A 67,631-nucleotide genomic window follows, 5' to 3' on the forward strand; every position below is an offset into this window, starting at 1 on the left:
TCACCTCCTCCCATGACCACAGCAAAATTACAACTAAATCATAAGAAATCAACCTGGAGAACCATATGAAAACTAGCTGAACAGAAGTCCTATAACTAAGGCTATAAAGAAGCAGCCTTATGGAGACTGGTAGGAGAGGCAGAGATGCAAAATGGGCTGGCCCCACACCCACATGCGGTGGTTGAGGATCCCAAGAGATACCTCAACTGCAAGGATGCCCTCTGAGGAGTGAGGGGTCTCAGCCCCTCACCAGGCTCCCCAGCCAGAACACCAGTGCCAGGGTGAGTAGTACACAAAATATCTGGCTGTGAAATTCAGTAGGGAGGGAGCCCATCCATTCAGGTGAGATGGAAGCCTGCTGGAAACCCAGACATCCTCTTAAAGGGCCACCACACAGACTCTTGCTTGCAGACACTCACACTGGGCTCCAGCAAAGGGACGGCAGCTCAGGGGACCACAGAGACATAAAGGGAGAAACTAAGTTATGTGGCTTCTGGGCAAATAAAATCAGAAACAAAAGAGAGGTGAAAACTGACACCACAGAACTACAAAAGATTATAAGAAAATGCTACAAACAATTATACGCCAACAAATTTGACAATCCAGAAGAATTGGTTAAATTCTTAGAAACATACAATCTTCCAAGACTGAATCAAGAAGAAACAGAAAATCTGAAGAGACCAATTATAACCAATTAAATTGAAGCAATAATTTAAAAAATACCAACAAACAAATGTCCTGGACCAGATGGCTTCACAGGTGAACTTCACCAAACATTCAAAGAAAAATTAATACCTATCCTACTCAAACTAGTCCAAGGAATTCAATAGGATGAAAGGCTCCCAAACTCATTCTGTAAGGCCCTGATTCCAAAACTGGGCAAAAATATTACCAAAGAAAACGAAAAATACAAGTTAATATCCCTGATGAACATAGATGCAAAATTCCTCAACAAAATATTAGTAAACCTAATTCAGCAATACATTTAGAAGATTATACACCATGATCAAGTGGAATTTATTCCTGGGATGCAAGGTTGGTTCAATATCCACAAAAATCATGTGGTCGTATCAACAGGTGCAGAAAAGCAACAGGATGCAAAATTCAGCATCCATTTATGATAATAACTCTCAACAAAGTGGTAATAGAGGGAACATACCTCAGCATAATAAAGGCCATATATGACATACTCACAGCTAACATCATACTCAACAGGAGAAAGCTAAAAGCATTTTCCTTAAGATCAGGAACAAGACAAGAATGTCCACTCTTACCACTTTCATTCAACATAGTATTGGAAGTCCTAGCCCCAGCAACATGAAAAGAAAAAAATAATAAAAGGCATCCAAGTTGGAAAGGAAGAGATAAGACTGTCATCATTTGAAGACAGAATGGTACTATATAGAGAAACCTGAAAGATTCACCAAAAAACTATAAGCACTCATAAATGAATTAAGTAAAGAATCAGGGTACAAAATTAATATTCAGTAATCAGTTGCATTTTATAAACAAATAATGAACTATCAGAAAAAGAAATTAAGAAAACAATCCCATTTACAATTGCATCCAAAAAAAAACACCTAGGAATAAGTTTAACCAAAGAGGTAAAAGATCTATACTCAAAAAAGTATAGGATGTTGAAGAAAAAAATTGAAGAAAATACAAATAAATGAATGTATATACCGTGATCATGGATATGAAGACGTAACATTGTTAAAATGTCTATACTACCCAAAGCAATCTATAGATTCAACACAGCCCCCATCAAAATACTAATGGCATTCTTCACAAAACTAGAGCAAATACTCTTAAAATTTATATGGAACCACAAAAGACCCTGAATAGCCACAGCAATCTTAAGAACAACAAAGTTGGAGGTATCACAATAGTGTTGGCATAAAAACAGAAACATAGATCAATGGAACAGAATAGAGAACCCAGAATATAGTCAATAATATTGTAATAGCTATGTATGGTGTCAGGTGGGTATTACAATAATCGGGGGAATACTTTGTAAATTATATAAATGTCTAACCACTATGCTATACACCTGAAACTAATATAAAATAATGCTAAAAGTCAAGTGCCATTAAAAACTAACTAAATATCAGTATTATGGAAAAGAAAAAAAGAAACACACTCTCACAGTTGACAGTCCCTGGGGGATGGAAGGGGACACTAATACAAACTGGAGTAGGTGGTATTCCCTCAGGTGGTGATTGGGAAAGGCTGAGAAACAACAACACAGAAGAACAAACATGCAAAAGTATTTTGTGGCAACGGAAGGCAGTCTAAAAAATGAGTATTCTCATCTTAGTTTTTATTTCTTTTACGAAACAATTATTTTAAAACTTTCTTACAAAAAAAATTTTTAAAGACATAAATGACATGCAGGAAATGAGAATAATATTTCTCTAATACAAAGGCAGTAAAGTAAACAATTTTTCAGGTGCGAGACAGCACACATAGCACATTTATTCACTAAACCAGAATCCCCTGAATTAATCACTTCTGTTTTTTCCAGCATCAGCGTTATTGGTTGTGGTAGCATCCTCCCAAGTAATTGCCAGAGGCATCCCGAGGGTTTCTGGAAGTTTGAATGTTAGTATTCCACTCACAAAGGCCAAAATCCCGACAAGCAACTAGAAGGAATTTTTAAAAATAGTAATAAGTAACACATCAAGAAATAAATGTACCCTACAAAGAATAACTCTGAACCTTTTTCAGAGGGATATAGAATTGAATTTGACATACCAGTTGACATTTTTATTCTGCGGTGAAACCTTTGGTTATTTAGGCTGGACTGGGAGTTTTTTAACCCATTGTCTAGGCTTAATCTGATCACTCATTAATTCATTAATTACCCCTGTGGAGCACCTACTTAATAAATCCCAGTTACTGCCTCCATTATTACTCTTACAGGCACTGTCCTAGGAGCTGCTACACAGAGAGAAAAAAAGACGTATGAAAAGATCCTCAGCACTGATCACCAGAGAAATGCAAATCAAAACCACAATGGGATATCACCTCACATCTGTCAGAATGGCTATCATCAATAGCCCCGTCCCATTTTCCCAGACTCCAGAGTCTTGTGGAGAAACCCGGAAACTGAGCCTTGGGTTGGGGCCTCACAGTCAGGGACTGTCTTAATCAACCCTGTCCCTGCCCCAATAATCAGTACACTATCAGCATTCAATATATGATAGGGAATGAATGAATGCATATACACTTGCACGAATGAATGTTTCAATGAACCAAAACCTACAGAATTTAAGGGCAAACAAAACAAGGGCAATGGAAACTAATTGCTACTTTGGAGGGGGGGTCCATCTGACTTCCTATAAAAATTCACTATTTCTTTACTCTCCAGATTTCTACACATAAAAAGCAACCTTTTAGACTAGCACCAGGTGTTTGTCTTTAAAAATGCAAATCACATTAACAATTAAAGTCTACATATTTATTCTCTATTGACCATTATGAAGATGTTGGGTGGATTTTAGAACTAAATCTTTATACAGTCTGTAAAAATGCGTGCTGTCCTTACATAATTTAAATTCTTGTAGCAAAAACACTGCCTGGGAAGAGCCCATAAAAATAACAAGGCATGTTTTTTCTAATAAATCTAAATACTTGGAGCTTTCACAGCCTCTGAGAAAGAGAAAGATGAAACACACAGTGCCACTGTGACATGATATGAGGCAACTTCAGTAACAGACGTGACCTGGGAAGTCAGCTTTTTATTTTGTTTTACAGAAGGCTGATAATCTAAATCTTAGAAATACACGAGAAAATCTAGAAGCAGTAATGGGCTTTAAAGTGACATTCTCAAACCCACCTTTAGTCCAAATGATCTTGCTTTCTGACCTCTGAGCCCCTGCCCATCTCTCCAGACTTAACTCCTGACTCCTACAACCCACCCCGGCTATTAGCAATAACACTTGCATCCAAATCCAAACTGGCCAGGTTGCTTTTCCCTCCGAGCCTCTTGCCTTTCTGTTCCCTCTGCCTAGAATTCCCTTCTCCACCAGGCTGGGTCTTACTGGCCCCTCCAGATACAGATTAAAGGCCTCCTCCTCCAGGAAGCCTTCCCCACTGGCCCTAGCCTGGGTCGGTAGCCCTCTCCTAGAAGCCCATGACCCCGCATTTCCCCGCACAGCCGTCATCTCTGGGTTTGCTCTCCTTCCTTCCCGTTAGACTAGATGTCTCTCAGGACAGCAGCTGTTCCTTTCATCTCTGCTCCTTAGCACCTAGCACACAGGTTAGCTCAAAATCAACATGCACTAAACTCCTGCCAAATGCACTAATACAAAACGATATGAATTAGGTGTGCACTTTCTTTAGATTACTAGAAAATAATGGTTGATAATAAAAGCATCAGAACAAGTGATCTCCATGTGCTTACTTTCAAAAGAGGAAATACAAACTTATCATCTAGATCAGTGTTTCCATTCCTCAGAATGAAAACCCTGGCTTCCAGGCAGCTTATTGAGAAAGTGAATAATCTATTTTTTTTACTCATTAAAAACAAGCAACATCAGTTGTCTCGAGAGGAAGCACATTCACAGAACATTTCTGCAAACATACACAAGGCACTGTTGAGAGAGGCTGTCTTGGGAAGGGGGGGACTGGGGCAGTCAGGGGTCAGGGTGGAGGGGGAGCTTACTTATCTGCAATCCCTTTTGTACCGTTGGTTGGTTTAACTGGGGAAACGGCATGGTATTTGGGTATGAATCCAAGCTCTGCCACCTTAACGGTGTGTGACCCTGGGCTAATAATGACTTTCTGTACATCAGTCTCCCCACCTGTAAAATGGGGATAGCAGTAAGCACTATCTGCATTCTCTGAAGACTAATTTTTGTAAAGCACTTAAAAAAGAGCTTGTCACATCAAAAGCACTATTTAAGTATCTGTTAAGTAAAATTTAAAAATCCCTTTTAACAAGTCCTTAACTGATCCTTGCGGATGTCATTTAAGAAAAGTATTTATTTGGTTTTAGTAAATTTATAGCAGTTTGCTTTGATAGATTTATCTATCTTCTGTGCATTTCAGCTTATTGTTTTAAAAAACACCTTTCCCATTTTTATCTTTTATTTATTGAATGTGCTATCACAAAGAGATGCTTCTAGAAGAGTTGATACCTTAAAATGGGTGTGGAGAAAGGGAAACCCTAGTACACTGCTGGTGGGAATGCAGACTGGTGCAGCCACTATGGAAAACAGTATGGAGGTTCCTCAAAACATTAGAAATGGAGCTGCCTTTTGAACAAGTGATTCCACTCCTAGGAATGTATCCTAAGAATCCTGAAACACTAATCAGAAAGAATATATGTACCCCAATGTTCACAGCAGCACAGTTTACAATAGCTAAGATCTCGAAACAGCCCAAGTGCCCCTCAGTAGATGAGTGGATAAAAAAGCTGTGGGACATTCACACCATGGAATACTATGCAGCTGTGAAGAAGAAGGATCTCGTACCCTTTGGGACAGTATGGATGGACCTGGAGAATATTATGCGAAGTGAAATAAGCCAGGCAGAGAAAGACAAACATCACATGATCTCGCTTATATGTGGAATCTAAAGAACTTAATAAACTGATGAACAGAATAGATTCAATGACATGGAAGCATAGATGAGACTGACGAATGTCAGAGGGATGGAGGAGGGCAGGTGGGTGGAAGGGGAGAGAGTAACCAAAGACTTTATATGCATATATGCACAACCCAGGGACACGGACAATGGTGGAGAGAGGGACTGGGGAGGGCCTCGGGAAGGGACGGGGTGGAACGGGTCATTGGGGAGAAAAAAGGACATCTGTAATATTTTAAACAAAAATAAAATTTAAAAAAAAAAAATGGGTCGTGGACTCTCCAAAAACACCTCCCTGTGTAAGCCAGACAGCCAATGAAAGACACTGGCATTCCAATACCCCAATTAAGCAAACTTGGCTGAATGCCTGCTCTAAAACATGAAAGTTGCTCATGCCAGGCCAGTGATTCCCAAAGAACAGATGGACACCCACCTGTGTGCGCAAGGTGATTTCCAGTAGTATCAAACACTCTGTTTTATTTCTTGTGAGATTCTGTTAGTGTATTTTAGAAAAACATATAACTAGTATAACAACCATGATTTCACTGTTATCATTTTAAAAACAAGTCTATTTGGTTTAAAATATTAAGTAAATTTAAACAAGAGTAGCACAGAAGGTAAGGAAATGCTTTGCTGGACCCAGTGGTGGGGATATAAAACGTCCTACCCTGCAGGAGTTCAGGTTAACTGTTGGGAACACAAAGATGTATGTGCAAATAAGGCCAGCCTGTGACAGGGGCTGAAAGGGCCAAGCATGAAATGCTGTGCAGACGTGGGAAAGGGAGAGTCACTGGATCTGGACGGCCTATTTGGAGAAGTGGAATTTTCTCTGCACGGTAAAGGCCACACAGGGACTGCCTCCTCTAAAGTCCCACAGTGCTGGGCCTCCCACTGGCCATCGGGCAGAGGCAGTGAGGGAGGATGAGCTGGGAACAAGCTCCAGGACAGCCTCGTCCAGAAGTCCCTGGCGAGGCAGCTGCTATCCACGAAGCCTGGGAAGACCCCAGAGAGGGACTGTGTTGGGTCAACGGCCATGGACTCCATGGAAGTACTGGGAAGAAATCACTGCCTTAAGTCATCTCACAGTTCTGGTAGCCCTGCAAGGCGCTGTCTCAGATGGAGGTCACGGTTGTGAGATGTTTGAGTCCTAACAGTTCTTGGATTTACCTCTTAAAAAGGAAAAAAAAAAAAAAAAAGGTCTATGCCTGTCTATCTATATATCTATCATAAAATGTGATTTAGGTGTGAAAGAGTCATCAAACAAATGCAGCTTAAGAAAAAATGATGAAGAAAGCACATCACTCTCTTGATCACCCACAACAAAACAGTGCTCACGCCCCAGACGCCTGCCTCCCCCGTACACACAGTGGTCCCGATTTAGTCACTTAGCCTGTTTTCCTGGTTTTAATATCACTTTCATGGCTACAGGATGTCCATGTAAAACTGTTTCTATTCTCTTAAAAAAAATAAAATTAAAGACACATGGAAGTTTGGCAAGGGGGGATGGGAGAGGAGCACTCTCTACGGAGCAGTTGTGGGGGGAGTGGAGAGGAGGGGGAGGTGTGTCAGGAACCAAAACAAACTAGGTTAGATGGGCAAGGCTTCCATGTTGAAAGGGCTTGGATTGAATCAGGCACAGTTTGGGTTTTATTCTGAAGGTCAGGGGACAGTTGGAGCCGAGCTGTGGTTCAGCACACTATTCTGGGGTGGGGGGTGGAGTGCAGGGAAAAGGCCTGGAGGTGGAAGCTGACGAGGGATTGAACCAGAAGCAGGTCATCTGGGATGGTTTTGAGAGAGAACATGATTTAGTGTCCTGGATTGGAAGGACAGGGGGAAAGAACAGGACAAATAAGTAGCTGATGCTAAGGTGTCATGCTGGAGGCCACTAGCTCCTAATCCAAAGTGGGAGACAGAGGAGGAAATTTAAGTCACCAACCAGCTCATTTTGGGAAACAGTGAATCTGGCGTCAGACACCCAAGGAGAATAATCCTGGTAGAAACATGGGTTTGCAGCTTGCAAGGTAAGTCAGAATTTAGGAGAGGCTGCCCCTGCAGGGGGTGGGAAAGATTGCTGGGATGGCTCCTACAGAATGAGTCTATTTAAGGGGCAATCAGAAAACGAAAGAAGAGCACTGAAGGAGCCCCGAGGGAACAGCCTAGAGAAAGCTGCAGCAATGTTCCAGACGCGGCTTGGAGGAGGGAGGGCCACAGACCCAGGGCTCTCCCCTAAGTCGCTGCGGCACCTTGGGCCACCCCAACCCCCACATCCCCTCCCCCCCAACCCCTACTCCCGCCACCCCCTCAATCTCCCAGCTTCCTCCTCACCAGAATGTCTTACTAAACCCAACTAAACCGGGCTCCACATCATTTCCCAACCTCCCAGCCCCGAGGAAGTCTGCAAACAGAACATAACTGCTTTCACTCTTCACAGCCAGGCAGAAAGCTCACACGACCAGAGCCAGAAGGAAACGGTTTTTGTATGTGAAAACCACAAATACCAAACCTCTCCGTCAAGCTCCACAGAATCCTTCAAGGACCAGGCAGCTTCCAGAACTTTCCCTGAGCAGCAGACAGGCAGTGGGAAGGCAGAGGCGAGGGCGAAACCACAGAGACCAGAGCTCTCCCACCTGGACCCAGATTCCTGGCACGGGCGAGGAGAGATCCTTCTCCAGCAGGCAGAGGTGTCATACTCGGCTCACCGCTGGATGGAAGGCAATCGGCCAACAAGAAAACAGCAGCCACCACCCTACCTACCAACCGGTGAGCTGTTAATAAGGTTCCTACAAACCCCCATCATTGAATTATAAATTTGCTTCCAGTAAACAAAAATATAGAAGGCAACTGGCTGATCTGCCGCTCTGCTCTTTCAGCAGGGCCCCATGAACGGATTAAACACCTGGGGCATGAAGATCCAAACGCTGGAGAGGTAAATGCTGAACGGGGCTATGATGCTTCCCGCACGGGACACCATGCTGCCACTCCCCAGGGCCTGCGTCCTGAAAGCAGAGGAGAATTAGGACCCGCAGCGGCAAGAACGGAAGACAAGTAGAACACAGATGTCACAGAGAGTGATGGAACGACTTCCTGTAACCCCTGTCCACCCTCCAGCAAAGAATATATAATAAAACAAGCTTGGCTTAATATATCTGGAAATAATTTTACTTTAATTTTTCAAGAATCACTCATGATTTAGATCCACATTCTGTGAAACGGGTATATACAAGCATGCAGATGATTCAAGACAATTCAAGACGGAAAAAAGGGTAAACCATTCTTCATCTGGTATGCAGATGAGGCCCTCATAGAGATTCATTCAGTCTGTCACTGAGGACAACATCGGTCCTCTAGAGCAGGAATTCGGGGTAGAGAGTGGGAATTTGGGAGAACAAAACATTTATATCTATGGAACATTTTATTTTATTTTTAAAAAGTCAAACAATATCTCAATGTGTTTTTCTTTAAATGGTATTTAGCCCTGGCCGAGTGGTTCAGTGGATTGGAGCATTGTCCTATACACCAAAATGTTGTGGGTTCGATTCCGGTCAGGGCACACACGGAAGGCGTGGGTTCGATCTGTGGTCGGCGCGAGTATAGAAAGCAACCGATCGATGTTTCTTTCTCACATTGGTGTTTCTCTCTCTCTCTCTGCCTTTCTCTCTCTCTAAAATCAATAGAAACATATCCTCAGGTGAGGATAAAAAAAAAAAAAAAATTACTTTTAAAAAAGCATTTAAAGAGACCTTATAAAATGTCTAGTAGGAAGGAAAGAAAAGTCCTTTTTCATGTGAATAAGTATCTTTTCTTAAGCCAAGGAGAGAGGCCCCAGGAGAAACCAAAACTGCCAAACGCCTTAATCTTGGGACTTCTAGCTTCCAGAACTGTGAGAAAATAAAGTCCTGCTCTTTGAGCCTCCCAGCTTTGGGGTTTTGCTATGGCAGCCCTAGCAACCTAACACAACTGACATCAGAACCCCGGGAGACACATCCTGAGAAAATTAGCCTGCGTCACACGGACAGTCAGGGTAAGCCAATTATACTCAAGATTTAAACTGGTTTTAGGATAACAGAGTGTTATTTCAAAACAATTTCTTTACTATCCTTGCTGATGGAGGTACAAAGCCTCAGATTAAGTATTAGCATCCTGTAACTTGCCCGTATCTCAGAGTTCCAGTCCTGCCTATGAAAATAAAGCATTCATACCCAAATGCCAAATATAATGAAGTGACAGGTAAGTGAAAGATAATAGGGAAACAACAGAAAAGTAACTCACTCTTACCTTACCATGGTTGGATACAGCTCTGCTGTGTAAAGGTAAATGAGGCCAAATGCTGATCCTATGGCAAATTTTCCACCCATAGCTGTCCCCACACTCCAAATATGGTAATTCTGAAAAAATATATTAGCAAAGGAGACCCTCCTAAGTAATATTTTTAAAGAATAATACAAAATCTTGAAAACTATTACTTAAAACTTCTTAATCCTCCAGTATTTTTCAGAACAATGAGGAGTTTTCTTTTTCTGTTTGAATTTATTTTGTAAACTCTACTCATGGTCTGCAAAAGCTTTCCATCTTTATGAAGTTGAGAGAAAAGTTTGATGCGCCCTCTCCCCCACTCTCCCCCCCCCCCCCAACCTCCCGCCTTGGAGACTTCAAATTACCAAATAAGGAAAGAAAGCTCTTGGGAAGACTGCTCTGAAACAAGATCCGGCCAGACATGCTGGTTCCACCAATAACTGACCCACTTCTGGAACTGAGCCCGCAGAATAAATCCAAGAGCCATAAAAACAAATTGTGCCCTTTGTAGCAGTGACTCCATGGCTTATATATTATCTTCAAAAAACAATTTGAAAGTGATAACTGGACTTTTAGTACAGACTGTCACCCCCGCCCCCTTCGGCTGATGCATTCCTCAACAGCAAAATCTCTCAGTGCCTCCAGCTTCGTTTCTGCTTTCCCTAATGTGTCACTCCCAGCAGTGGCTCACAAACACCTCCTGTATTCCATCTCTTCTCCTCCCCCTTATCTGACAGCTGGGTGCTCAGACACAGATGACCTTGGAGTTCATGTGTTAGGATGGCAGTGCCTCTGTCAACCTGAGTCCCTAAATGACTCCATCACTGCTACCAACAAGGTACACACACATCAGACTTCCTATGAGCAAGATATAAACATCTCTTATGTGTTGTCACTGAGATTTGGGGATGCCTCTATTAAAGCAGCTAGTGTCACCTTGTCACCCTAATTACTATTGTAATTATTTGCTGAATAAATTACTATGACTTAAAATAAATATGTATTGTGTTAGCACTACCATTTGGGGAGACATTTTATTAGAGAGGAGAAATTTGTGGTTAGGGGTTAATGCTCTACTTCTGGAAATCCGCATTACTCTGTGGCATCACCACTGCAGATCTTGAAGGTTCTGGGGTTCCCCTAAATCTTCACCAGCTCAAAGGCAGCTGCCATCAACTCAATTAATATCACTGCAAACCACTTAAAAACACAAACAGAAACAGGTGAAGCTCCCTCAAACTGGCGGAGACCTCCTCATCCTGAGTAGATGTACTGCATTCATATCAGCTGTATATCAACCACCTGGAAATTTCAATTACATAAAGCATTTGATTCACCAACCCTGATAATTAAATGAAGTGTCACACCATTTTAAGCAGTGTCATATTAAGCAGTGTCACACCAAAAGGCAGTCTTTGCTTAGCTTAAATTTAATGTCAAACAATATACAAAACTTAACATACCTTGTGCTATATGTTGAGATACTATTGCTTAATAATTATATAATCGCTGGAAAAACTATATAAAGTATTGTAAAATACTGTTAGAGTGACCATATTTTTCAAACAGAGAATGAAAATACAGGCTCTGATAGCATTCTGGGAGGAAGATGGAAGCACTTCTGGAAACAAGAGGTATTCTAGGAGATGATGTTGGCCAAACTTTGGGAATGTGAAAGTCATTTCAGTAGTTTATGGCAGTGCTTCTAAGAAACTGCATTTTTAAAAACAAGCTCCTCGGGGGGCTTATGCCTACTAGAAATTGCCAACTACTAATCTACCACAATGAAAAACAAGACTATTTAAATAGGAACAATCCTAAGGATGGCTCCCTCCCTCTTCCAGGTTTCTGATCAAATGTCACCTCCTCTGAGAGGCACACATCCTTGACCACCCCAGATAAAATAAAATAGTATTCAGGTGTGCTCCCCACCACACACAGTCATTTTCTATTCCTCTTCCTGATTTTTCTTTGTTATACTTACAGAAACTTGATTTACTGTGTGTCTTCAGCACCTAGAACAGCACCTGGCACAAAACAGATGCCGGATAGACCTTTGTTGAATGAATAAATGTTGAAGATGATAATTGCTGGGAGGTACCTACTTTCCTCACTCAAGATTAATGTGTTTACAAAAACAACACTGGCCATCTCTGGGAAGTGGGATGATGGGCATTTTTTTAATGTATTTTTTTTTCCTTAAATGTTCAACAATAAGCATGTACTACTTATATAACAGAGGAGTGTGTGTTTTTAAGAAAACATATTGTTAAATATTATGTATACACTCTGTCCATATAGCTGAATTGATCTTCATACTTACCGTAATAAGCTAAAGAATCTCCCATCACACTATTATAACTAACCATTCCCTAAATAAAACATTAAATAAACTCACCTTGGGGATCACCATAATCACACCACAGAAAACTGCACTTGAGATGAGAGAGATGATCAGAACACTCTTTCTCCCCAAAACGTCCATCGCCACGCACACGAAAATGTAGGCAGGAATTTCCACTGCACCTGTCATTGAGCAAAAGGGCCCTCCATAAGCCATGGTGTCCAACTGTGCAAGGGGACCTCACCTCATAACCCATCCTCCAAAAGGAGTGATCAGCAGTATATCTGCCTCCAGGGGCCTCTAAGAACCATCAGCTGCTTGAGAGGCAATAAACCCCACCACTTTGAACTCCCCAGAGGATGTTTCCTGGGAAAGGCACTAACGCCCAGCACTTATCACCTGTCCTACTAAGTTGTAAGCTCCCCAGGACACAGCATGGTGCCTGGAGGGCAGGCCTGTTGAATGAATAAATAAGTGAAATTAATAAATAACATTGATAATTTCTGATCTTTGGTTTCTTAAAAACTAGGGGGAACTTTTTGTATCAGTAACTTGAAACTTAGACACTAAAGTAGAAAATCCAGTGTCAGCTAAGCACATAAACTATAACTGCTTCGTGGATTTTAAACATAAAAGTAAACATTTTTAATATAATATGAATCACCTACAGAACAGGGGGCTTTATTTTGGACATCTTTTTACTCCCCCACAACAAAAATTGAATCCATAATTGACATAAAAGTCCTTCTCTTGAAGAACCAAAGTTTGAATCCTCGCTCCAGAACAAAAAAGCTTGATTTTCCATCACCCAGAGCCAAACAGGGAGCAAGAAAGATCTCAGCAAAACTGAGTCAACCCAACAATCTCCTTTGGGAAAGGAGCTAGCCCAGATCTTCCTTGTAATTCAAAGTTCTGTCCTTTCCTCCCTCTGCAGCTGTCTAATCTCAGGACACTACCGACCACTGCCTTTTAGGGGTGATGTACATCTGTCCATTCATCTACAGAAGCTTGCTTACAAGCACCTGGAGAGGCACGTCTGGGTCTAAATGTCTCCCACAGGTTCTGGACCACATCACAGGGGTGGATACATATTTTCTGAGTCAGCATTCTTAGTAGTATATCAGAAATTAAACTCAGTTCCAGCTGCTCAGGAAAAAACTGGCTCAGACAAAAGCAAAAAAATAACGTTCTGAGCCCCATATGAGAGCTCTGGAGGAAACATCTCCCTTTCACAGACACTGCTGTGAGGTCCATGCTTCCAGGCTGGGACAGTAGGTACATCTGTTACTCTACCCTTTTTTGTTTGTTTTTAAGAGTTTATCAAGCACTTTTCAAGATCAAATAAGACAGCAATCTTCAAAAGAGCGTCCTAGGAGTAAGCCTGGATTATTAGCCCTACTTGACAACTAAGAGTAAATGATCTGAGCCAGGTGAGTAAGGGACAGCTCATGCACTGGAAGCGAGGTCCTGGGGAGCCAAGGCCCCCGTCCTGCAGCCTTCCTCCCCCTCTTCCTTCGTGCACGTCGGACTCGGAACTGTCCGTGTACAGCACCCTGTGCAAAGCCACCAGACAGCCTCCTGGAGTCTAGCAAAGCTGAAGAGATAGTGAAAGTGGACTACACTGGTCTTCCTTGAGTTGTTGCGTCAGGATATTGACATTACATCTGATTTTTGGCTTGGTTATGTCTGGGATAGAAATGGGGCAAGCAGTGAGGCCCACCCCTTCTAAGACTAGGACATTCCTTTCTTCACTTTAATATGTAATCTCTCTAATCTCTTGGACCCCATTCCACTCTCATCTGCACATAACCCCAAAGGTTATTTACCACCAGCAAGTGGCACAAAACCAGAGCTGAAGTTCCCACCAGCCCCAAACCATCTCAGAAGGTGAAAACTTGTTCAAAAATTTCACAGCATGGAAATACCTGTCAGCAAGAGGACCACTGGAAAGGGTAAGGACATGAGAAATTAAAGACAAGAGAGAATATAAAGCCATGTAGATTTGTCTTGGAAACAATTTTACAGTTATGAGATTGCCCAGTTTCATGATAATTTATATCTCCATCAAAATTAAGAAACCATGTCACAAAGATCTAAAACTCCAGCTTTCCTAAGCATCCCCAGACCACACCCCATCCCCGCTTCATGCTCCCACTATATGCTGCTCTGTTCTAGGAATTCTGCTTCACTTCTCAAACTGACATATAGAATGGGCTCTTTCTACAAACGTGTTGGTTTGCCCAAAAAGAGAGCAAAGGTGTGTGGGGGGGGTTTCCCTTAGAATGACTTCCCTCACAATACCTACTGAGCTGTAATCAAGAAAAATATTTAATGATTTCTATGCATAAAAATTTTAAAGCAAGATTTTCTGAGGATAATATCAAACACAGGCAGCCTACATGGAAATGACCAGAAGTTAAGACTCGATGAACAAATGCAGATAGATGTCTACTAGTTCTCTCATGTTTGGAGTGAATCTAGTTTACCTGGGAGTCACACCTCAAGCTATCACAGCAGTATCTGAAGCCAGTTTTAACCTGCTGCCAAAATGGAAGAACCACAATGACATCGATTATAGCTGTGTGCATTTACGTGATTTTACTGACTGAAATTTCTAGGGAGGACATGCAAAGAAAGAGAGAGACCAGAAGACTTCCAAGACACACTCCACTGTGACAGGAAAACAACTTACCAAGAGCGATATGCAGTGAATGATCTCATTTATATTAAAATAGGAAACGTCCATCTGCACAAATAAGATGGAAATGCAGGGAAAGAGACGTGAAAGTTTCGGGCACAGAGCCAGTGGGTGTAGCAGTTACCCTTGGAGGAGAGGCCTGAGACGGGGCGCGGGGGGAGCGGGAGGAAGGGGAGAGGGCTAAAGTCTTCTGAGTATTTACATTTTTAAAAAGAAAATACAGGGTGGGGCAGAAATAAGTTTAAAGTTGTGAGTACCCAAGTGTATTTCTGTTTTATTAATTATTGTATTCTTTTCCATACAAACAACTGTAAACCTACTCTTGCCTGGCCCTGTACATGCATGTTATGGTCCAATAACACTACACGAGACCATAACCATGGAGTTGGCAGTATTGCTCCTGGGAGGAAAAAAGACAATAAAAACACACTAAAGACACAGCAGAAAGTTCATTTCATTGTTACACCTGAATATTATTTAACTACTTACCCATAAGAAAGAGGTTTAGATATTCATTGCCTCCTAAATTAACAGAATTCAAGGAGAAGACATAGAATCCCAAACACCCCGTGAACCAAATCAGCCAAACAATAAGTGTTCTTGTTCCAATATTCCAGTCATAAAACAGATCTAGTAGGTTTTGCTCGGTAGCTACAGGAGCCTTACTACCAGCAGGACCGTATCGATCCAGTGATAAAAGTTCTGACAGTCGACAGGTGCTCGCCCGATTCCACTTGGCCATCTGATCAACCACTGTTTGTGCTTCTTCATATCTTCCCTCTGAAATAAGCCAGAAAGGTGTCTCCGGGAGCATCCAACAGCAGAAGACAAAGGGGATGGTCACTGAGGAGAGGATGAGCTGATAGAGCCTCCAGGTCCTGACCATGTAGCCTGTCAACGCCACCACCATGGTTCCGATCGCAAAAAAGGAATGCATGTGGATGGAGGCCCACGTCCGAGCCCGCATGCCCACAAGCTCTGTCACGTAGACAAACGCCACCACCAGGTAGCCGCTCGCAACCTGAGGAACAAGAGGGGGAGGGCAATCCAGACTGAAGGCCACATTTATACTACGGCGGGGTCTCATCTCCCCACAAATGACATGTAGGCAAGAAAGAAAATGCCAAAGAATTGTTTTCTGGAACCCGTATCACATTTATAAAAGGGCATTTAATCCGATCTATCCTTCATTTTTCCATGGGGTCCTTCCAGCCTCCTCCACCTTCTCCACTCTCAACCGCAAAACTTGAGAGGCTATTACGGATAAATGTTAGGCACTACCTTTTGCTGCATTTAAATATTCCTTTACACTGTGAATTTATTTCTCATTTCCTTGTAAGTGTACATGTCAATTTATCTATATGAAGGAGGTCCTAATTATTAATCCTAATTTTTAAACAGGTACAAAAAGTTATGGTAACTAGTGGGAAGAAAAAAGATTTGGCTAAAACTTTATTTTGGACAGGCAACAAATAAAAAACAGATAAATTGGGACTTCATGAATGTTTAAAACTTCTGTGCATCAGAGGACGCCATCACTAGAGTGAAACGGCAACCTACGGAATGAGATTATTTGCAAACCACATATCTGATAAGAGAAAATTATCCAGAATATATAGAGAACTTCTAAAACCTCAACAAACAATTAAACAATCCAATTCAAAAATGAGCAAGCAAAGAGCAGGGATCTCTCCAAATATGGTATGTGAATGGCCAATAGACATCACTATTTATTAGGGAAATGCAAATTAAAATCACAGTGTGATACCATCTCATGGCCATCAATATGGCCACTATCAAAAAAACAGAAAATGTGTTAGCAAGGCTGCAGAGAAACTGGAATCCTTGTGCACTGTTGGTGAGGAATGTAAATGCAAGATTACAAGCTCTTCCTGCAGTTAAAAGCTTCACTCCATTATCCTTGATCAGTGACCTTCAAACAGAATCACTGCTGCTGTTGTTTGGAAATTTGGAACCCGTCTGAAAGCCTCACCAAGTGTGGGAACCACATCCTCACTAGCTGGCTGCTCCCAGTGGCAGTCCCCATTGCATGGAGTGCCTGCCCCTTGCCGGGTTGCTGTACCGCAGGTGTTTACTTTAATCCCACTGAATCCTGATAACAACCCTGTGAAGCAGGTATGATTTTCTAGAGCTTCGTTTAGAGACTGAGGTTCAAAGAGGGTAACAGTTTCCCACGGTCACACAGCTAGGGAGCCAATTATAACAAAGCTGTATTTAAACTCCTGCCTTTTCCACGAGACTCCCCCGTTCTTCATAACATAAAGGCCTAATGCCTTCCTGTTTTCATTCTTACTGGCTTTCTTAACAATATACCTTAACCTTGTCTGTTCGGCTCATACATGCAGGGCCTGACTCAACCAATATAATTAATTGCTCAGAAATAAAATAATGCTGTAGTAATTGTGGAATGTGGATCAAGTGCCAGGCATAGAATAAAATAAAGAGTTTCTGCCTAGTAAGCAACAATTTTTCATTTTAATGAGTTCCATTCTAAACAGAGGGCATTAATAGCCCACAGAAAAAAACTTCTGCAAGGGAGTGAACAAAGGTTAATCCTTGCTCTCTCTCCCTAGATTCCAAATAAGCACACCTCAGAGAGTTAAGGTTTAATGTGAAAACACTACCGTAGAATTAAAGAGGTTGAAAAACACAACTCACAACAGCAAGAAGAAAGCGTGCAAGTATGAAGCTGTAAAAATCCAATGTGAACGCCGCCGCTATGCCAAACAAGTACATGCTGATGCTTGTGGACCACAAGACAAGTCGTCTTCCTACCCTGGAAAAGAGGAATCAGCAGTGGAAGAAGCAAGGTATGGCTATGACAGTTTAAACACCCACCCCAATTCATGAAAGGTGCGTGTTGACCACATTTTTAATTGCTTATGTATTCGATTGTATTCATTCACTTTGGGCAAATCATGAGTAAATACTTGATTTCTTCAAGAACCCAATCTACCTAAGCTGCTAGTGGAGAGGCCTCTACCTAAGCTGCTAATATACACATATGACCACTCTGGATGGCCCCCAGAAGACCTCTGAATCTGGGATTGGGGGAAGTGGGGGAGAATGTGCCCTTTTGCTCCCAGGACTTCCACTCTCTGATCTGCTCGGTCATCTTCCCTGCTGCCCGCCAAGGCTGAAGCAGCTCTTGCTAAGCCCCTTGAAAGACAGAGCTCTTGCTACACTCTGTAGAATAAGAAGCTTACTTGCCCTATGTTTTTTAATTGGGAGGGTATTTCTTTGTCTAAAAAACAAACATGTAAGTACAGATTATCTTCCTGACAGATTTTAAAAATTGAGATATAATGCACATGCCATAAAAATCAGCGTTTTAAAGGATACAATTCAGTGGTTTTCAGTGTGTACACAGAGTTGTGAAACTCCCATCACTTTCTAATTCCAGGACATTTTCATCACTCCAAAAAGAAATTCAGCACCCAGGAGCAATCACTCCTCACTCTCTGCTCCCTCCAGTCCTTGACAACCACTAACCTACTTTCTGTCTCTGTAGAGTTGCTTCTTCTGGACATTTTATATACATGCAGTCACACAATATATGACCTTTTGTGTCTGGCTTCATTTACTTAGCATTACGACTTCAAGGCCCATCCATGTTGTAGTATGTATCAGCACCTCAGTCTTGTTTCCGACTGACATTCCGTTGTATGGATATACTGCATTTTGATTATCTGTTCATCAGTTGGACATCTGGATTTTTTCACTTTTTGATTATTATGAATAATGATGTCAGGAACATTCCTGAACAAGATTTTATGTGAATTTATGTTTTCAATTCTCTCGGGTATACACCAAAGACTAAAATTGCTGGGTTATATGATAACTCTATGTTTTAACTTTTTGAGGAACTGCCAAACTGTTTCAAAGTGGCTGCCCTTTGGATTGTTTTACAGTCCTGCTGGCAACATATGAGGGTACCAATTTCTGCATATGCTCCACAACTTTTGTTATTGTCTTTTTTATTACTGCCATCCTAGTGAGTATGCGGTGGTATCGCATTGTGATTTTGATTTACATTTCCCCAGTGATTAATGATGGTGAGCATTTTTATATGTGCTTATTAGACATTTGTATATATTCTTTAGGGAAACAGCTATCCAAATCCCTTGCCCATTTTTAAATGGGATTGTCTCCTTATTGTTGAGTTTAAGAGTTATTTACATATTCTGGATACTGGCCTTTATTAGATATGAGACTTATAAATATTTTCTCCCTGTGAGTTGTCTCTGGCAAATACTTTTAAGGCAAAAGAATATAGTCCTGAGATTCCAACCAACAGGTGAATTATTAGAATTAATGAGCATTTAATGAGGTGGCTGGACATATTATCAATATATATATAAATTAATTATATTTCTATAGACCAGTAACAAATATAAAAAATTTTTAAATGCCATTGCAATAACTTAAAGCTGTGAACTGAATATGAATAAATCTAACAAAAAGCTTGTAAACGCTCTATGGAGAAAAAGACAAACTTCAAGAATCAAATCATTAAGGGAAATAGATATATCATTAAACAAAGAGATCGATGGTCCCTTAGAGGACCCCGGAAACAGACTAGTATATTCATAGCCATACGTATGGAACAAATAAGGCATTGCACATCAGCAGGAAAAGAACCAGTAAGTGGTGCTGGGGCAACTGTCTAACCATATAGAAGAAAATACAACTGGAGTCCCTTTCTCGTAACTTACATTACAAACTCAGTTCCAGGGGATTAAAGGCACATATGTGAAATGCAAAACTATACAACTTTAGGAAAATAATATAGAATATTTTTTCATAACCTAATGGAAGGAAGGGAAGACTTTTTTTTAAGCTACAGGAAGCACTAACCATGAAAGAAGGGATAAATACAATTGATTCATGTCCATCAAAAGATACCATTAAGAGCCCGGTCGGTATGGCTTAGTGGTTGAGCATCGACCTATGATCCAGGAGATCACGGCTTGATTCCGGGTCGGGGCACATGCCTGGGTTGCAGGCTTGATTCCCAGCAGAGGGTGTGCAGGAGGCAGCCAATCAATGATTCTCTCTCACCATTGATGTTTCTATCTCTCTCTCCTTCTTCCTTCCTCTCTCTAAAGTCAATAAGAACACATTTTTTTAAAAAGAGTGTTCCTACAATATTGTTCCTAACAGCTGGGCACTGCAAACAACCCAAACATCCTTTAACCACATCAGAGACACATGTATTGCAGTGTGTTTCTGCAGAGGGATATGCAGCATTGTAATGGTTATAAATAATGATTTCTTCTTCTTCTTCTTCTTCTTCTTCTTCTTCTTCTTCTTCTTCTTCTTCTTCCTTCTTCTTCTTCTTCTTCTTCTTCTTCTTCTTCTTCCTTCTTCCTTCTTCCTTCTTCCTTCTTCCTTCTTCTTCTTCTTCTTCTTCTTCTTCTTCTTCTTCTTCTTCTTCTTCTTCCTTCTTCTTCTTCCTTCTTCTTCCTTCTTCTTCTTCCTTCTCCTTCTTCCTTCTCCTTCTTCCTTCTCCTTCTTCTTCTCCTTCTTCTTCTCCTTCTTCTTCTCCTTCTTCTTCCTTCTTCTTCTCCTTCTCCTTCTCCTTCTCCTTCTCCTTCTCCTTCTCCTTCTCCTTCTCCTTCTTCTTCTTTCTTTCCCCTTTATCTTTCTCCTACCCTCTCCTCCCTCTCTCTTTTTCTTTCTCTCTTTTGCTTTGTAGTACTAGCTAGAATCTCCAGTACAATACTAAGTGGCAGTGGGGTTTCATACATCTTGTCTGTTCCTTATCTCAGAGGAAAAGCTTTTAACATTTCACAATTAAGATGTGCATGATAGAGCCCTGACCAGTGATGCTAAGTGGTTGGAGCATCAGCCCAAGCACCAAAGGGTTGTGGGTTTGATTCCCTGTCAAGGGCACGTACCTGGGTAGCAGGTTCGATCCCCAGCCCCGGTTGGGGTGCATTCAGGAGGCAACCAATCTATGTTTCTCTCTCACACTGATGTTTCTCTCTTGCTCTCCCTCCCTTTCTCCCTCCCTCCCACTCTCTTTAAACTCCACCCCACCACTCTCTCTAAAAATTAATGGAAAAAATATCCTCAGGTAAGAATTAACAAAACAAAAAGATGTGCATGGTAGATCTTTTTGTAGACACCTGTTATCAGGTTAAGGACATTCTTCTGTTTTCAGTTTTTATCATAAATGTATTTTGAAATTTATTAAATGCTTTTCCTGTTTACTAAGTTGGTGATAAGAAGTTTTTCCTCTAATCTGTTAATGTGGTAACTTCCACTGATTAGTTTCTAATACTAAATATGTTCCATACCTTATTCCTCTGCCTCTATGAATTTTAATCTCTCATATTTTCCAACTCTTTGTCTCTCTGAGTTTTATAATTGATAATTTTTTCTTAGCTACCATCCATTTTACTAATTCTTCCACTAGCTGTATATAACAGATTAAAAGTACCCAGGAAGTTTGTTGGTCACTTTTCTTTAAATTTCTTGATGTTCTAGGTAGTTATTCTTCAATTCTATGTCATTTAAAAATAAAATTTCCAGACTTCTATCAATGTTTTAAAACCTGTCTTCTATTTCTTAAAGAACAGTAAATACAGTTGCTTTATGATCTATGCCTGATAATTCCAGTATTTGAAGTCTTTGTGCAGAACCAGGCTACACCTCTTAAAGAACAAGTCTATTTGTCAACAACAACAAAAATATTCAAAGTAATAACAGTATCTGTTGAGTGGTTATATGTTCAAAGTACTTTTTCTGTATTCATTTTACAATAATAACCCTTTGAGGTGAGTGCTATTATTTTCATCTTCGGCTTACAAACAAGATTCTAAAAGACAGGTTATGCAATTTGCTCAGGGGCCACAGCTAATTAGAACCAGGATTTGGACACAGGCAGACTGGCTTCAGAACCCATCCTCTTACTATGTTATTTTGTGAATGTTATTTAACAGATCAGCAAAGAGGTAAATATTTAGATAGGAAGCATAAAAATAACTAAAGCTTTGAACATAATTCCCTGTCCCCTAAGAAAATCAGATGGGAAAATAAACCCTACACCAAACAACAATGCTAAGTATTTCATTTTACCTGTCAGAAAAGTAGCCAAAAATCAGCGCTCCCAGCAGGACTCCAAGCATAAATGTGGGCTGGATCATCCTTGCAAACCATTTTCGGTTACAGACCAGATCCCACTGAGTCACCACGGTGCTGTCCCATTTGCTACTATGATAGAGGTAGCCATCTAAGCAACTAAAGCCACTTTTATGGCCATAATAATCATAGTTCAAACTCGACTTGTTATCTCTCCGGAATCTGACACAGCTTTCGAGCTCCCAGATCTCACCGTCCTGTAGCTGCACTACAATATGATCTTCATCACCCGGTGCAAACCGGTTCCAGATGTCATCCAACCTCCAATGAGAGACATTTTGGAAAAGAACCCGACTCACGTTGCCAGGGGGGCTGCAGGTATGGCTGGGGAGCACTGTCATAAACACAGAAGCCAAGTAGTGGATACCACAAGAGATGTTCTGGAAGGCACATGTGAAATAGAGAAATATCTGGTATCTGAAAAGAGAAGAAAAGCAAGTTATTATATCTGGCTTATGGACTAAAAAAGAATATAAGCAAATATGAATGGTCTCTATCATGTTTAGTTTAATATATATACAGATGGATAAATACAGACTAATCAGAGATGTGTCCTTATATACAAGTTATTATATATATACATATATATATATACATAGCTCTGTTGAGAGGGCCTGGAAGCAATGACACCCCAATAGCAACAAGCATGCCCAGTGCCCAGATCTTGATTTCTAAATACCATTCTCCAACAAAAGAAACCAGGAAAAATGGCTGATTCTAAGACCAGGAGAGGGACAATACAAAATAAACCTGGATCACCTTATAATATCAGAAAATAAGGTAGTGCTCAAAATACAAAAGGTGGGGCATTTCAAAGGGACATGGGGACGAATCTGAAAGAACTCAAGAAGGACAAAGCTGAAACAATTTGAGCAACAAAAGAAATAGCATAGTATACCAAAGTATAAAATAAATATGTGAATTTATACTGTGACAATTTTATGTGTCAACTTGACTGGGCCAAGGGATACTTAGCTGGTAACACACTCTTTCTGGATGTATCTGTGAGGGTGTCTCTGGAGGAGGTTAGCGTTTGAACCAGTAGACTGAGTAAGGAATCTGTTAAGAGTCTGAATAGAACGAAAACACGGAGGAAGGACAAACACACCCTCTCTGCTTGGGTTGGGACATCCATCTTCTCCTGCACTCATCCATTGGTGCTCCTGGCTCATCGATTTTCAGACTCAGACCAGAACTTACACCATCAGCCCTTTGATTCTCAGGCTTTTGGACTTGGACTAAATTACACCACTGGCCTTTCTAAGTCCCCTGCTTGCAGATGGCACATTGTGGGACTGCTTGCCTACATAATCTCATGAACCAAGTGCTATAATAAATCTCCTCTTACCAATACCTATATACATATATACATCTATACACATACGTCCTATTGCTTCTGTTTCTCTGGGAATCCTGACAAATAGACCATACTGATACAAATAAATGGTTGAATAAATAAAAATGAGAAAAGAGACAAATCTTTCTTAGAATTCCAACTAATATCTGCAGATATTCCTCCTACACAGGAGGTAGAGCTTGATTCCTACTCTACTCTTTGAGGGTGAGCTGGACTTCCTAACCTGGAAACAAAGGTAACTGGCTAGCAGGGTGGAGCCTCCGCGAGCTCACAAAATCTCAGCAGGCTAAAATCCCCAGACGAAGGAGCTTGCTCACTCTTGCTCCTCTGGCTTCTCTCCTGCTTCCTTGCACTCACCCGTGTTCCCTCCACAGCCATGTGGCCCTCGAAGCAGAATGGCCCATGGCCATGTGGACCCCGCACACCATGGACTGCAGCTGGGAGCACAAACTAAGCTCGCCTGACGCTGGGCTGGACTGCGCAAACATGGAGCAGAAACTCTGGGCAACGGCTTTAATCCTAGTTCTGCTGAACACACAGCTGGACTTCTTCCACGGCAGGATGGAGGGACAAGCGGACCTTGGAAACTCAGGGATCTAATTCCACACAAACAAACACCACACTCATTCCCCAGTGTGAGCCTCAAAAAATTCCTTTTCTCATGACATCGCAAGAAGCCCACTCCCACTGGCAACTGTTGGGAACACTGAGAGCTTCCCACCAATAACACTGCAGTTGTGATGTTGGCAACCTCCCCAAGTCCTAGGGATGGCTGCCCAACTGGTAAGTGGCCACCATTCCTCACTTCTCATACAACCTCATGTAGATAAGTAACAAGTGAAATGGAATCAACTTAAAGTGTTGTGGCTATCAGGACACCACAGACGGGGGTGCTGGCCACAGCGTCAAAGTTGAACCCTATATCTGGTGCTGGCCTGGGATAGCAAAAAAAACACACAAAGCAAAAAGCAGACAGGGATTGTCTTTCTTCTAGCAATGAAGCTGAGGGGGAAGACACAGATTACTATTCTTATGATCTCTTTGGGATGAGCAGCCAAGAGAAGAACATGGAGCCCAAGGCTTGAGTCCTCAGGACTAATAGAAGCCAGCTCTATTTTTCAGAAAAGGTACCCCTGGGAAAATGACCATGCAATCCACCTATTAAAACTGTCCCGACCTCCCTGCTCATACTCCCCCTAACTTAGTCCATACCCATATTATCTCCCACCTGGGCTCTTACCTAAGTCTTCTCTGGTCTCCTTGCCCCAACTCCTGCCCCTCCAATGCACCTTCTATTCTGATCTTACTAATATCCAAACTCCTTGGCATGACATACAAAAATGTTCTTAGGGATGACTGTAAGCTTACTTCACACCTTCATACTTTATATTACAGAAATTATGAACACTTAGAAATCCCCAAAAGCCATGCTAGTTCACATAAATATGTGTTCTATTTTCTAGAAGATCCTGAGCATTCTTTCAATTTAAACTTCCCTTTCTCTTTTGCAAGAATAACTTCTTGAAAAAAGAAAACCCTACTTCCTTGGGTGTCTAGTATTCTAACATATCATTCTCCCTTACAAAGACTGTTGTCCATCAGGTGTCATCCATGTGTCCAACCTAATAAACCTATAGATACAACACAGGACTGTGCCCACAGCTGAGAGACACAAGTATGAAAAAAAGACACAATAAGCTGAAAACCCAGATGCAAGGAAACGCAAAGGTGACCAGAGCTCCCTGGAAATCTGGGTGATGGGTTAAAAAACTTTCAGTCCTAGATTGATCTCATTCTGTATAAAGAAGCATAACAGATGACACCTCACTGTGGTTAAGAGCATGGACTCCTGAGCCAGACGGCCAAGGTTTGAATCTTGACTCTGTTACCATCTAGGGCTTTGGGCAAGATCCTTAACTTTGCTGTGCCTCAGTTTCCTCATCTGAAAAAAAGGGTTGTTGTGGGAATGGAAAGACTTAATACATGTAAAGCAATGTGGCACACTGTAGGTGCATGTGTTAGCTATTATGATGTTCATAAAGGAAAGCCAAAAAAGAAGAGCCAAAAAAAGGTTCATATTTTAAAGAAAAACCCAGATGCAAGTCAGCCGCAGGCTCCACAGTCCAAGTCTGACATTTTAAACCATATCTCCCCTTACCCCAGGACAACTCAGGGATCCAGGTTCTTAGATCCTCCCAACACAGAAGCCTGAACCTCAGTTTCCTCAATTCCCTCTCACACGGGGCTTAAGCTGTGAAGTTTATGGAACTTCAATATAATTTCAGGACAAGTCCAGGAATTGCTTTTTAATTATTCTGAGGTGTCCTGCTTTCCTCCCTTAAAGGTGGTTAGGATAGTGCTTCCTCACCCGAGAAAGGACTAATGAGAAATGAAAGATGATTAGGGATCTCTACCTACTACTTTCACTAGGTTTCCTTAAGAGAAGGCTAATGATACACAATAACCTCCCTTTCTATTTATAAACATAAGGAGACTGATTACAGCAAATACCAGAGAAAATAGGGGTACCGTGTTACCGTGACACTGTTTTCGAACCTTCTGCTGTAAACGCTGGCGTGTTACCCTTTTCCTTCTTACCAGCCGCTTTCACTATCAACCTTTCCCACCAGGATGGAGGCTCAGGTAACAATAATAGCTGTGATACTGAGAACTTACTGAATAAAAAAGAGTTTTGCATACACTATTGTGGCCGGCTAAGAACCGTCTCCCAAAATCCATTCTCCCCTTCTCCCACTGTGGTGAGCTACATTCGACCATGTGGGTGAGGTCAAGGACAGCAGCAGAAAGGGAGCCCCAAGCAGTGGATGGTGGAATAGCCTCGCCCACTTGGGTCCCCAGATAACCCATAGGGAAGGAATGGGATTATCACCTCTTACCTCATAGGGCTACTGTGAGAGGTTGCATGTGGAGTCCTTATAACAAGCATTTGTTATTACCTCCTTTATACAGATGAGGAAGTAATAAATATAATGCTCAAACCATATAGTTAACACATGGGAGAGCCAGGACTGGACCTCAGGCTTCCTGCTTCCAGAAGGCTAAAATGAGATAAGATATAAAGAGCCCGGCCGGGCGTGGCTCAGCGGTTGAGCATCAACCTGGGATCCAGGCGTTCGGGGTTCAATTCCTGGTCAGGGCACATGCCCGGGTTGCGGGCTAGGCAGCCGATCAATGACTCTCTTATCATTGATGTTTCTATCTCTCTCTCTCACCCTCCTTTCTTCTCTCTGAAATCAATAAAGATATACTAAAAAAAAAAAAAAAGGAAAGAAAGAAAGATATAAAGGGCCTGGCCTAGTACCAGGGTTGGTACTAGGAGAGCATCATGGTTGAGAGTGTGGGCTGTGGAGGCCGATGGACATCCAAGTCTGCTCTATTCCTAGATCTGTGATTCAGGCACATGCCCAAGTTCTCTCATGGGTAAAATGAGAGTGACACCAATCTCATAGGGCTGTAGTGAAGATTAAATAAGGTAAGATGTGCTGATGACAGAGTTCCGCACAGTTGAGCATCGATAATGGGGGAAGCAGGGGAGAGCTGGGTAGCTTCCCTTTTGCGGACACTGGGAATCATAACCAAAACATGTGAAGCTCTCCACCTCAAAGAGCAGCACCGCGTCATTTATTTCTTCACTAAAAACCTGGGAAAGGCGGGTTCGGGATTCTGATTCCCATTTTGTGGATAGAAAACTGAGACACAATATCCCCAGAATCACCCTAGAGGTAAGTGGTAGGCCAGGTTCAGACTTAGCTCCAAATCTCTGACCAGCCTGCTGTGTGGCCCCTCGCCCAGCTTCCCCTCCTCCCAAAACAGGCTGGGTCGAATGAATGAATGAATTTTTAAATTTTTAAAAATTAGTCTAACAAATGAAAAGAGGGTGCCAAGTGTACAAAGGCTAAACCTAGGTCCCACCAGGGGGCAGCTGTGGATCTTTGGCCCTATCAGCCTGCTTCCCAATCATGGAAATATTTGAACACCTCCTTTGCAAGATCGCAGCGGCCATCAAACGAAGCACTGTGTGTTACCCAGCACAGCGTACCGGTATATACTAGGTTTCTATACCCAGCACAGTGTACCTGGCACTTACGAGGTTTCTATAAATGGCAAACTCGACTAATGGTTGTTTCTGGGGCGGTACCTGCCAGGCACAGAGAGAGACCCCAGGGCGCCACGGGGCGGGGCAGCAGTCGTCTGGGGAACTGAAAGAGGAGACGGTTTGGCGGATTGGAGGCCGGCGGCCAGACACAGGCGCTCCTTTGGTGTAACCCGGCCCTGGGGCGGGGCCTCCCGACCTCAGCTCCCGCAGAGCGCGCCCCAGGTCCCACCTGCCCCGAAACCACCATTCCCGACGGGAACCCCAAAGCCAGTCTCCTCGCTGTGGGGAGGTCCCTCGGCAGCGAGAGTCTGGACCCGGGCCTCCCGACTCCCCTGGGACACTTGCGGTGGCGGTGTTTTCAGATCGCGAGCGCAGCGCAAGAACCCCGCTGCAACGGAAAGAAACAGACCCCACCGACACCTCCACTCCCGTGGTTGCCGCCCCCCTAGGCTGTCCTCGCTCCCCAGCCCCACCCCACCCCACTCCCTACCTGCCGAAGTGCCCCACGCGGTCAAAAATCAGCTCCAAGTCGCGGGACGCCATGGTGCGGCGGACGCGCGGAGCTCACGCAGCGGCCGGGACTGGGGAGCCCCGCCCCGCCGGGCGCCGAGGCCCCCGCGACCCCCGAGGCCGCCGCCCCCGCGCGCCCCCTCCAGCCACGCGCGGGGGCCCGCCGCCTTCCGCGCCCCTGCGTGTCCAAGCGCTCGGAACGCGCGCGGGGCCGACTCCCCCTCCCCGTCGGCCACGTGCTCGCGCACCCCGGCCCCTCGGGGCAGCCTCGACTTCGCCCGCCACCGGGCCTGTTCCCCAGCGCGGTGCCCCGGACCCCGCCGCCCCGCCCTTACTCCCGCGTCCTCGCGGTACCCCTGGGGAAGAAGCCCGGGGTCCGGGGAGAGGCTCGCCCGGCCGCGGGAACCGAGCGCCTCGGAACCGCGCGCCCTGGGCCGCGGCTTTGGGACCTGCGCGCGGCAGCCTCCTGCGGCGCCGGTTTCGTGGGCACCTTTCTGGACTCCGCTCTGGGTCGCGAATGTCGCTTCCTCGGGGCAGGCAGCGCTTTGACCGCCAGGACGGAGGTCCACAGGACAGGGCCTGACTCTGCCCCCCAAGCGCCAAACTTTTCGTCCCACCCGTCGTCTCTTCCCTGGATTAGGCAGCATCCTCATAAATGGTCTCTTTGCTTCCTCCTGTGCCCCACACAGTGGACAAGTGCTCCTTAAAAGTACAATTCAGGGGGTGGGGGGGGGGAATAAGATAAATACCAGCCCGGCCGGAGTAGCTCAGCTGGTTGAGCGGCATCCTGTGCACCCCCAGATCTCCAGTTGGATTCCTGGTCAGGGCACATACCTGGGTTTTGGGTTCAATCCCCTGTCGGGGCTCATGGGGAAGGCAACCGATGGATGTTTCTCTCTCACAACCATGTTCCCCCCCTTCTCTCTCTCCCCCACACACGCACACACACAGCATGTCCTCAGTTAAGATCTCTCTCTCTCTCTCCCTCTCTCTCTATATGTATATATAAATTCAGACCAAGACACTCCCTAGCTCGGCAGCTCCCTATGCTCATAGAATAAAATTCGAAGCCCTTCCATGGCTACTTCTCTGACTCATCCAAGTCTTGTTCAACCGCTGCTCCACTCCAGCCACAGTGGTCTCTTGGCTCATGTTCTAACACAGCAAACACACCCCAGTCCCCGCACCTTCCAGGTGCCATCTGCCCTACCTGAAACTTCTTTTTCTTCCACTTTGACTGTTTCCTTTTCAACTTAAGACTATGTCCTCCCATATCCTGTATGCCAACTATAGTTTAATTTTTAAAAAGATATCCCCCCCAATAAGACAGCCACAACAATAAAACAAATAAATTACCCCTACCCCCCCACACACACACAGTCTGGACCTTCTGCTTTATTGCGGTATCATTGGCATATAACATCACATAAATTTAAGGTGTACAACGTGATGGTTTGATATATGTATTATTGCAAAATTATTACCACAATAAGGTTAGTTAACAGTAGTGCTCAGAGAGGTGAGGGCAAAGGCAGGGGAGGTCTTGGAGACTGGTTCCAGGCAGGCCTTTTCATGGAGGGCTTTATTGGGGTTGGAACAGGATCCTGATACGAGTTCAGGGCTGAAGAATACAGAAAGGTGAGGATTTTGAGGCAAGGGGTTCAAAGAGTCCTGGGGAGTAAACAGACCTTCTAGTGAAAAGTTGAAGAGTTTGATTTTCATTTAAATGCATTTGGGAAGTTCCTGAAATAAACAATAAGGTGTTTGTAACCTTTTTCTTCCCTGACGAGAGTCTCCTGGATTAGTAAAATTATGTCAGTGTGGACAGCCAACCTTGTAAAGGCAGATGGTTTGGGTTCTCATCACTGCCTAAACATCTTTTCAATTTTGCATCCCCAGCACCATACCCTGCAGTAGGCATTCAGTAGATGAAGGGGTGAGTACGATGTAGTAGAACTTGGAGTTCAGTGATCGTGCTAAAAGGCTCCTTAGCAGGTCATCTTGGGCAAAAGACTCAACTCTTTGGGGCCTCAGTTTCCTCATCTGGCAAGTAAGAAAAGCAGTGCCTCTCTGCGCCGCCCCCCTCCCACCTCCACCCCACCATCCCAGGTTTACCAAGTGAACTAAGGTATTTGAAAAACCTTTTAGCCAGAGCAGACCCTGAAGGAAGGAAATCTGAAGCCACAGTGGTCCAGCCCACTCATTTTACAGATGACAAAACTGAACCTCAGATGTTTCTTTTTTATCAAAATTCACCATTCCTAGTCCCAGTCCTGTCAGAGTTTGCTCTCTGAGTCTGACCTGGCAGAAGGAATCTAATAAATTAATTTCTTTCCGGAGTTAATTATGGTTGTTGCCAGTGTAGGAGTACATCTAGAAACATTTTCATTTCACTGAGGAGATACATAATAGTGGGATTTCTTTCAGGTCTTTGAGCAGACTAGTAGAGAGAGATTTTGGAGGGACAGCTTCCAAGTGTTTCCCAATTTGCATGATAAAAATAATTGTTTCTGTAGGTACTATGTTTTGCATTGATTACTGGAGAAAACTCACATTAATGTTGATCTTCCACACATGCCCCAAAGTCTGGAAGATTCACCTTTTTTAAAATATGAAAACTAGAATGCTCAGACCCCCTGAAGTAAAAAAGCAGTAAACATTTCAAACAGATGAAAAATTAATCAACACATTGGAAAGAATCTTCAAATAGAAATGAGAGAATAGAAATCCATCCTAGCAAGATATGTGAACTTAGAAATTCAGGCTTTCTGAGCTTTCTCCCCTCTCCAATACTTTAATGTGTGTGTGTGTGTGTGTGTGTGTATGTACACATCAAAATTCAAAAGACACCTGGTGTTATAGGAAATATATATTTGGTCTTTGTGTCCCCTCCAACTTCCTTCCAGGTACAGAGCTCTTAAAACCCAGGGAATTTCCTGGGTGACAGTAGTGTCTTGTTAGTCAGAACAAGTCCCTGTCAATCATGTCAGAGTAAATGTAAATAACATGTTTTCCTGAGTTCTGTGAGCCATTCTTGCAAATTATCAAACCTGAGGAGGGAGTCCCAGGAACTCCCAATTTTGTTGGTAAGAAGCCCAGGTGGCCCAGGACTTGTGACAGCTGAAGTGAGGACCGTATTGTGAGACTGAGCCCCTTAATTGTGGGATCTGATGCTAACTCCAAGTAGATAACTAACGTCAGAATTGAATTGACTTACTGGACACCAGTTGATGTTGGAGAATTGAAGAATTACCGAGGTATAAAGGGTAAACGGTGAAAAATCACCTTAACAGTCCTGTTGCCTATTTTCCTCCTCTGTCCAGAGGCAACTGCTATTTTCAGTTACGTGGTGGGATGGACTAAATTGTATCTCCACCCAAAATTCATATGTTGAAGCCCCTAATCCCAATGTAATATAGTATTTAGAAATGGAGCCCTTGGGAGGTAATTAGGTTTCAATGATGTAAGGAGGGTAGGGCCCTCATAATGGGATTAGTGCCATTCTAAGCTCTCTCTCCGCCACGTGAAAACCCGGTGAGAAGGCAGCAACTACACAGCTGGAAGAGAGCTCTCACCAGAACCTGGCCCGCCGGCACCCTGATCCCAGACCTCCAGCCCCCAGAACTGTGAGAAAATAAATGTCTGTTATTTAAGCCACCCAGTCTACGGTATTTTGCTGTGGCAGACCGAGCTAACATACCTGGGTATCTTTTCAGGAATATTGTATGCATAAATAAACAAAAATAAATATATTTATATTAGTTTTCTTCCTTTTTTTACATGAATGGTTCTGCAACTTGCTATCATACTCTATCTTGGAGAATAGTCCAAGTCATTAGGTTTCTTTTTGTAATAGCTGAATAATATTTTTCCATTGTATGAATATACTGCAGTTCACTCAACCAAACTTCTATTGCTAAATATTTACATTGCTTCCAATTTTTGTGTAATTACATATAATGCTACAAAGAATAACTTTCACATATGCCATTTGCACATATGAGAGCTATTCGTTGGCTAAATTCCTAGAAAAGAATTGCTGGGTGAATGTATACTCATATCTATAATCTTGGTAAATATTACCAAATTGCCCTTCATAGTCATTGTGCCAATTTACACTCCATTCAGTATGTGTAATAGTGTTTGTTTTCCCCCCCACTCTCACCTACACAGTATGTTAGCAAACTTCCGAGATTTGCAAAATTAAAATATAAAATGTTACTTTATAGTTTTTCTTTCTTTCCTTTTTTTTTTTTTTTGCATGTTCTTATTATGTATGAGATTGAGTATTTTTTCATATATTTAAGAGCCTTTTGTGTATTCCTCCTACAATTTACCTCCTCTTTGGGGTGTTAGTATTTGTCTTGTTTTATAGGTGCTCTTTATTATCACTGAAAAATAAAACCTTTATGTGTGGCAAGAATTGCAAACTTCCCCCCAGTTTGTTGTTTGACTGTTGACTTTCCTTCTGGTGATTTTTTGTCATACTGCACTTTTTTATTTTTATATAGCTCAATTTAACAAACTTTTTTTTTTTAATCCTTACCTGAGGATATTTTTTCCATTGCTTTCCAGAGAAAGTGGAAGGGAGGGAGAGAGGGAGAGGGAGAGGGAGGAGAGAGAGAGAAACATCCATGTGAGACACACATCAATTGGTTGCCTCTCCCAGGAGCCCTGACGAGCGGGGATGGAGCCTGCAACCGAGGCACGTAGGTGCCCTTGACCAGGAGTCCAGCCCAGGACCCTTCATCCACGGGCCACGCACTCACCACTGAGCCAAACCAGCCAGGGCAAACTTTTCTTTTGTGGTTTCATACATACTTAGAAATTCTTTCCCCGCTCCAGGATGAAAATGTCTCCTTGCTTTTTTCTACTTCTCTTTACTTTGTATATTTAAGTCTTGTACCCATCTGAAATTTATTTTGATGTAAGGTATGAAGTATGAACCCAACATAATTTATTTTCAGAGAGTCACCCAGTTTATCCAACTCCATTGGCTAAATAACTCATTTTTTCCTCCTCTGATTTGAAATGCACCTTTATCACTTGCCAAACACCAGTAAATATTAAATACTATGTAGTATGTAAGTTTTGGGGTCTTTCTCAGGATTTTATACTCTATTCCATTCAGCTGCCTATTATGTGCTGACACTGCACTGTGTAAATGCTGTGACTTTATAATACATGTTAATATCTGTGTTGGTTCCCCCGCTTCTTTTTTATAATAGTCTTGGCTCTTCATGCCCATTTACTTTTCATATTAATTTGAAAGGCATCTTAATTGGTCTCAAAAAATTCCTTCTTTTTACTGAGGTTTTATTAAAATAAGAAAAGTTGACATGATTATGAGGTTGACTCTACTCAAAAGCAGAACTCACCTTTTTATTTGCCCACCTTCTCTCCTGTACTCTTCAATAGTGTTCTAAGTTTTCTTTTTATTTATTTATGTAAATTGGTTTAATTGACATATAAAGTTATATTAGTTTCAGGTGTACAACACAATGATTCTACATTTGTATACATTGTGAGATGATCACCACAATAAGTCTCGTGAACATAGTCACAAAAAATTATTTTCTTGTGATGAGGACTTTTAAGATTTACTCTCTTGGCAACGTTCAAATATGCCATACATTACATCTCCATGATTTATTCACTTTATAACCTTTCGTGCCTTTTGACCTCCTTCACCCATTTTGCTCCCCCCACACCGATCGCTGGCAACCAAAAATCTGTTCTTAGCATAATGCCCTCTAGGTACATCCATGTTGTCACAAATACCAAGATTTTATTCTTTTTTTATGGTTAAATTATATATATATATAATAGCATTTTTCTTTATTCATCCATCATTCATCATTAGACACTTAGGTTGTTTCCATACCTTGGCTATTGTAAATAGTGCTGCAGTGAACATGGGGGTGCGCATGTTTTTCGAGCTGGTGTTTTTGTTTTCTTTGGATATATCCCCAGAAGTGGGATTGCCGGATCACATGGCTTGAAGCTTCTGAGGGGCCTCCAGGCCGCTTCCCACAGTGCCCGCGCCACTGTACAGCCCCCGCAGTGCACCAGGGCTGCGTTTACCCACATCCTCGCCAGCGGTGGCTGTCTTCTTGCCATGCTGACGACAGGCATTCTAACAGGCGTGAGGGGATATCTCGCTGAGGTTTTGATTTGCATTTCCCCGGTGATTAGTGATATGAAGCATCTTTTCATGTAACTGTTGGCCTTAAGTTTTTCTTTAATGAGAATGTCCATGTTTTTTAAGTTTTTATTTTTTCAGGTACAATGTAAATAGGGTCTTCCATTACATCTTCTAAATGATTATTGGTTTTATATTTAAAAGGCTGTTTATTTTTGTGTACTTATTTTTTTAACCTGACAAATTACTTCCTATATTGTGAGATTTTTCAGGCGACTCTCTTTAACTTTCTAAGTATAGCATTACTTCATCTGCAGATAGTGATTTCTACCTCTTGTTTTTTTACTATACCTCTAGTTTTTTCTGTTTAATTGAATTATCTAGTACCTGCAGATTAATGTTAAATAATTGTAGTGTTACTAGACATCTTTGCCTTGTTTCGTACTCTAGTGGAAACATATATTGTTTCTCCATTAAGCTCAATGCTGCCTTTTAGGCTAAGCAAGATTTTGTCATTTAAGAAAGAATCCACCTGTTGCCAGCTTATTGCATATTTACCAGGAATGGATATTGAATTTTAGCAAATGCCTTCTTACTACGTATTGGAAAGATAATATTAATCTTCTATCATAATAATAGATTCCCTAATATTGAATAGTCTCCCATTTATGAATTCCTAATTGTTAATGTTATTATTCTTTTAATGTGCTACTAAAGCCTGGTTGCTAGTATTTTTAATGGATTATTGGATTGATATCCTGAATTGTCATATGTGAGGTCACACTATGGTTTTCTTGAGCAAATATTGTTGCGATGTTATGTTGGCTTCATATAAAACAGTTTGGATACTTTTTCTTTGCTCTGGAAATTTAAATAGCATTGGAGTCATCTGTGTCTTTCATAAAGTTTCCTTATTTTTTTAACGATTCCTTGCTTTACCAACTTCTTTATTTAATCAACCATTTACTTGTCTCATCTGCCTCAGATGAAAATATGTTTATTATTTCTAAATTTGACAACTATAGTTACCCTTATACTAACCATAAAGATATTGAAATGAGGAAATAATCAGAGAAATGTACAAATGTCTATATGCAAGTTTCAATGCAGTATTACTTATAATAAAAGCAAAAACGGAAGCAATTTAAGAACTAAATATTCTCAGAGGACTGGTTAAAGTACAGTGTTTTCTATATAATTAAATACTCTGAAGCTATTGAAAATAATGTTTTTGTATGGGAGAATAAGACTATTATTTTTTAATACAATCCTAAAATTGTCTAGTTTTTAACACTAGGAAATTATTATTTTTATAACCAATAATATATAAATTAAAATGATGGTGTACTTGCATATTAATATGGAAAAATGTTCACAATAGATGGTGATGCATGTTTCAAAGCAATATGATCCCATTTTTGTAATGTGTGTCCCTATGGTTACAGGAAAAAAGTTTGGAAGTGATTTTCTTGGTCCAATTAAACTTTGGAGGTTATTTATTTTTTGTTTACTCTTACTTTCCACTTTTTCTAGGGTGATGAATTATTTGGATGGATGGGCAGATGGGCAGATAGATAAGTGAATGGATGAAATGCAGTATTTTGGGATTAAATAAGAGCCTTTATAGAATTAACTGGGTGAAAGGTCAAGAATGCTAGCTGGCTCCAGTCCACCCAAATAAGAAGTTTCCCAGTACAAACCACTAGTGAAAAGAAGAAAGTATTTTCTAGTTCTCTCCATCTTTCAGCCCAAAGATTAGAAAATGAGCAGCCACTGTCTGGCTGGACTGCCTAGTGTAGTGGCTCTGAGTTTCCAGGCCTGGGAGAGAGGAGAAGCAGACAAGTATATATAGACCTCATCCTTCATAATGGCCACAGTCCTTAAGTGTCTTCCATCCTTCAAGGGAAGGGTAAGCCAAATGGATAAATGCTATAAATCAGTGGTTCTCTAAGTTGGTCCCAGAACAGCAGCAGCATGAAGAACTTGTTATAAATGCTGATCACCAGGCCCACCCCAAAAGCTCTGGGAGTGGGACCCAGCAATCTGTGTTTAATAAAGCCCCAGGTGATTCTGAGGCCTACCAACCATTTACATAAATATTCCCAGTCTAAGAAGGTTGTCTGAGGCAGGGTGGTCTAACTGCCAGGGGAGAAGAAAAGTCTTTGCCCTTCTAAGAAATTCTGGAACACACTACTAGTTTCCAGAAAATTCCAGAAAAGTTTAAAGTCAGCACACTCACAATAAGCTGAGGAAGATTCCTGAGTTTCAGGCACCTATGTTGCATGTTAATCAAGCCTTTAACATATGTCTGCAAATATCTATAGAATACTATAGAATATAATATATAGAACGTGTACATATCCTACAGTACGATATTAGAATAACAGAATGTCACAGCTGCTTGCACCTGGGAGATCATTCTGGAACAACCCCCTCCTGCCTCCCGGTTCTTACAAATGAAGACACTGTGCTGAGAGAGGTGACTTGACAAATGGCAAAGTACAAATAGGTAGATGTTGGTTTATTCGTATTTGTTCCGAATAGACCCCAAGAGGTGTCTAACTAAGATTACTTTAAAATGTACCAAATAAATAAACCTAAGTGTCTCCCGTAACTACCAAATGAAGCAGCTCTGGAGGAGGCCAAAGATTCCAAGAGAGTAAGATCTTTGCCTCTCTAGACCACTGACAGCAATCTCTAGACCTCATTCATTCACAAGCTTTCTCACTGAGAATGAGTTTCAATTAATGACAAAACTCAAAATGAATCTCAAACCTTTCCTGGAAAGGCCAAGGTGAGCAGTCTAACTCAAATATTTTCCTCCCAAGTAATTTCACATCAATTCTTTTCTAAAATACATTTTCTACATCAACCTTTAAAATAAACATATGCTCCTCAAGAATGCTAGATAACACTAAGCTACATTTGGTAATTCTTAAATTAATAACAATCCTACATTCGGCAAGATTTTTTAGTTAAAGCTCTATTTCAACAAATACCAGGGACAAAGCCAATAAATAATTATTTGAAATAAGTGGGTCAAGTAGTCAAGGCTTAGGTCATTGTTTTGTTTTATAAACATGTTTTGTTATTGTTGTAATGGTATTTCTATATAGGATCCTTTGAGTTTATGATTTAACTCCTCCATGGAACTTGGACTCTTCCTTGAAACTTTTGCATATAGTCAAATAAAAAGAGTATAATCATTTTGGAATCACAGTTCTGGAAAGAAACATTAGAAAATAAATATGTTTTTACATACAAATTACTTTGCTGATAACTGGGGGTACAACCAGAGAAATTTAACACTGAGTCCCCACCTTTAAATAGCTTCATTTCCAATAAAAACATTAATCAGACTCATCTAGGCAGAACTGAAAGCTAAGAAAGTTCAAAACAGAGTTTAGTGGTCATATCTTATTTTTGTCATTAGATGTCCCTTCACCTTCATTTTCATAAAATATTTTCTTCTGGGAGCAACTTTCTCGTCCTCTCTTAAGCAGAAACAGATCCAGGTTTTGTGAAACTTGAAGTTTATACAATTTGCAGAGACCACTTTGGTGAATAAAGAATTATAAATACAAGATTATTTAGAATAAGAAAAAAATCACAATGCATTACAAATTTCAAAGAGTTGACAAATACAAAAAAAAAAATCACAAAATCTCAAACACCAACCTAATAAATAGTTTTATTACTGAATGCTCTGACACTCTCTATAATCCTTTTCTCCTCCATAACATTGTTTGCTGGATCAAACCTTACCTGAAGCTAAAGAGATATCTGGACTTTTCTGTTACAAAGGCCAATATTTCTCTTTATTGTTTAAGGAACTTTTAGTTATTTGTAACATAGAATACTAATTCATACAAAGATACATGAAGACTCATAATAAGCTTTAAAAGCAGATGGGCCTCAGCTCAGGAGGAAAAGCACTTGAGAATTCATCCCAACTTGCAAAATATAGAATGATTTGTGCAATCACACACATCAATTCCCTCCAATAGCAGGAGGAATTTAGAATCACTTAATTTTTCAAACTGTGTGACAAATGTAATTGAACCACACAAGGATATGGGGGGGGGGGGGTATGTGAGAGAATAGAGACATTTGTAAGGTCAGAACAATAAAACGAAAAGATTATTAATTGCCTTTACCAAGTATTTAGTAATTAGCCCTTAATGGGAAATGGTTACATGGGTGCTTTGATGTAGTTGTTTAGAATTAATCATTGTCTAATACTGCTTTATTTCCACAGAGAAATAGTCAATCTGTGTAAAGATGGGGGGGAAAGTGGGGAAAAGTTTAATTGACTAAAAGCTGCATTTACTTAAAATCCATTAAGGAAGGGCATTTGAAAGAAGCAAACAGAAACCATAAAGCGCTTTGAGACATAAATGAGCCGTGGGAAACAAGAGCTCTGAGACAGAAAATTCTTTACAACTTTTTTGCTGTATGGGAAAACAAATGGTCGTTTTGAAAGTGGGTGAGCTCAGTGTGGTTCTATTTGGAATAATGAAAGAAAGGAGCCAAAACAGTAATTGCAGAATGAGATTCGGAGCAGAATCCTGCTGGGATTCATGATCTGATTGCTGCCAGCTAAGAGCAGCGAGGTCAAAGCCCCTAAGTTCTAGCATGTCTTTTACCACTGTGGTTTCTTTAATGATGGTCTTTTTGGATTTACCTAGAACCCTAAAAGAAGGAAGGGGCAGAGTGATTTAGAGGCTTACAGAAACAGTTAATATTTGGGAAGGATTTTCTTTGCAACAGTTTGACAAAATGACTTCAGTTACTGCTCATTGTGGAAAGATAGGTTCCGTGGCAGAATCACTGCCCCACGGGGTAGAGCCTCGGAGAGCCCTTCATCCAGGACGCACTCTGCACATGAATTAAGGAACTCACTGAAGGCCACAGAGTCCGCAACTCTGCATAACTCAGGTCAAACACCATGAAAGGCTATTCAATGAAATCGGTCTCCTGCGACCCCACTTACACTCCTCACAGGCAGCCAATGTTAACAGTTCCTTTTGTTCCCTTCCAGAAACTTCTCCTGTGGGTAGGCGCATACATATCGCGCTCTTTACCCAGTGAGAGCAGCCCATAGACATTCTGCACCTTGCTTTGTTTTTTTAACTTCACGCTACATTGACATTGAGTAGTGCAAAGCTAGATTATTTGGAAGATCGTAGACAAAAATGGGAAGAGGAGAGGTGGTTGAAGACCCATCAGCATGTTTTTTAAACTCAAGTAAATTACTAGTTCAAAACTTTTACCCTTAGGTCTGTGCTACATGCTTAAAAATGTATATTGACCAAAACCAAGGTACATAATGTATATACACTGCAGCAATTATGGGTTCATTTGTTTTAATAAAAATGTGTGCGAAACTGTGAAGACATTTGAGCATAGTATTAACCTTTTCCTAAAGAACAAACAAACATAGGGAGATCTTTTATTTCTTTTATAGCCCTATTATTAATCCTGAGAAACTGTGCCCACCATGTTACCTACCTGCATGTTTTCAGTCCAGCTCTGTGGGTGTATGTGTGTTTAACAGGTACTCACCTGGGTTTTTTACAGTCATTTTGTAGGGAAATGCCGCAGAACCAGCATGGGGTTAGGATTGTTCGCCTCCCACTTAAATGCTGCTGCATAACACTCCCCAGCTGGGATTGGGCTGATTTCTCACAAGAGCTGATTTAAGTGTTGAAAGGCCTTGGAAATTTTCAGGTTTTACTGGGTTCTGAGCACTGCCCTCTTCTCAGCATATTCAAAAGGCAAAGTCTTGTTCCATTTCTCCTGCCCTTCCAAATAGGAAAGTTCAGTCTGTGTCCCGTGGTAAATTGCACTGCAGAGAAACCATCTGTCCATTCCATCCAATGAACCTATGGCTATAGCCAAAAATCTTTGGAAAAAAGACCAAGTTGGAGATTTGTACTATCTGATTTCAAGAATTATTATAAAGTTCCAGCCCGGCCGGGCATGGCTCAGCGGTTGAGCGTCGACCTAGGATCCAGGTGATCGGGGTTTGATTCCCAGTCAGGGCACATGCCCTGGTTGCAGGCTCGATCAATGACTCTCATCACTGATATTTCTATCTCTCTCTCCCTCTCCTTTCCTCTCCCTGAAATCAATAAAGGTATATTTAAATAAATAAATAAATAAATAAATAAATAAATAAATAAATAAATAAATCCAGCAATTAAGACAGTGTGCGTTGGCATAAAGGTAGATAGATAAAGCAGTTGAACAGAAAGTCCGGAAATAGATTCACATATATATTGAATTGTCTTTTGACTTCTGACAAAGATCCTAAGGCAATTCAATGGGCAAAGGATAATATTTTCAACAACTGATGCTGGAATAAATTGGATGGTCATGGAGGGAGAGGAGGGAGAGGGAAAGAAAGAGAAAAAGAAGGAGGGAGAGGGAAGGGAGGGAGGGAGGGAAAGATAAAGACAATCAACCCTTACCTCACATTATAAAAATTAACTTAATATAGATGAAAGACATAAACAAAGAATTAAAGTTATAAAACTTCTAAAAGAAAATTATACTATTATCTACTGCTAAGTAACACTATTTCCACCAACTTCGTGGCTGAAAACAACACACATTTATTATCTCACAATTTCTGTGGGTCAGAGTCCAGGCATGGGCAGGGAGTCCTCTGCTTAGGGTCTCACAAGGCTACAGTCAAGATGTTAGCCAAGCTGTGGTCTCATTCAAAGCTCAACTAGGGATGTTGATTGGCAGAATTTAGTTTCTTGCAGTTGGAGGACTGAGGACTTCAATATCTTACTGGCTGTTGGCCAGAGGCTACCCTCAGCTCTTAGATGCCACCCACAGTTCCTTGCCACGTGGGGTTCCAACATGATCACTTGCTTTCTCAAAACCAGACAGAAAGAGACCCCCAGCAAAGTAGATGCTAAAATCTTAAGTCACATAATCATGTATTCACACATAATCGCATACATCCCATCTGTATTACCATATTCTATTGGTTACAAGCAAGTCATAGGTCCTGCCCACACTCAAGGCCAAATACAATAAAATAATTGAAGAAAATATATAGCTTTTCTGTATTGATGGGGGGGGGGGGGAATGTACACAACTATTATACATCCTTCATTTTCCTGTTTAAAAAAGTAGTTTACATACTTATTTCTTATATGCTGAATTGTATAGTGGTACCTTTTCCATGTATGTTTTTTTTTCTTTTTTTATTGAGGTATAATTGACATGCAATGTTATATTAGTTTCAGATGTATAACATGATTCAATATCTGTATATATTACAAAATGATCACCACAATAAGTCTGGTTAACATAGTTACAGATGTTTTTTCTTGTGATGAGAACTTTTAAGATCTACTCTCTTATCAATATGCAATGCAGTATTAGTAACTATAGTTGCCATGCTTTGCATTACATCCTAAGACTTATTTATTTAATAACTTGTAGTTTATATCTCTTAACCCCTTTCACCCATTTTACTCACTTTCCACCCCCAGCCTTTGGAAACCACTAATCTGTTCTCTGTATCTCTGAGCTCAGTTTTTCCTTTTTTTAGATTACACATAAAAGTGAGATCATATGGTATGTGTCTTTTTCTGTCTGACTTATTGCACTTAGCATAATGTCCTCTAAGTCCATCCATCTTATAGCAAATGGCAACATTTCATTTTTTATGGCTGAATAATATTCCAATGTATATATCACATTTTCTTTATCCATTCATACACCAATGGACACTTAGGTTTCCATATCTTGGGGCTATCGCTTTGTTTTGTTTTTTTAAAATATATCTTTATTGATTTCAGAGAGAGAAAAGGAGAGGAAGAGAGAGAGATAGAAACATCAGTAATGAGAGAGTCATTGATCGGCTGCCTCCTGCACGCCCCGACTGGGGATCAAGCCTGAAACACGGGCATGTGCCCTGACCGGGAATCACACATCCTTCATTTCCGATCGCCTGGACCCCAGGTCGACACTCAACCGCTGAGCCACACCCGGCCGGGCTCTTGGGGCTATAGTAAATAATGCTGCAGTGAACATGAGGTGCATATATCTCTTCAAATTAGTGTTTTCATTTTCTTTGGTAAATATCCAGAAGTGGAATTGCTGGATCATATGGTAGTTTTATTTTTAATTTTTAGGAACTCCCATACTGTTTTCCATAGTGGCTATATCACTTCCCAGTCCCACCAATAGTGCATCAGGGTTTCCTTTTCTTCACATTCTCTCCAGAAGTTGTTATCTCTTGTCTTTTTTATAACAGCCATCCTGATAGGTATGAGGTGATAACTCATTGTTGTTTTCATTTGTATTTCCTGATGATTATTGATGTTGAGCATCTTTTCATGTACCTGCTTCTTCTTTGGAAAAATGTCTTCTTTGGGGAAATGTCTATTCAAATCAACCCTCCCGTTTTTCAATCAGATTGTTTGTTTGTTTATTTGATATTGAATTGTGTGAGTTCTTTATATATTTTGGATTTTAGCTCTTTATGGGATATATGATTTGCAAATATTTTCTCCCATTAAGTAGGCTACCTTTACATTTTGTTGATAATCTCCTTTGTTGTGCAGAAGTTTCAATTTGACGTAGTCCCACTTGTTTATTTTTCCCTTTTTTTTTTTGCTTTGGTGTCAAATCCAAAATAATAATAATAATCTCAAAGATCAATTTCAAGGAGCTTACTGCCTATTTTCTTTTAAGAGTTTTATGGTTTCAGGTCTTACATTCAAAACTTTAATCCATTTTGAGTTACTTTTTGTCTGTGCTGTAAGACAGTGGTCCATTTTAATTCTTTTGCATGTTGCTGTCCAGTTTTTCCAACACCATTTATAGGAGAGACTGTCCTTTCCCTATTGTATATTCTTGGCTCCTTTGTCGTAAGTTAATTGACCATGTATGCATGGGTTTATTTCTTACCTTTTTATTTGTTCCATTGATCTATGTGTCTGTTTTTATTCCAATACCATAGCGTTTTGATTACTGTAACTTTGTAATATAGTTTGAAATCAGGGAGCATGATACCTCCAGCTTTGTTCTTCTTAGAACTGCTTAGCTATCTAGGGTCTTTTGTGGTTCTATACAAACTTTAGGATTCTTCTATTTCTATGAAAAATGCCATTGGGATTTTGATAGGGATTGCATTAAATATGTGGATTTCTTTAGGTTGTATGGACATTTTAACTCTATTAATTCTTCCAATCTATGAACAGGAATATCTTTCCATTTATTTGTGTCTTCAATGTCTTTCATCAATGTCTTATAGTTTTCAGAGTACAGGTCTTTCACCTCGTTTAAATGTATTCCTAGGAACTTTATTATTTTTGATGCAATTGTAAATAGGATTTTTTAATTTCTCTTTCTGATAGTTTGTTATAAGTGTATAGAAAAACAACAGATTTCTGTATATTGATTTTCTGTATCTGTGAACAAAAAAATGAGTAAATTCTAACAATCAATAGAAAATTAAAATACTAGCCTTCTGTGATGGATATTTCTTTACATTTGATAAAATATCAGGATTCCTTTAGACTGCTGCTCCCCTTGTGTGGGGATAGCCCCGCCCAGACGTACATGCTCAAAGGTGCCCCAGCAACAACACTTTTTGCCAAACAACTTTTGTTAACCATCTTGTGCCTTGAACAAACTTTCCCAAATCAAATCTGATCAATTACTGTATAAAATATACCAGGGCATCTTCTAAATTTTCATTGTAATATTTCTGCCACAAGAGGGCACAGTGTGACTGTGCAGACTGTGCAAAACACCATTTCCTGTAGGGCCTTAAGACGCCTTCTTGCTAGTTCTTATTATGTTTCCTGCAGGCCATCAAGTTCATGGGTTTTATTATAGCCTTGCAAATTAGTAGAAAAAATTTACTAGCCCATAAACATTTTATCAGCGTCATCTTGCTCCTGGGGGCAGATTGGTAACAAAATAGCTGAAGGCACTGTTCCGCATTACTTACTCAGCTATGAAACTAATGATTATTATGCAACCATTAGGAAAAAAAGTTTCTAGCTTTTTATTTTCTCCTTGCAAAGGGTGTGCAGTACAGTGGATGTGGGCATAAGTGTGACCAAATAAACCTGTTGACCAACACCACATGCAATCTCTGCTATGCGTGGCAAAAGTGACCCATTCCCAGACAGATTTCGTCGACAAATGGAAATCTCCCTCCTCTGAGAAGTCCCACTGGCCCCTGCTCAAAATAATAATTGGCCAGAAAGTGTCTGTTCCCTCCTCCTTTTTGCCCCTCTGCTCCCTCTACCCTGCACCTGGGCACACCCAGAAGGAGAGTGGACAGAAACTTGGCACACTATTTTACAAAAGTTTCTGATCTCTGGGCTGAGATGGATGCTTCCACACTCAGGAAGTTAGTTGGTGCCTGTGTGGTGGGTACAGTGGTTCCAAGTCACTGTCTACTTTTCCCCCTTTGCAAAGTGACATGTGTTTTTTTGTGGCTGCCACACTCATTTCAGCTCAGACTTCATGGTCATTGCTAGTGTTAACATGGCTGAGGGTAAATGCCCTACCCCTATATTTTGGGAATGCCTACCCCTTTCTGTAAGAGGAGCTGTGGTTCTTCATCCATTTCCTTCACACCAGTTATGGCTCTGCCATCCCCACTGGTCCACCTCCTAGGAGGGGGTGGCAGATGGCAATTCTTTTTCAACCATCAGCACTTCTCTCTTAGTTCAAGACCCTGAGGAAGTCAATGGGAGCCTGGCTAGTCCCATTATTGGGCAGATGCTCCTGATTTAAGCCCTGCCCCATAAGTAAGGGGATTTGGGTCAGACAATGGAGAGCTGGCGGCAGGATAGGGTGGATGAGACCAGAATCACCCGTGGTTCCTGGTCCTGGGCTGCAAGCAGAATGTGAGGATGCTGAAAACATGGACTTCGAGACAGATTTCAGGGCCAGTTTTCCCAGTGGATGTGCTGAGATAGGTTAAGAGATATCCCATGGAAACAGAGTTCCACAAAGTTTCTTTGCTACGGGACTTTCCAGAATGTGTAATATGCCAAAACTTGTATCTCCCAAAGGGAGATAATATTTTACCACTAAACCCGTTTTTAAAGTAATGTTATGTAAACCCAGTCTTTTGAGTTACACACATGGGAACTGTTTTTCTAATCATCTAATTTGGGCCAATTATTCTAAAAGAAGAAATTTATAATCTGTTGTTCTTTATTAAATAAGAGCAAAACTGTTTAATCATGTGTGACCAAAAAAAAAGACTGAGGAGTACCTCTGGGGGTTTATTAGGGGATTGGAAGTGTCATTATCACTATAGATTTGCAGAGGCCTAAGGCCCCAGTGAAGGACCTGAAGACTGTCTTCTCTCCAGGAGCATCTTTATTTTAACAAGCCTGCAGTGCTTCTCAGATGCCACCTTGTAAGAATTCTCAAGTTCTAGAAACCGATGTAGGGGTAGCCTGGCCCATGGTGTGATGAATGAATAAATGAAGGGGCTCATTACATGTAATGCAAGAGTTGAATGTTTGCTGTGTCAGGGAGATATACCCAGCCACTGTCTATTCTTAGCAACACACAAGACACTGCCCTTTCTAAAAGTCATAGACTGCATTGTTTCCCCCACATATACGTCAATACAAGTTGATGACCTGAAAGAAGCTAAATTGATTAAAAGCTTCCCAGGAAAACCTGAAATAACATGTAACCTGGTGTTGTTACCACTGTCTTACATAATAAGGATTGCTATGGTAATACATGAGAGGAGAACTCAAGGGAACATTTTGACTGGGTCCCTTTGCAGGTTAAGGAGTGCTTTTCACTCATCTAAAAGTCGTCCATGAGTCCTGCTGGTCTTGCTTTGCTCTGGCCCCTGAGGGTGATGATGAAAAATGGTGCCCTTAGAGCATGTCTGAGGAAGTGGGCATTAGCAAGAATTATCTTCTGAATTCCAAATAAAGGAAACCGACCGTCAATGTTCAGGGCTCAGGAATAGGTGACAATAGCTAAGTCCGTATCTAATTCTGTTCATGTGACCTATCCACAAACCTATAGGCACTTTGCACCCAGAGGAACTTCATTTAGAAAAGTGTCTTGTGTGAGTATCTGTGTCAAGTTGGCCCAAAAGATGACCTGCAGAGTTCTGACCTGGTACCAAACTCAGCCATCTATTCTGGGAAACCAAAGTCTGACTTCAAGGTAAAAAAACAGAAGCTGGCCCGGCCAGGCGTGGCTCAGTGGTTGAGCATCGGCCTAGGATCCAGGCGATCGGGGTTCGATTCCTGGTCAGGGCACATGCCTGGGGTTGCAGGCTCGGTCCCTACTTGGGGACGTGCAGGAGGCTGCCAATCAGTGGCTCTCTCATCATTGATGTTTCTATCTCTCTCTGTCCCTCTCCTTTCCTCTCTCTGAAATCAATAAAGATATATTTAAAAAACAAAAACAGAAGCTGAAGAAAGAAAGAAAAAAAATCCCTAAATCTTCCCCAGAAACCTAGGGAGAGAGAGGAGATGCATACCAATACTCAAGGCCACACGGAGAGAGGACTTAAATGGCCCAAGAAAAAATTGTGCCATTCTAAGTGGAGAAGAGAACAGCTATTGTCTACCACTTAAATAAAAAATACTGTATAAACAGCTAACAGCTGTTTTTCAGCCTTTGCTCTTTAGAGCAAAAGCCAATAAAATAAAAGACATACTCTTTCAAATGTGGTTTTTGTTCAGAGCCCAGATTTTCTACAACTACTTTCCAACTCAGAAGTAGGCTCTGTTTGGGACTGTTTTGTTTTGAAGACAAGAGAAATACAACGTTCAGTACAGCCCCTCGGATCCAGATGAAAGCTCAGCCAGAGGACTTTGCCACACCAAGGAGAAGATGTATACAGGTCTGGGAGGATTTCAGTGTTGAAAAACAGAAGCCAGTACTCTCAAAACTCTCCTCAAATAAGTGAACACTGAAAGGAAAAAACATTAACTTTGTGTGCAGTAATAGGAAACAAGATGTGCCTCTTCGAGACGCTGTTGCTTGATTTCAGCACCTGTAGCTACAAAATCATTAAGGAGAGTAAATGACCTGGCCATCCACTCATTGACCACATATAAAAGTCACCTGATAAGACCAGCACTCTAATGAGCATCCATCTTGTAAATAAGAAAATTATAGGGGACTTTCAAAGGGATACTCATGTGAAAAATTACTAGCTAAATCTTATAATTATGAAGCCAGAGGGATAAAATAACAGTGAGGCGAGGCCTGTTTTATAAACAGACTCAAAGATAAGACCTCACTTATCCCCTCTTGGTGCCTCTGTTAATGCTGTTTACTCCACCCTGAATACCAGCTTCTGTCCTTAAAGAAAATCTGTACTTACTTTGGGTTTCAGCTCTTCACCCATCTGTAGCTTCTTTATTACATATAAAAATATGTGTGTGTACATATATGTACGTGTGTGTGTGTGTGTGTGTGTGTGTATATATATATATATATATATATATATATATAAAGAGAGAGAGCTTTGAAATTTTCTCTAGTTATTTCTTCTATCTTTATTTTACCATAAAATGTTGAAGTGCAGGCTTTCTCTTTCTGCATATGTCTACCTTGCTGCTGTGTCTACGTGGCCCGGATATTATGAGCACATAACATCCATTCTCAGCATTAAGGCAGAGCTCATCCCCGGACGGCACTCCTACCACAGGTCTATCAGATCCTGAATACTATGTGGTTTTTAATGTGTACTGCTGGGCTAGCAGATAGCAAAGGAACCCTCCAGAGTCCAAAGAAATGAGCACTGAGCTGAAATCCAAGCAGGAGGTGGTAAGTGCTGGACAAAATTGAACGCTAAGTTCAGGGTCCATTGCAAAGTGCAAAAGCCAAACTAAGTCTTCCGTTTTAAACCCTGACTATTGAAGGGGCTATATCGGTCCTCTGGGTCCTGAAGGAAGCAAATGAAAACCTCTTCTGGAGTAAACAACTCCAGTTTAGGCCCTCAGGACTCCCATAGCTGCAGCAAAATGAGTTCCGAATCAAAGATCACCAAGCAGCAAAAATATAAGCCACCATATATGAGAGAAGGCAGAAACGATAAACAATACATATATAGTCCCAGGACTTTGGTACTGGAATTATGAAGTGCAAAATTTTAGATATTGTATATGAAATATTTAAAGAAATCCAAGATGGAACCATCAGTGTGTGCAAGTACCAAGAGACTATGAAATATGACCAGGCAGATTTGAAAAAGTCACATAACATTACTAAATGAAAAATATAATTGTTGAAAATAAGAACTCAATGACTGGATTAAACAGTAAATACGACACAGTTGAAAAGAGAATCTGTCTGCCCTAGCAGGTTTGGCTCAGTGGTTAGAGCCTCAGCCTGTGGACCGAAAGGTCCAGGATTCGATTGAGGCCAAGGACACGTACCTTGGTTGCAGGCTCGGCCCCAGTGGGGCGAGTGGGGGAGGCAACCAATCAATACGTCTCTCTCGAATCAATGTTTCTCCCCACCACACACACTTTCTGAAAAAAGCAATGGAAAAAAATATCCTCTGGTGAGGATTTAAAAAAAGAGAGAGAGAATCAGTTAACTAGTGTGTCTGAATTGTTTCCCCAGAATACAGCACAGGGAGAGGAAGGAAGATGGAAAATGGGAAAGAGGGGCTGAGACATGGACGGCAGAATGAGAAGGTTTAATAGACTCATCGGAGGAGTCCCAGAAGAGGTGGAAAGGCAATATTCAGAGAGATAATGAATGACGAGGTCCCAAACTGATGAGCAATATGAGTCCACAATACAAGAAGCATAATATATACCGTGCAGGATATATATATATTTTTAATCCTCACCTGAGGATGTTTTTTCCATTGCTTTTCAGAGGGAATGAAAGGGGGGGAGAGAGATAGAGAGGGGAGGGAGAGGAACACTGATGTTAGAGAGACACACTGATTGGTTGCCTCCTGACCGGGGCTGGGGATCGAGCCTGCAACCAAGGTACATGCCCTTGGCCAAAAATGAACCCGAAACCCTTCAGTCTGCAGGCCGATGTTCTAGCCGCTAAGTCGAACCAGCTAGGGCCAGGGTACATTTTTAAAAATCTGCAGTCAGACACATGTAGTAAAAGTGCAGCATGCTAATGCTAAACTCAAAAAGAAGATCTTAAAGGCAACAAGCCTGAAAAAGGCAGATCACCTACAAAGAACCAATTAGGTTGTCAGCAGGTACCTTTAGAGAGCAACCGGAAAAATGGTAGAAAAATATCTTCAAAGTGATAGGAGAACAGGGTGGAATGGGTCATTGGGAAGAAAAAGGGACATCTGTAATATTCTAAACAATAATAAAATTTAAAAAAAAAAAGCGATAGGAGAAAATAACTGGGAAGGGCATGTGCAGCAAAATTCCTCTGAAAAATGAGTGAGAGCCCGGCCAGCATGGCTCAGCGGCTGAGCATTGACCTAGGATCCAGGAGATCAACGTTCGATTCCCGGTCAGGGCCCATGCCCGGGTTGCGGGCTTGATCCCCAGTGTGGGGCGAGCAGTAGGCAGCTGATCAATGACTCTCTCATCATTGATGTTTCTATCTCTCCCCCTCTCCTTTCCTCTCTCTGAAATCAATAAAGATATATTTTAAAATAATAATAAATTCTTCAGATAAATATTATATGTGAACAATATGAAGGGTGCCATGCTTAAGCTCCCTCTGGGCATCATACCAGGAACACTTTTTTTGTGAAAAAAAAGATTTAAGTATGAGGTTAACATTCAGTTAGTTGAGTTGACAAAGAGGGTTTTTTAGTGTTCCTGACTCTCTGGGAATTCAGGAAACAATTGAGTTAATGTCAGAGAGCAGGGACCACAATGTGCTAGGCTATTCTTGAGCACTAACATGTTTTCCTAGTATATATTGTGCAGTTTCCACGTGCTCAGTATGACTAATGCATTAGTCACAAGTTACAATACGAGAGACTCAAGAAAAGACAGCTTGTCTCTGGAATGACTTTCTTCCCAAGGTTTAGTTGCCCTCACTCCAACGATTCTCGACCCCTGCCACTGACACTGATTCCATTCCCAGCAGGAGCTACTTCCTGAGTAGTACCTGCTGCTTCTCGAAGCCTTTACTTCAGTAAAAAGCTCCATCTCCATCTTGGGCAGACATTCCCCCCACCAGCTTTCTCATTCCTCTTCCCGTCATCTCTTGTCTGCCCATGGGAAGGTGTATGAGCCCATCTGTTAGGGAATGAGAAAGGGAGACATGAAAAATCAGGTGAGGCTGCTGCAACTTGAGCAGAGCTATTTTAAGCTGTGTGTTTTGTAATGTGCAAAGGCAGGAACCAACCCAAGTATCCATCAATTAGGAACTAGCTAAGCAAACTTTAGCATATGAAAAAAATGGAATATATTGCCATGACTGATGACAAATGCAAGATTGTATGGGCAGTGGCTACAGGTGGATCATGGGACTACATCAAACAGTTTAATGTCAAACTGATAAACCCAGAGCACAGACTTGATTACACACAAGGGTTACAACTGAATAAGAATTTTGCAGATACAAAGCTAAGAATTGAAGAAAGGAGGGAAAACAAGATGGGGCGTAGGTAACAGCTGCACCCGCCGCCTCCAGCAACCACATCAAAATTACAACTAAAATACAGAACCACCATCACTCTGAGCCTCCTGAAATCTGGCTGCACAGAAGCCCCACAACCAGGGACCTGAAGAAGCACCGAGACCGGGAGGAGGGGCGGAGACGCGGGCGGATCGGGGCTGAATCACGGAGACTCGGCCGCCGGCCCACACCCGGTGCCACAGTTGAAACCAGGAAGGGAATCTCGGCGGCGGAGTTTTCCAGGAGGAGGGAGGGGTCCCAGCCCCACAGCAGGCCCCCAGCCCAGGGCTCCAGGCCAGGAAGAGACGTCCCCACAACTCAGGGGTGTGAAACCAGCGGGGACTGTCCCTGAGGGTCGCGGAGGCTGCAGGAGCCCCAGCAGCTCCTCTTAAGAGCCCGCGCACGGACTCACTCAGACGCTCCCTCTGAGCCCAGCGCCGGGCAGCAGCCTGAAAGGACCTGGGACACTCGGGGAGAAACTAACCTGCCTGGAATCGGGTGAGAGGTGGAGGAACAGCTTCCTCCCAGGCAGACGGGCTGGCAGAGGCCATCGCTCCTCTGGTGAACCCTCCCCACACACAGCCCGCAGGCAGGCGCCATATTTGAATCGCCAACACCTGACTCTCACCGTTGGCCCTGCCCCGTGATCCCCGGAGGCCCCGCCCCTCCCCACCTGCAGCTCATCCAGGCCATTTCCAGGGGCTTTTCTATGCCAGTGGCCTCTCGAGCCTCATGCTTAGGACTTTCCTAAAATCTCTCAAACAAGCAGCAGCTGCCCCATACGGCTTGATAAGTGGCCCCAGGCCTGGCACTAGCGGCAGCCTGCATTGGCTCATAGCTGGGCCTCTCCTGGACACCTCCAAGCCCAGCACAAGTAGCAGCCAACTATGGTTTGCTGTGTAGCTCATGCTGGGTGGCCCTGGGCAAGGCACTGGCACAGGTTGACTTTGCACCTCCCAGGAGGCCCCAGAGACAGTGCACCTGGTGATCAGACTCTACCACGCTGGATTACAACCCTACCACATCCACGAGTGACACTCAAGGGGCACACTTGGTGAACACCAAAGCTCCACTGAAGTAAATCCTGATCCATAAGGGTGTCTCCAGCACACCAGCTCTCTGGCTGTAGTTGCAGCTGGTCCTCACAGCTGATTGGCCTGGGGGTCAGTTCCTCCCAGGGACGCCAACAGCAACCAAGGCTCAACTACAATAGGACAGTGCACACAGCCCACACAGGGGAGCACCTAGAAGGCCCTGCTCAGGTGACTGGGAAGGCTGAGCCACTGGACCCTACAGGACACCTACTACACAAAGCCACTCTACAAATTCCAGGAGACATAGCAGCTCTACCTAATACATAGAAACAAACACCTGAAAGCAGCCAAAATGTGGAGGCAAAGAAACATGTCACAAAGGAAAGAACAGAAGAAATCTCTAGAAGAGGAACTAAATGAAATAGACCCAACCAAGCTAACAGATAGAGAGTTCAGAATTTTGGTTATAAGGATGTTTAAGCAGATTGTTAGGGAAATAACTGAGAAAATCGATAACATAATAAAGTACCAATTTCAAATGAAGGCTACAGGAACTGAAATGAAGAATAATTCACAGGGAATCAACAGCAGAGTAGAGGACACTGAGAATCAAATCAGCAATTTGGAACATGAGGAAACAAAAAACACCCAACCAGAAGAGCAAAAAGAAAAAAGAATCCAGAAATATGAAAATAGTATAAGGAGCCTCTGGTACAACTTCAAGAGGCCCAACATTCGTATTATTGGGGTGCCAGAAGGGGAAGAAAGAGACCAAGGAATTGAAAACCTATTTGAAAAAATAATTACAGAAAACTTCCCCTACCTGGGGAAAGAAATTTACTTACAAGTCCAGGAAGCACAGAGGGTCCCAAAGAAGAGGAACCCAAAGAGGCCCACAGCAAGACACATCATAATTAAAATGCCAAAGGTTAAAGACAAAGAGAAAACCTTAAAAGCAGCAAGAGAAAAGCAGTTAGTTACCTACAAGGGAGCACCCATACGACTGTCAGCTGATTTCTCAACAGAAACTTTGCAGACCAGAAGGGAGTGGCAATAAATATTCAAAGTGATGAAAAACATGGAACTACAACCAAGATTGCTCTACCCAGCAAAGCTATCATTGAGAATTGAAGGTCAGATAAAGAGCTTCTCCGACAAGGAAAAGCTAAAGGAGTTCCTCACCACCAAACCAGCACTACAGGAAATGTTGAAGGGTCTTCTTTAAGAAGAAGCTAATGAACAAAAGAATCTGACGAACTAAATAGATCCAGAGACATTGATGCATGCAACAGACGATCATATTTCAGAGGAAAGAGGGAAGGGGGTGGAGGGTGGGACAAGATTAACCAAAGAAGTTATATGTATAACCCATGGACACAGTTAATAACAGGGTGAAAACCTGGGAAGAGGGTGGGAGGGAAGTGGAGGGGATCAACTGGGGGGGGGGGGGGGGAATGGTATACCTATAATACTCTCAACAATAAAGATAAATTTAAAAAGTAAAAAAAAAAAAAAAAAAAAATTGGAGATAGGCCTTTCGAATTTAGTAAATTTATTATTTATTTAAGTATGAGTATTTATTAATAAATTTATGGTGAAAGTGTTTTTATGTTTTATTTAGTAGTATGTATTAGTAGATGTATAGTGAAAGTGTTTTCATGTTTTTACGTTGTTGTTATTTCTTCCATGATTCTTACATGTTTTTCATAGAAAGGAGACATTTTTATTTTAAATGATGGACTAAAAAAATGATGAATTTAGTAGGTAGGGTTTAAACGGGAAACAGAAATCACACAGTAACTTCTACAAGGAAAGTTAACTATAAAAAATTGTCAACAAGCATTTTAAAGAATTTATATGTTCCTCATATTCACTGTGGTAGCTCATGGAAGGCAAAGAAACTTCGCTTTGCTTAACAAAGATTTAAAACAAGTTAATTTAAAAATATATATCCTCATACAACTGTTGGAAGAAAAAAAAATTGTCAATAGGGCCTTGGCTGGTGCGATTCAGTGGTTAGAGCGTCTGCCTGTGTATGGAAGGGTCTCGGGTTTGATTCCCAGTCCAGGGCACGTGCCCAGGTTGCTTGCTGGTTCACTCCCCGACCCGGTCGGGGAGCTTCCATAAGGCAACCAACCAGTCAATGTGAGATATCGATGTTTCTCTCTCTTCCCCCCTTCCCTTCCACTCTCTGAAAAGCAATGGAAAAAATATCCTCGTGTGAGGATTAACAACAGCAACAAAAGAATTATTAACAGGGAATTGGAGTAAACAGAACAGAGTGCTAAGGAAAACAGGAATAGCAGACACCTGAGAGCAGCTCTCCCTCCCAAGACTGAGATAAAGCATTCAGGAAGAGGCTGCCTCCTCCCAGGGCTGAGGTCTAGCCCTCAATGCAGAGGGTATGGCTGTGGCTCTCCGGGTGGTGGAAAAGCTCACAGGGGGCTGCACTGGTGAGACCTTCCAGAGTCCTGCTTTCTGGAGTGCTGAGGAAGCCATCCATGGGGTAGGGTACCATACCCCAGAATTCACCGTAGACCTCCCAATATATCCTCGTGTGAGGATTAACAACAGCAACAAAAGAATTATTAACAGAGAATTGGAGTAAACAGAACAGAGTGCTAAGGAAAACAGGAATAGCAGACACCTGAGAGCAGCTGAGAGCACCACAGGGAGGTACCCTACTTTGGGCACTCTGCTGTGAAGCCTCCTGTGGGGTCCTGCAGAAGTCATTTACAGGAAGGTCCCCAGGGAGGCTGCCCCCGGGAGGCGGCACTGCAGCTGGCCACCCAGCAATGCAGAAACAGCTGTGCCAGCTGAGAGAGCCTGATAGAGCAGACCACTGAGATCAGGAAGAGAAGTCCCTTCCTCCCATGGTGTCCCTTCGGCACCCTCTACTGACAAGGCTCAACACCCCATTAGCTTGCAAAGGAGAGCTGCTTATGGGTCCAGGTCCATTATTGCTGAGCAAATAAGGAAGGATGAGTTTGGAGCTGAGAGGCAACAAAATAATAATTATTGCAATGAATTAAGCTGACGGGTGGAGCTTGAGCTATCCACATGTTCATTCCCCGGATTTTCCTATCAGAGAGCCAAGCTCATGCAGGAAGGCCTGAGCTGCTGATCAGCCAGTTGAGCCGGTTGGTTGTTAACCTCCGTGGATGCAGTATCTTTTACAAAAACCCACTGGCTTTTTAATTTCCTGTCTGCCTCAAGGCAGCCTGGACTGAATGTGATTTAAAACATATATATATATAACAATACAGATGTGTCTTTCAGGTGTATTAAGAGAAAATAATGAATTAAGAATACTCTAAATATGTTTAGTAGCTTAATAAATGCCAATCATGGTTTTAAAGTTTCTGCAACATACTCTTTGACCATGTAGCGTCCAAGATCCCGGGCTCTGAGCCACTTACTGGTGGTGTAACCTTGCTGGGCAAATGATGTCACCCCTCTATGCCTCAATTTCCTCTTCTGTAAACTAGAGATAATGATGGTACCTACTTCAGAGGACTGTTGGGAGGATTAAGTGAGTTAATATATGTAAAGCTCTTAGGACAGGGTAGCACACAGCACATCATAAGCACTCTATATGTTAGGGATTATTATTAATATTCGAGCACAGTGCCACCCAAACCAATGTATGCTGGACCTCTCCCAAGATGCCTACCATCTCTCCCATGCTCCTTCCTTAGAATGTGGGCCTTCCTCACAAATACTGTTCCCAAGGGGCACCTGGGCACAGTGCAACCCGAGTCATGTTGTGTAGCGCAGCAAATCCGCCTGTCACGCAGGGCACCGGCTTGCTCTTCTATCGTCAATGCTGGACAAAAAGGCCGAAAGCCAACACAAGTAAGCTGGCCCCCACATCACTGATCCAAACAGCTTGGAGCCTGGCGGTACCAGTGGTGGAGCTTGAAATGAAAAACAACCCAAAACAACGCACAGGCTTGTCTCTGTCACGGCTGACCCAGCTCACAGCCAGGCGCGGAAACAGAGAGGCTTTATGAGAAAATGCCTTTCTTTCCACGCAGTAATTGAATCCAGTTGTGGGTCGAGGTTGTGTATTAGTGGGGTTTAAGAAGGGTTTGCCTCTTAGATACATCGACTCCAGCTGAACAACCTTTTATTTCTGTTAAATTCTCGTTAAGCAGGGTGCTAAAGCACCATGGACAACATAATCCTTTGGAATCTGGCTCTCACACTCACCCTACAGATATGCTGGGAATTCTTGAGGCTTTTCGAAATCTAACCCTCTTGGGTGGAGTCCAAGACAGCCCCCGTGGATACTGAATTCTGCTTTGCAGCAGGCAGTGTTTAGGGCAGTATTGGGCAGCCGAACATTCAGAACACTTTAGACTGACTGCAATTTAATTCCTCTTCTGGGAACTCTCCTGGTGGGATTACTTTCTCCTGGAGAACCCCTGAAGGAGGGAGTTGGCTTGGGGCTAGGACAGGATGTTTCAAGGTCAGATTTGGTTGTGTCTTGTCCCATGGCTATTGCTGTCTGCTGAGAGCATGCTTCCTCCTGTTAGAGAAATGAAACAATCCCTGTTCTAGCAACTGCCACCCACATTAGAACAGCAAGTCTTACACCACCTGGCTGGAATCCTGCCCTGGAGCCCTCAGGGGCACAGATTCGAAGATCCTAGCCAGAAGCCCTTCAGGAAAACATGCTTTTGAGAAATTGTAATAATTTTGGTAGCTTTAAGATGATGAAATGCTCCCTGTGGGAAGTAAGTGGGCTATGAGTTAAGTTTAAAAGAGTCAAGTTTCTTTCTTAGATATAAAAGCAAAAGAGGTCATTGGGTATCCACTGAGTGCACAGGACTCAGGCATGCAGAAGCTACACCGTGTGGCACAGTCTGTCCTGTCCTCAGGAACTTTATGAGCTTCCATCTGTCTCCCAGCTTCTCCCTGGGAAAGGCTTTCCACCCATATAGGTCAGCGGGCTGGGCAGGGAATACATGGCTCACTCAACCCCAGGAGAGAGTTGACTGAAGGGACTGTCCTCTCGCCCTGGTTGCTAAGCCATCTATTCCTTTGTTCCTTCACTCAGCTATCAAAGGTCTCCAAAGAGTAATCTGTATTTGCTACCTCCATTTCTGACTCACCACTTAATTTTTTCTCCACTTTACTTTTTAAAGCACTTTATTATATATTTCAAGCATAGAGAAAAGTGTAGAGCAGAGATTTTCAACCTTTCTCATCTCATGGCACACAAATTACTGAAATCCTGCTGCACACCAAAAAATGTTCTATTTTTTGCCAATCTGACAAAAAAAAAAGGGTATAATTTGGATTCATTCATACCGGACGGCTATTGCTGTGTTGGCTGTTGTCATTTTTTTATTTGACAATCTAAGGGAAAAGAGGTCAGTGCCCTTGACTCAATAGTCAGGTGTTGCATGTTTAAAAGTTCTTGTGGCACGCAGGTTGAAAATCGCTGATGTAGAGTACAATATGACCTTCTAAATGTTTACGTTTTTCTCTCACTTGCTTTTTTGTGGCAAAATCTGACCTAGAATTTGCCATTTTGACCACTTTTAAGTGTACGGTTCCATGGCATTCGCTGAGCCCACTTGCTTTTCAATGCTCTGTAATTTGGCCCCAGCCCTTGCCGCTGTCCGGTAATGGTTCTCTCAAAGGTAGCCGGCTTCCCTCCTTCATCTGCTCGGCTCCTTCGCCAAAGTGGAGCCTGCCGACCACCCCCTTCTTAAAGCTCTTCCCTCAGCTTCCCAGACCCCTATTCCTGGCTAGTTAAACTATTTATCTAACTCCCTCTCTCCCTGCTCCCTAAGTGGGGATCCTTCAGGGCCTGCCCAGTTCCCCTTAGTTTTGATTGCTCCCTGGGAAACTCCCAGGTTCCCATCCAATGCTGCGGCTCCAGCCGAGCTCCTCAGTGCAGACAACTCAAGCTGAAGCCTGGCCTCAAAGCTTAGCTAACAGCGCAGCCTCTGAGTCCCAGGCACACATGTCCAGTTGTCTTGTGTTCTCATGTCCCATTGACACCTCAAACTCAGTATGTTCAAAAGGGGACTCATGGTCTCTTCTTTCAAACTCATGTTTTCCCCGTATCTCTCCATGGCACCACCGTCCTCCCACTCATCCCGTGAGGAAATCTTGGTACCAATTTGCCTTCCATATCCATTCTGATCCTGTAACTTCTATCCCTACAGTGGCTCCAGGCCCACCCCAACCTTGGGACATCTTTTCTATTCTGATAGTCTCCTACCCCCTTTCTCCAGCCTGGAAGACTACAATGGACGACCTCTCAGGTTTCCCTGTATCCACTTTCTCTATTTCCACTCCATTTCACACATTGTTAATACATTATTGTCCTTAAAACATAGTTCTAACCCACCTCGTGAAAAAGCTTCATTAGCTCCCACTACTTTGAGAATAAAGCCTAAGCTCCTTAGCTGAGCCTTCACCGCCCTCCCTGAACCCTCACTGACCTTCTCCTGACCCCCACGTACCCTTTGCTCCAGCCAAAAAGATGAACTGTCTGTCCTCTGGACACATCCCACGCTTCCTTCCTTACCTTTCCACATTCAAAACATGGGTTTCATAGTCTTCTGAAAGACCTCTTTTCTTCTGGTCAAATATGAGTAGCAAAATAAGAGATACCAAGTGAAAAGAAGATTGCCAAATTCCACAAAGTGGAGTCACCCACCTCTTGTTTCCTGTACCAAGCAGAAAACATACTACACTTAGATTATTCTTATCTGACAGGGTTACAAACAGAGCTTTGTTTGTTCATGGAATTCACCAGTTTGGAATGGAACCATCACCTTTTGATAATGCAGACTTTTGTTAGTGACTCTCCTGCCTGGGGCAGCATCAGCTTTCCTGCTTGGAATTTCTGTAGCAGATAAGATGGTAACAAAGACTATCACCCTCAAGCCCGAAGTCTTGTGAATGAGTTACAGGAAGTCAAACATGGCTAACAACCTGATGCAAAAATTAAAGGAAAAGTCAGCCCCCACTGGGTGCTTGCTTCTTGTGTGTTTCAGTTCCAAGCCCTTGACCTTACCAGGAGATGGCATCAGAATGCTTTTAAGAAGCCTACACACACCCTTCACCAGTCCAGCCACACCAATAGGAAAGTTATTTTGTGAAACCTAGGCGGGGCAGCCTTTAATCCAACGATTTTCAACCAGTGAGAGGCACACAGGTGTGCACAAAAGAATTTTTAAAACATGCGGTACCTGACTACTTAGGGGCACTGACCTCTTTTCCCTTAGTCAAATAAAAAAATGACAACAGCCAACACAACAATAGCCGTCTGGTGTGAGTGGATCAAAATTATACCTTTTTTTTGTCAGATTGGCAAAAAATATATTTTTTAGTGTGCCGCAGAATTTTTGTAATTAGTTTATGTGTGCCATGAGGTGAAAAAGGTTGAAAATCACTGCTTTAATGCATGTGAAAAGACCCACGTAGTATATCTTTCTGTCTATACAATATCTGAAATTGTAGATTCTTCTTTTGGATCCATTCTCCATTTAGTGCTATTTCTGTCCTGGTGGCCATTGAGATGTTCAAAAGCAGCCTGAAGCTGTAGCTTCTAAAGGTGCAAAAGTATTTTGAGCAATAAAAGCCCTCTCATAAATTTAACTGAACACAACTTTAGGGAATTTAATGTTTTCTTAGCAGAGAAAGATATTCTGGTATAGACAACCTAGGCTTGAGTTACTTGGTAAGAGCTAGCAGTTTGTCACTCTGGGAAAGTTACTTAACCTCCCTTATCCTCAGTTTCCTCACCTGTAAAATGGGATTATTCAACTGCTTTGCAAAGCTGTCATAAGGATTTACAAATAATAATATGTAAAGAGCCTAGCTCAGGACCTTTAAAAGTTCTCGTTAATAGTGAAATTATTTTTCACACTGGAAATTTAGGTAAAATGGAAGATTAGGTTGTCCTTCATTTAGAATCTTTTTTGGGTTTACAAGACATGTGAGGGATTTTTTTTTTAAAGAAAAAACAAAACCTGTAGTGTTAGATAAGCTAATATATGCCCTTCAAATTTGTGTCCACTTAATATTTTCATTTATTTCTTAGTCTTTTCAGTCACTCAGGTGTGACTCTGACACTACGTTTAAAAGCAAAATCTTAAAGATAAATTTTTTTTAAAAAGCAAAATCTTCACATAATATATTTTGTCCTATTTTTCCCTGCGACATACAGGGAACATTTCGCTGTTTCCCGAGATCGGCGTTTCCGGGGCATCCCCACCGTCCCTAGAACTGGGCTCGATTTCCCCCTAAGGCTCCTCCGCTCCGCACCTTCAGTTCCCGCGGCTGACCCGACGCTTCGCCCCCAACTGCGGGGCTCTGGCAAGCGGCCCAGATGCGGCCAATCAAAACCTCGTATTCCCTGGCCACACTCATTGGTTCCGAAACGAGCACGTGACCTGAATCAATCCAATGAGTCCCCCGGGAATTGTGGGAGCCGCTAGAAAAGCCGCTCCCTGCGCCCCGGGGTAGAGCGACGCCGGAGGAGGTGAGCCTGAGGCAGCGGCGCCATGATGCTGCCGCTCGCACCTGGTCCGGAAGCGACGCGGAGGCAGGCGGGAAATGGAGAGAAAGTTCCAAGGAGAAGGGGATGTGGGCGCAGGAGGGAAAAGTTCAGAGATGAAATGACAGTCGGGCAGAAGATGAAGGAATTAAAGGGGAAAGGAGGGGCGAGAGGGGAGCCTGGATGGGGAAGGGGTGGGTGAGCAGGTGAGCAGCAGGAGGGACAGGACAGGCACCGCTGCCCCGCCCAGCCCCTCCTGTTCCTCCACCTTCCCAGGTCCGCCTCCGTCACGGAAATGCAGTTGCTAGCCATTAAAAACATACCGCCTCCTTGGCACAGCTTACTTTTGGGAATTTATTCAAGGAAATTATAAAGAATATACACAAAGATTTATGTGTAAGGGTGTTCATTGCACCTTAAGAGATCAGAAAGTCGTGACCAATATAAATGTCCCACAATATGTGTGCACAATATTAATCCATTTTGTGTTTGTGAATATACATATGTGTATGTATATGTATGTAATATGTGTGTATATGTTATATGTAATATATGTTTATGTCATATACTCACCCAATCTGAGAGGAAAAACACAAATGTTAATAGTGGCTGTTTGGTGTGAGATTATAGGAGGCATTTATTTATCTATTTATCCATTTGCTTACCCATATGTTCCAATTTCTTCTACAGAACATGTATAACTTGTGGAGTAAAAAGGAAATAATCAAGTATAATGGCTTCAACCCAGATGAAGCTCAGCTGCTGCCAAGGGGTTTTACCAGGAGAGCCAGGTAGGGTGCCCACCCCACCCCATTCTCAGGCAGAGGCACCACCTGTGCCCCTCCTATGGGACCAACTTGGACAGCAGCTTTCAGGGCCTAGTGGTGGCTCCAAAGCTGAGCTTGGACCCAGGAACCACCCCTCTGCTGAAAAGGGACACATGGCATGGAAGGCTTTTACTCAAAACTGGACCAGGTCACTCTCTCCTGTTTTCCTTCTAGGCAGACAGGCCACACCTATAAAGAACAGCTGCAGAGGAAAGGCACCAGCCCAAGGACCAGGTGTGCTGGAGTTCACCCAGAGCAAGTAGTGAAAGCAGAGTGATCTCCTGAGCCACTCCCTGGCCTCATTAACACCTCACTCACTGCTGAGAACCACAGCATAAGATGAAAAGCATCTCCAGAAAGGTAATTGTGTCTGGGGGGCAAAGACAATTTTGGATTTTTGTTTTCAAGACATAAAAGCTTTTTATTTTTCTTAAACATTCTTCCTAAATGTATTATACCAAATCTACCTTCCCCAGTGGGAAGTAGTAGATCTCTTAATAGTATCTTAGGAAGATCCACAGTTTTCTAGTTGTTTTCGGATACTGTACCTTTTAAAACATTATTTCCAAACTTGATTCTATTCTCACTTCATCCCCTCTCCCACCCTATACAATGTGAGCTTGTACCTGGACCCTGACTAACTGGAGTACTGTTTCCAGGAGAGCCCCCCATCCCTTCTTTCCCCTACCAGGGCCTGTTCCTCCAGTGATGGGCTAAGAGGTAGGACAGGGAGGAACAATGGGTCTTATACCAACAGACTACTGCTGTAGCCTGGTGATGACCACTGCTTCTCTGGCTGACCTGGACTGACTGCCAATGCACTGTAAGAGACAGGCATCCAAATGTTACCTTCCTCTGGGAGATTCCTGTGAGTTCTTCAGAAGAACTTGCAGGGCAGGGATATTGCAAATCCAGGTTCAACCCTTCCATACCCCTCAGCTCCCATCATTGGATGTATACTCTACAGACTCTTTGAATTCAAACTCCCTGAAGAGTCAGGAGAGCTGTCTTGGGATGGGAATGGAACAAATTCAACTACTTTCTAAGTAACATGCACTTGAACCACAGGGAACTCATTCCATGGCCTTGACAAACTGAGTGCATTCAGACTGCTCCCTGCAACCCTTCTTTCTGCCTTCTCTTTCTCCAAGACTCCTCTCTGCTCCTAATGATGTACCAGTAAATCAGCAAATCTTTTTCATAATCAAATGGCCAGTTGGGGAATTCATTTACATAAATAATAAATCTTTATTAAAGATTTCCTTATAATCTCACTAGAGAGAAAGTACGGCTACCCCCATTTCCCATCCCCTCAGGAAAGGGAGTAATCACCTTTCCTCTCACTACACTGCAGTGATCCTTAGATTGACTTCTCTCTCTCCTTCCTAGTCTTATTAGGTAGAAGATAGTGGTTGGTGGTAACAGGGTCACATCTGTCTCCTCATGGGAATTCTCAGTTCTCTGACTCCTATGGATGCTGACTCAGGTATTGAGAACTTCTCTGTTCTCACTCTTGGGCACTAGTAGCCAAGAACAGGGCAACAGAAAGAGTCCTACTAAATAGCTTGTTCCATGTTTAAAGTAAATAAAGTTCTACTTTCAGAGCTTTTCATTCTTTTGTGGAAAGCCAGAATTTTATCAGGTATCATTTCCCTCCTGCCTGAAGAACTTTCTTTAACATTTCTTATAGTATAGGTCCCTGGGGAGTGATTCTTTCAGTTTTTGTATGTCTGAAAAAGTCTTTTACATCTATATTTTGAAAGATATTTTTGCTGGGTATAGAATTCTAAGTTGACAGTATTTTTCTTTCAGAACTGCAAAGAGTATTGTTCCTCTGTCTTGTGACTTGCTTTGTTTCTGACAAGAATTCTGCTGTCATTCTTATCTTTGTTCTTGTTTAAAATCATAAATTTTTTTCCTCTGACTACTTTTAAGATTCTCTCTTTATCACTGGTTTTGAGCAATTTGATTTTGATGTGCCTTAGTATAATTTTTTCATGTTTCTCTTGTTTGAATTTACCCTATTGAATGCTGGATATTTTTTTATTTTTAAAATATTCTTGAGTGTTATTCTGGGACACAGTTATTTGGAAATAGTTTGATCCTTTCAAGACTTGCTTTTAAACTTTATTAGAAAGGATCAGAGCAGTATTTAGTCTAAAGCCAAGTAGGCCCCATTGGTATTCTACTCAATGCCCCATGAATTATAAGGCTTTCAACTCTGACTGGTGGGAACAGGGACTATTGCCTGTCCTGTGTGATCTCTAGGGATTATTCCCTCTAATCCTTTTGGGTGGTTCTTTCCGTGGTCTCGTGTAGTTTCCTCACTTACATGTGTTGATCAGTACTCGGCTAAAGTCTCAAAGGGGACACTCTGCAGAATTCCAGAGTTTTTTCTCTGTGAAACACTCTCCTGTCCAGTATTCTGTTCTGTGAATTCTCGCTTCATTGGTCTCCCTGGGATTCTAGCTTCATCTTCTCTACTCAGGGATACTGCTGGGCTCCACTCATATTCCTCTTCCCAGTGCTGTGGCCTGGAAATGCACTCTAAGTAGTAAGCTGGGGACAATCATAGGACTGGACTCACATGTTTCCACTCTCTCAGGAGTTACTATCACACACTGCCTGTCTGAAAATCACTGTCTAAAAATCATTGATTCAAATATTTGGTCTGGCTTTTTACTTGATTCAGAATCCTGGTTTTAGTGTTCATTTTCTGTAATTCCTGGAATAATGAATGCTAGTTCTTAGATGGGCTTTAGAAATCATATAAGTCCATACCTCCCATTTGCCAATGAAGAAACTGAAGTGGGAGAAGAGACCAGGCTAAGTTTGTGACAGTCCCTGAACTGGACCAGGTCTCCTGACTATAGGTGAAAGTTGTTTGGAAAGTGAGCTCCCAAGAGAAAAGAAGGAAGTTGGGAGACTTCAAATCAAGACTCTTTTGTGTCAAAGAGTAAGTAGAGTCAGTTGTTCTCAGTGTCTCACTTTCTTCCTCATTTCAACATTGACCATGTTTTGTGCCAAGCAAGGAAGTCAGTGATGTTGACCCCTTACCTCAATTTTAGTATTGATAAGGTAGCAGCTTCCATTCCTTCCACATGTCCTCTACCAAGTCAATCTCCTAGAATAACTGAAGAATAGTATCGAATCTCAGAGCCAGGAAGAGGCAGATAGCAGACCTTGGATTGACTTCATAGTCCAGAGTATGAAGGGGAGCCTGAAAATTACCTGAGCCAACATACCATTTTATAGACAAGGAAATGGGGACCAGACAGGTTCACTGGTACACTGAGGCATGGCTGAGACCTTTATTTTGCGCTCAGATGCCCACCTGTGAAAGACAATGTGCTTAAGTGATAACCAGTGAGCTTTAATAATGCTGTATTTTAAATGTATGTTCAGCTCACTACATCTTTTACCCACAAGAACCACTCCAATTCCAGCTGGACTTCTGTATCAGAAACTTTTCCAAGTTTTTTTGCCCATGTTTTCGGAACACTTATAACTTATTCATGTACACAGCAGGGTGAAAATTCCTAACAGGGACCTGGAGTCACTATGAGAGGAAGTTTTTGGGGAGGAGGACAAGTGTCGGAGAGAAGGTTGAGGAAGAAGGAAGGAAACAATGAAAGCAATAAGCCCATTTCTCAGGTCATTTTAAATACGTCTAATTTGGATCACTGAGCAGATAAGTATCTATTTTTCTTTGTTTTAGGGACTTGTAAAGGAACTGGCGCCTCCCCATTTACTTTAACACAATACTAAGTACACACTTCTCAGCACGTAAAATCCAGGTTTTGATGCACAGGGAACCTTTGCTTTGCCTTGTTGATTAGTCACCACAATGGGGCCTTTCATTGCAGGACCACACAGTTCCGGCAACGTGACCTAAGAGCTGGCAAAGGCTCTGGAAAGCACAAAGGAACGGAACTTGTCTTTGTGCTGTGAGTGCAGTGTTAGTGTTTGGAGTTACTTGCAATTGCTCCTCGATTCAGAGCTCGGGTAATGGTCTGAGCCACTCAATTGCACTGCTTTACCCCTTTCCTACACGTCTGCGGTTCATCAGTGGCCAGAGCAGAGCAAGGCTCTCAAGGCAGAGAAGGTGGCAAGGCCAGGACAGAGTCCACCTGGGAAAACATAGAAAGAAATTTTATGTCCAAAAAGAAGTCAAAAACACCCCTCTGTACATACTGTGGTAATTAGTTTAACTTCTTTTATGTATTTGTACATTTTCAGAGAGAGTTGAATTAAGCAGAATATGAAAGTAGAGAATTTTCTAATAGCTAAAAGAGTAGGAAAATAAAATTGGGTCATCAAGAAGAGCTTCATGGCAAGATACACTTTGTATCCAGTTGAAGGAAGAACTATTTCAAGCATTGCCCTTAAGGCAGATTTTCTGGGTGTTACTTAATACTCCCCACACTGCCCTCCACGGACTTTTATCCCAATCCACAGGAAAATGCCTCAATTTGGGCCTGTAGGAGGGAGCAAGAGAGAGCTGGGCTGGAGTGGCATTCTGTCCATTGATTAGCCTTCACCTCTTCTGAGGGCAGTAAAGTGTTAACCAGGCCTACCGCAACCCCAACACACAGGGAGGCCCTGATGTGCTTTCCAAAGCATCAGTGTGCCCAGCACAGTTTTGGGGGCTAATTGAAAATGGTGCTCATCACATGGAGCTTATGAAACATTTACTATGTGTACTCTGGACACACTGCTATTTCTGTTATCATTGTGTCGCTGAGGACCAGTCGCCAAGAACATCTAGAAAGCTGTGAGAATTTTGACAAGACAAATGTTGTTTATCAGATGCTTACTCTGCAGTAGGCTCTTCACATGCAATATTTCATTTAATGCTGAAAATATCATGAGGAGGACCCAAGATATCCCCTATTTTACAGATGAGGAAACAGGCTTAGAGAAGTTAAGGAAGTGACCCAAGATCACACGCCTAGAGCCAGAATTTGAACCCAGGCTTATCCACCAGCTATTGTGGGTAGACAGGAACTAGGAGCAGGAGGTAGAAGAAAGGAGAGGCGTAGGGAGTGAGGTTGTACTTCAGGTGAGGCTGGAATGACATCCCCTATGAATCTCCCAAAGCCAGGTGGAGAATTCCCCTGCACGGCAACAAACCCAGAGACTATAGTGGGAAAATAAAACCAAAGGGGGGGAAAAAAACCCTGCTCCAAATGAGGAGAGAGAAGAGTGTTGATGGCAAAATACCAGTGAGACGTTGTGGTTTATGCTCTTTGTCTTTTTCTCTGGCTCCCCTAGCAACGGTTAAGTAACATCAATGTTACTATGAAAAACACGCTGACTTGACTTCCTCCAGGCAGCATCACTGCTAAACAGAAATGCGTGCTGATTTCTGCTTCGTTAAGCAAGGGGAACGTCCTTAGGGTCTGCCCAGTAAAAATAGGACAAAAAGCAAACAGAAAGATGTTTTAATTTTAAGGTTAGGTGAGAAGAGAAAAGACAAAACAGGCTTTAAATTATTTTTTGAAATATTAAGCCACTAACAAAATCCTAACACCAAGACGGACAGCAGAAATAAATAAATTGTAAGGGGAAGAGATTTGAGGCTGTTTTGCCACAACATATTGCCGCTGCCACGTTATTTTTGGAGTGTCTGAAAATATCAGTCTTTGAAATACATTTGCATTATTTTTTGAGAAGTGTGTGTCTATAGCCTGAGGGTTGAAAAACAAACAACTCTATTGCCATGAGCTCATGCTGGAGTCTGTGTAAATTGTTTCCCCTCCTTATGTATAATGTTTCTAATTAGGACTATTATGGAGGATGAGCTTTGTGGGCTGGTGAATTGGCTCTTTGTGCTAATTGCAAACAGAGGGCTCTGTGCTGGCTTGTGCTGGCTGACCTGCTTCTTAGATACATGAGTAGACAGGGAGGGTGCCTCCAACCCTGCTGGTCTTGTATCAGACGAATCACCTAGGGGATGCACTCTCACCCCCTCAACCTCACCTGTCCTTAAAAACAAGCTGTCTTTCTAAGATTTGTGAACAGACGACGACTCTGGTTTCTAGTTTGCCCTTTTATTCCAATAATAACTTTAATTAACAGAAGTCCATTTGTAGGTCATTTCTCAAAGAGCAAACTATTTACCTAAAAGGTGTGTACGGTGGACAGTAAACGCTGGCTTCTCCCTCCGCATCAAGCGTTTTAGAAATGTCCCCCTTGGTCGTTTGTGAAGTGAAAGTGGACTCGGACTCAACTTCCCTGAAAAGTTGAGGCATTAGGAGGTGACAGAGGGTATGAGTCTCCTTAGCTTGGAATCTTCCTGCTTCCACTCTGACATGCTTCTCTGTGCCTGTCAGAGACACTGAAGAAATCAACCCTCAACCACATGAATAGCTGATGGTGAGCAGATAATTCTCTGTCATCATTCTAATAACTATCTCATTAATGC

General features: G+C 42.2%; 1 protein-coding gene across 1 annotated transcript; it reads right to left on the reverse strand.

Moving 5' to 3' along the window:
- Nucleotides 1-2,438: 2,438 nt before the first annotated feature.
- SLC22A16 (solute carrier family 22 member 16) lies at nt 2,439-28,108 on the reverse strand. Its single transcript, XM_087817163.1, has 8 exons — nt 28,056-28,108; nt 22,029-22,508; nt 17,604-17,721; nt 15,414-15,945; nt 12,281-12,408; nt 9,865-9,974; nt 8,486-8,585; nt 2,439-2,642 (listed from the first exon to the last, which is right to left on the reverse strand). Exons 1-8 carry the CDS (start codon nt 28,106-28,108, stop codon nt 2,502-2,504), a joined length of 1,662 nt encoding a protein of 553 aa, XP_087673289.1. The 3' UTR covers nt 2,439-2,501.
- Nucleotides 28,109-67,631: the final 39,523 nt, after the last annotated feature.

The sequence above is a fragment of the Miniopterus natalensis genome, chromosome 5 (genome assembly GCF_054644295.1).
Source record: "Miniopterus natalensis isolate mMinNat1 chromosome 5, mMinNat1.hap1, whole genome shotgun sequence".
NCBI classification, from domain to species: Eukaryota; Metazoa; Chordata; class Mammalia; order Chiroptera; family Miniopteridae; genus Miniopterus; species Miniopterus natalensis.

Excerpts from the sequence above, each read along its gene's own strand:
- SLC22A16 (XM_087817163.1), bottom strand. The coding sequence starts at position 28,108 with ATGGCGTCCCGCGACTTGGAGCTGATTTTTGACCGCGTGGGGCACTTC. Across the intron at positions 15,946-17,603 it reads CACGCTTTCTTCTTGCTGTT|GTTGCGAGCGGCTACCTGGT; the intron begins GTGAGTTGTGTT and ends CTTGTTCCTCAG. Across the intron at positions 12,409-15,413 it reads TCTAAACCTCTTTCTTATGG|GTGCAGTGGAAATTCCTGCC; the intron begins GTAAGTAGTTAA and ends GCTCAATGACAG.